The 52206-nt window shown below is 42.1% G+C and overlaps 1 protein-coding gene across 1 annotated transcript; it reads right to left on the bottom strand.

The window, feature by feature from the left end:
• Positions 1-2199: 2199 nt before the first annotated feature.
• TM9SF3 (transmembrane 9 superfamily member 3) lies at positions 2200-46012 on the bottom strand. Its single transcript, XM_066622122.1, has 15 exons — positions 45880-46012; positions 39956-40151; positions 33947-34069; positions 25199-25359; positions 24125-24202; positions 21941-22072; positions 18129-18295; positions 11487-11581; positions 9987-10117; positions 8922-9061; positions 7774-7842; positions 7529-7675; positions 7081-7164; positions 6870-6946; positions 2200-4488 (listed from the first exon to the last, which is right to left on the bottom strand). The coding sequence occupies exons 1-15, from the start codon at positions 45958-45960 to the stop codon at positions 4421-4423; spliced, it is 1749 nt and encodes a 582-aa protein (XP_066478219.1). The 5' UTR covers positions 45961-46012; the 3' UTR covers positions 2200-4420.
• Positions 46013-52206: the final 6194 nt, after the last annotated feature.

The following is a 52206-nucleotide window of genomic DNA, read 5'->3' as shown; positions in this document are numbered from 1 at the left end:
GGCTATTCTGGTCAGGGTTATAGTAGATTTTAAGCCAATATTTAAAGAACCTCAACCAGGCCACTGTCTCAAGCCGACCTATCCCTGCTTCAAGGCAAAGCGCAGCATAAGGTACACATCCTGCCATGCCGAGTATTTTGTGTAAGAACATACCCTGGATCTTCTCCAATGTATGGTCCCAATCTTCCAACCAAATTGGCACTCCATATAGGATTAGAGGAATAATTTTAGCTCTAAATACCTGAATAGCTGCAGGGACATCCCTATCACTTAAAGCGTGCAGTAAAAACATGAAGGCTCACTTGGCCAATCATGTGGATCTAACTGATTCTGCATGTGAACAGAAGGTTCCTCTTCCTGGCTCTGGTGGGGTTTGGCTGCACTCAGTGACTGCAATCAGTTGGAAGCACTGCCAATCACTGGAAGTGGGGAGAGAAGCAAAACTTCATAGAATTTTATTTTCTGGCCATTATTATTTATTTCATGTCACGACTATTACTGAAAATAATGCTCTTTACACTCTCACATAACACCAGAACCAGGGGACATCCACTAAAATTGAGTGTTGGGAGGGTTAGGACAGACAAAAGAAAATATTTCTTTACTCAGCGTGTGGTCGGTCTGTGGAATTCCTTGCCACAGGATGTGGTGACGGCATCTGGCCTGGATGCCTTTAAAAGGGGATTGGACACGTTTCTGGAGGAAAAATCCATTACGGGTTACAAGGCATGATGTGTTTGTGCAACCTCCTGATTTTAGAAATGGGCTATGTCAGAATGCCAGATGCAAGGGAGGGCACCAGGATGCAGGTTTCTTGTTGTCTGGTGTGCTCCCTGGGGCATTTGGTGGGCCGCTGTGAGATACAGGAAGCTGGACTAGATGGGCCTATGGCCTGATCAAGTGGGGCTGTTCTTATAGGGGGAGGGGGTTGTCAAAAATTTATGGGCCCCAGATGTCAAATGACCTTGCTTCGCCTTTGATGCTCAGGATAATTAAAAAGGGGATTGAGAATAAAATGATCAATATTATGCCATTGTACAAACTGATGGTAAGGCTGCATTTGGAATATTGCATACAATTCTGGTCACCACATCTCAAAAAGGATATAGTGGAAAGGTGCAGAAAAGATGCAGAAGAGAGCTACCAAAATGATTACTCCTTTATGGGGTACCTCCCTTTTGAGGAAAGGTAACAGCAGTTGGGGCTCTTTATCTAGGAAAAGATGCCTGGGGGGGGGGGGAACATAATTGAGTACTGGGAGAGTTAGAAAGAAAATATTTCTTTGCCCAACGTGTAATTAGTCTGTGGAACTTCTTGCCACAATATGTGGTGATGATACTGATATAGATGCCTGTAAAAGGGATTGGACAGATTTCTTGAAGTTCATCACAGGTTACAAGTCATGATGGCTATGTACAACCTCTTGGTTATAGAAGTAGATTATCTCAGATTGCCAGGTGCAAGGGAAGGGCACCAGGATGCAAGTCTCTTGTTGTCTTGTGTGCTCCCTGAGTCATCTGGTGGGCCACTGTGACATACAGGACACTGGACTAGACCGGCCTCTGGGCTGATCCAGCAGGGCTCTTCTTATGTCCTTATGAAGTGTATCATCTGCCCTCAGATAGGCAAGCCCTTGGAGAAACTCCTACTCCTTGCAGCAGGTATATCCTATTGGAATACCTGCAGGAACAGGAAGTCTGCCAAAGGATGATCGGTAGCATAGGAAAATATATTACCGTGATTTTTTTGCAAAGAAACCCCCACCCCACTTGTAGCAAGCATATGGTTGCAAATCACCATGGGATGACTCTCATATCTGAATGTGTTTTGCCAGAACTGAACATCTAGGGTGGACCTCATTGATGAAGGGTGCATAGATGGTGACCACAGGCACCATCTGTGCCAGTTTGTGACACCCTGGCTAGATCGTGCTTTTCTCACACAAGCTGACTCAGCACCTGCTGTTCTGTCTTTTCAACACCAGGCCCTTTAAAATACTGCTTCAACGGCTTTCACTAAATGGCTTTCAAAGTCTGCTACTATGTTTTTATGCATTTAATTACTCTGCTGTGTTTCTGACATGCTTTGATTTTATTCTAAGAGTTTTTAAAACATTCTGTAAGCCAGCTGGGAATTGTTAACGCTGAAATACAGGGCATAAAATACTAGATGAACAAATGATGCAAAATGAGCACATCATTTAATTTGCTTGCTTTATTTAGGTGGCAACATTTGTTTCCCCTCAGTACAGAATGTGAACCTTTTTTGGCACAGAACAGACTGTCCCAGGAAAGATGAAAAAATAAATGAACACTTTTTAAAAAGTAATGGCAGTCAATAAAAGGCCAACTAAAATGTCAAACCACTTCTAATAAGTTCCACTCTGCAAATTTTTAAGCACAAATAGTGATTCAAATCTTGTTTGCATTACAGCCACATTGCTGCTGTGCAAACTGCACAATAACTGTGCAGTTATTGCAGTGGGGCTTGTGCAGTAGCCCCAGGCATCACTGAAATGTAGGAGCAGCATAAAGGAGGATTTATCCTCTGTATTAGGTTGCAGAAAGAAGATCATGCAAAAAGTTTACAGAATGAACTGCAAACACTACAAGATGCCAAAATAATTTCCTATTTGTTTGCGATTTAGTTAGGAGAATAAAGCAGAGTCCATTTGGAAACTCACTATGGGATTTCATGCATATAAAATTTCAGATGCCGGATTAGTGTAAATTGTATTTATTTCCTTTCTTGCACACGTATTTCTCAATGTGAAAATCTTCAAGCAAACTTACCTCAGGAAAAAAATGGTCTTTTTCACACACACAATTTAGGATTAATAAAGGTTCCTCACAGTATATTTGTCTCTCGAGAATACCTGCACTTTTTTTAGTATCAACCTCACCATGGTGATACATGCTAAGATTCATCTTAAACCTTATTTGAAAACAAGGAATTCTGAAGGCATTGCTGCAACACCCCTTTGGAAAATTATGGCCTTTATTTGTGCATTCTCTCTCTCTCTCTCTACTTTCCTTCACCTACATATACTTGATATATATAGAGCGTCTTCTCTGAAAGTTCTTTCTAGATGGACAAAGCACACCGACACTGCACTATGACAAATCCTCTGGCATTCGGAAACTGAAGAATATATTAGCACTTTATTCAGAAACAAATATCCTGCACTACTATAAAAAACCATTTCCAACTGCGATGATCTAGTTTTCACAATCAGAACATTTGTCTGAAAAGTTTATTTTCATTTTCTGAACACTTAAAGCAGCACTGCTTTAGATGTTACACGAGTGTCCAGAGAGAACTAAACAAAAGGAAACTGTTATAAATTACAAGTTTTTGCTTCCGAAAGAGTTTCAGTAAACAGAAAACAAGACAGACACACACACATTGCGAGGAAACCCCCAACATTTCATGCAACAGCAGGCAAGATGTAAAAAGCCACCTAAATTCACACATTTGTACATTGAATCATCAGAAAAAAGTATTCTTTAGTAAATCTGTACATCCAAATACATTTGGGAGCTACATCTAAAGTTACATCATTTAATGTTTTATACACTTGTTACCCTTTTAAATCATCAAGTAAACACTCCAAACCCCAAGGGAGGGGGGACTTAGGGAAAAATAAAAAGAATCATTGTAGACATTCAGTTAATTATTTTTTAATCTAGACCTCCAAGTGTTGAATAAAAACAGATTGCATCCTCTTCATTTAACATTGTTGCTTGCTAACTGTACAAAAACTGCAGTGCAGAGAATTCCACCTTTGCATTTAGTTTCTTTGGATGGATCTCAGATATAGCTGGATATTCCTCTAAAGATGAACAAATGGAAAGTTGGTCCTATTAAACTGATGCTGCATGCAAATATTTGCCTTTAAAAAAGAAACAAATGCATGTATATTTGATAATTAGTTGATATTGCAAATTAATCCTGATAGCACCCAGTGTTACTTTTCATTGTCAAATAGCACTAAAAATTGGAGGGAAAAAATCTTTCCAGAATAGTATTTTAAGTACCAGTAACTAATCAGCAAAATTTTAGGAGCCATGTGTTTCACTTTCCTTTTTAATTGAATTGAACAAATGTTTAAATACAGTTTGTCCTCTTCACTGAAGAGAGCTAGTCTATTTCATCTTTATGAGCTACTTTTTGGGAAGATTAGCATGTACTGTGGTAATGCCTACTGAATACAATCCAAGCACTTGTTGAGAATAGTTGGAGAAAGTCAGTAAGAACTTAGGATCAATGAAAAGAGATGTCGCTTTTAAAGATCCATAAAATAGAGACCCACAGAGTGCCCAGTGTCAAACACACAATTTTCTTCTTGCGCTTTTTGGTGTGCAAGTTTATATGCTCTGTCCCCACCCCCCAAATGTTAACTGTTCCAAGAATCTGTTCCTTAGTCAATTTTCACATTAGTGTAGATTTTTCGAACAAAGGCACTTGTTCCCATATATCCAATGGCTCCTGCCAAAACAAAGACAAATATATATTAGCTTCACTTCTGTATAAGACAATGAACATAACAATTGAATCTACCATCTTCTGGATGGCACTGATACAATACAGAGGCAGCACACTGTTGTGATAATATACTGCCTGTGCACACAATGAATAAATATGTTATGAATTGGCCACAATGATACATAGAGGTCAGTGTCTTTGAGGAGTCTGTGATGAAATCCCCTGGGGTACTGCTGCCAGAATGGATAGCACTATCTGAAACAGGAGATGCCCCCTACTCAGAAAAAAATAAAGACATATCTTCTATCCTGGCTGTCAGTGCTGCCTTGGTAAGGTAACTGGAGAGATTTATTAAAGGGAGGGCTGTGACTCTTCAGTAGAGCACATTTTGCATGGAAATGGTCCCAGATTCAATCCTTGGCAACTACAAAAATTCCTCTCTGAAATCCTGAAGAGCTGTTGCTAGTCTGTGTTGACAATACTAGCCTAGATGCACAGATGGTTTTAGTCAGTATAAATCAGCTTCCTATTATCCTACTATGATTCAAGGACAGCCTCACTGAAACCAAAAGAATGCACTTGTAAGGTCTGGACACTCAGTCTCTTTACTGTTTTGCTTCAACAAATGATAATGAGTAAATGCGCTCTGCACATGCTCAGGGATATGCACCACACATTTTTAGGATTCAAGTGCACTGAATACCCTCAACCTGGATTGTACTAGACACAGCCCTGTGGTAGTACTACAGACTACCACTGCAACTTCGGAAACTAGAACATTAGCTTCTACAATTTTCACATAGAGAGAAATAAACAGCAGACAGGCATCTTTACCAGGACTTGGTATTGGAAAAAAGAAAAGATGATTGTTGGTCTTTGTTTGTTGGGCCAGGGCACTCTGTTCAGCTTAAAACAATGAGTTGTGAAAACAATTGGTCAAGGCCAAGACGAGGTTTCTTTGGAAGCTTTGCTACCTAAAGGCAGGAATGACTCACTTGCTGGGGCAACAGACAGAGAGGTGTCTCAACCTGCAGAAGTCATGCTGGGTAAAAAAAAATAATTCTGGAGAAAATAGCCAGGAAAAGCTTGCTCACTTAGGAGAACCTCAAATAGTGTTGCCTCATCCTACGCAGTGCTTTAGAAATGCAGAGGCAAGGAAAAGCGTACTTTCAGTGGAGGTGGGGAAGTAGCATATTAACATCTTTCTCTCTGCCTCACCTACCTCACAGGGTTGTTGTGAGGACAAAAAGGAGGGAAGCAGCTGTGTACACCATCCTAAGCTCTTTGGAGGAAGGGTGGTATAAAAATGTGAAAAATAAAAATAAATAAATAAACATAGCACATATGGAAAACAGGGACCCAAACTTGACATGGTTTCTCCAGAAAGTTCTGGAGTGACTCTTCTCCACTGGAGGGGAGCTGCCTGAAAATAAGATGCTGTGTCAAGGGACTGCAAGGAAAGGTGAAGGGAAGCAATAGCAGACCGACTACAGGGAAGACTAAGTGAGAAGGCTCAATAAGCCTGCAAAAATGGCATCTCTCAGCAACAAAAGAACACCCATCTGATTTGGAAACATGGACTGGGTTTCCCAAACGTGTGGATCTGGTCACAGTGTGGTCTGGGTCTGCAATGCGTGCATTCTTGTGATCAGATTTTGCTCCCAGGCACAAAGTTCACACTTAATGCCAGTCTAATTAAGCCACTGCACTGGCTTGGACCCCATACTTCTAAGCAAAGGGATGCTTCCTTTAGCCTCTTAGCCTGAGCAAGTACATGCTCCTCAGGCCTGTGGCCTCAGACACCAGCCACACAGACTGTGTCTGTCGTTTCTTCCCCAAATTCATATGGTTACTCCACAAGCAAAAGGCTGGGCTTAGACTGCACCATCCAACATTACTCTCCATCCTCAACTGGAATTTAAGCCCTCTCCTGGGACAACCAGGGTCCCTGGCACTCAACTGCAAAGCTGAAACCAAAAGTTACTTCTGATCCCTCCTACACTGTCTTAGACACCCTTTGCATGAAAGCTGGAGAGAGATACAATTTTGAAGCTGCCTCAAAACAGCCCTCCTTGCACCCAAAACTGAGCATCAGCTCTCGCTAACTTCAATGTTTTTTTTCACTGACCTTTGTAAAAGAAAGAAAACCAAAACTGTCCTTTGTATGCTTACCAGGGAATAAGTCCAATGGAACTCAATGGGGCTTACTTCAAAATAGGCATGTGTATGTTTGTATCTGAGTGTACACGTAGGTGTGCACATATACATATATTTGTGTACTGCTTAGGTTTCTATTCTCTCTACGGTTTCTGTACAGAGTCTTCACCCATCAAAAAAGGATATTATTTGAGGAACTTAAGATTTTGAATACAATCGGAACTCACCGCACATTATTCCCAGGGCTGTGCTAAATACTGCCATATAACCAAAGTAAAATGACGTCTGAAACAAGCCATACATCCTGAAAAAAAAAGTTTAAAGCAGGTTGTTCCTTTTTCTTTTCTACTTCTGAAGTCAATCATTGAAACATTTTCCAAGTAAAACTTTAGCTTTGTTATTTAAAAGGGAAAACACAAAATGTCAAAGGCTACGTACTTTGTCTTGAAAAAGTAGTAATAAAAGGAATACATGTAAACATAGATTGCAGTCGAAGCGGCAGACAGAAAACTCGTCCATTGCCTGAAAAACAAATGCATGTCTCTCAAACAAGTTTTGTTAAAACAAAAACAGTTTGGCAAACTGTGCAAGATAATCCAAGAAAGGACCATAGTAATAACAGCATTAAGATTTACTTGGTTATTTTCTGCTTTGCCCTTTCATGCTGCTTAGTTTTCTAATATCATTTTACAAGCCGTATCATCCATAGCCTCTATGGATGCATTCTTGTGACACTACTCTTTCCCATTTCAATCTCTTTCATATCCCAATGGGGAAGACTACTAAAAATGTTTCTTTAATACATCTACTGCTTTAGTAAAAACATTTTTACTTGGTTGGTTGTTGGATAAGACTGGACAATAAACATAAAGGATACATTACTTACCACCGATAGTCCTCTGCATTTAGAAGGAAGTATGTGCACACGATTGTCACACAGACTGTCACAATGCAGAGGATAACCAGCACTAACATCATGAAGCCATAGACATAGTAGATTTTGTAAGCCCAGAAGGAGGTAAAGATAAAATACCTAAAGATAAAGGAAGTTGTATTTACCATAATTGTCAATATAGATATTATGCATTTACTGGCAAATCATTTGTGTAGTTTTCTTGGAAAAAGACTCACATTTCAATGAAAATGGATCCAAACGGGAGAATCCCACCCAGGCAAACAATAACAGCTGGTTCCATGAACCTGAAAAGATATCAGTTGAAAGGAGTAATGGCAGCTCAAACCCTGTACACTATTTCATGTTATACTCCATATTACTGCTCAGAGATGTATTTGGAAGTGTTCATAAAGGAGTTCTCTGGCACATTAAAGACTAACGAATCATATGAATCTGCCTTATACAACTTCAGACTATTCATCTAAGTCACTATTATCTAAACCAGTATTTCTCAAAGTGGGTTGGGACCCACTAGTGGGTCGTGAGCCAATTTCAGAGGGGTCCCCATTCATTTCAATATTTTATTTTTAATATATTAGACTTGATGCTACCCTGGTGACTGCATTTGGGGAAATGTCACAGATCTGTACATTTAACAGGCTACTATGAAGATGCTTTTAACAATGAGAGTCAATGGGACTTACTCGATTGCAGCCCAGGATTGTTAAAAATTTTCCTGTTTGATGATGTTACTTCTGGTCATGACATCACTTCTGGTGGGTCATGACAGATTCTCATTCTAAAACGAGGGTCCCAGTGCTAAATGTGTGAGAACCACTGATCTAAACCAGTGGTTCCCAATGTATTTTTTCCACTTGAATGCCCCTTGGCAGTCCATTTCCATAAACAGTACCCCTCATATTAGCAAAACGTTTGTAAATAATATAGATGCTGTTATTTCAAATTTGTTTTCAACCACAGATCCATATCTGTTAATACCCAATTTGATTACCAAAAACTAGCAATTGGTGGGGCTTTCACAGTCAGTTAACTGCCTTCCTTCCTGCCTTGCCAGCCCCACAAGGCATTCTAATACAGATCTGCCTTTTTTCGCCATTATGCAATTCTTTTCAAGTACCCCTTAAAGGTCCTGGCAAGTACCCCTGGGTGTACATGTACCCCAGGTTGGGAACCACTGATCTAAACTGACTAGTATATCTCTCCACATTTCAGACAGGAGTCTTTCCCAGGATTATCTGGAAGTGCCAGGGACAGAACCTGAATTCTCTGCACACAAAGCAGGTACTCCATAGTCCCTTTCACAAGTTTCATAAACAGCCTCCTTCATTAGATGCACAAATGCAAAGAACTACTTATAATTTACCATTTTTTCTCTGGAATTGGACGAGGAACAGCATTGACTCGACAAGGAAAGTTGGGTTGACCCGACAGATTCCGTCCAAGTATTGTACCAACAAGATTTAAGGGAAGAATGACAAAGAAGCAGATGCAACATACAGCCACCTATAAACTCATGATCAGACAAGAAGAAAAGATATAAAATGCATCCAATATTAGGCACAAATGCTCATTACAATACAGTCTAACATTATTTCTTCCACCATCATAGCCATAACAAACCTGCTCTCTCATCTAATCTGTATAGTAATATTTTAGTAAAATGAATTCCATGAAAACACACCTGCACAAAAAAAATGTCTGTAAACACCTGGAAGAGGAAGTCCTCAGCTTCCTTAGAATAGTTCCCATAAACCATTGTTTATGCTAAATGCTAAACCATTGTTGAGCATTACATCTGAACTGGGCCATAGTCTTTTCTCACACAATTTTTCCCCAAGCAAAATTAAAGGTGAGAATACAAGACTAGCAATATTTAGGGTGGATAAAAATCAATGACCTAAAAACAAATTGGATAGTTAAATTTGTTAGATGTGTTAGTTTTTTTTTTTAAACCGTTTCAACAACAGCAAGTTTCTCTCTCTCTCTCTCTCTCTCTCTCTCTCTCTCTGTCTATTAAAAAGAGTCAAAGAAATTTGAATTTAATATAAAAACATACCAGCCACAATTACAACGGAATTCAATCCAGTATCAAGAAAGGCTAAAATGAACTGCAAGAGCGCTATACTAGATTACCCTTAGAACTGAGTTAGAAGGAATCGTATTTTCAGATTTTCACATTTGAACTATGAAAGCAACCTGTATAAAAAAAAATGTTTGATTTACCTTGACCGTATTAAGAGACTAGATTTGAAGCCAAATTCCCTATGTTAAACATATGGGTCTTACGTTGCTGCTGATCTGTTCTAAAAAGTCTGTATCCAAATTTTCACATAGTCTGTATCCACATTTAGCAGTCAGATGCTATCTATAACTTTAGCACCCTTCTCGATTTCATAGTTTAAGCATGTAGTTCTATTAAAGTACTCACCATTGTTCCAAAGGGAATTGCCCTCGATGCATGGTAATAGATTGCAATGAAGTTAATGAAGAAGGCCGTGCCACACACCATTGCAGGAATAAGGAATGCCCCAATGAACATCTGCTTTATCCACCGCCTTCCTGCAAGGAGAAATATCACAGTGCATTTGAGAATCACAATGTAGTGTTAGAAACAGAATGCATGTTAACTTGTCGGCCACAACTAAAAAAGTACAATGCAATGAGATATAGCTTAACTGACACCCTAATTTTTTTACTGGGTAAAAGGAGAGCATTCTGTATGTTCAGCACTTGTACTCTCTCAAGTTTTTGCCTCAGAAAAAATACTGTACTGGTATATTAACATCCTATTAATATTAATGTTTTACATACGCACGGACTGGCAGAAAATGTAGGAATGAATGAAACGAAAATAGCAGCTGCTGAGAAGTGCTGCTTCGTAGTGTCTTCCTCTACCTAGGGTACAGTTGCCATCCTCTCCACAGCCTTAGCTGTCCAGCTAATTACAGTTGGATGTATATTACCCATCAACATTTTATTGTGAGCTCATGCATACTGCAGAAGGGGTCACCTTTTATGTGATAAGATGAGCTCAAGCAGAGGATTAGTTCCTTCCTGTTCTTTTGCCTCTCAAGACAAATTGTTTTTCCATTTTTTTTTGCTTTATTCGTCTTCATTTATGAACTACTGCCAGTTTCTTACAAATACATACAGAAGCTTCCCCACTCAAGAATTTTCAAAATACAAACATCCCTGGTCATATCTCCACTGACAGCTTTACCACCCATTCCTAGCATTCCAAAACATTCCTGGTCTTATTCTAGTCAGACCCATCAAGTTCTTCAGCCTGCTTTTCAAGGTAAGACCACACAATTTAGAGTACTGCACTGTAGGTGTACTGTAAATACATTTTCCCTCATATTTCACAACATGTTTTTAGCAATAATAATGATACTGACCTTAAGAACAAAATATTTTGCTAACTGACCTCTGGAACCTAACCTATTCTTAAATAGAGGTGCCTCTGTACATCATCCATAACAAAGCCTAATGTCTCATCATTAGTTTAGATTGAAAGAGCTGCCTGGATGCACCCAAGGGCTTGGGAATGCCCAATGGAATCTTCCTTTTAAGTGAAAAATCCCCACGTTATCACAAACTGCTTTTCAGAATTCCCCCAAGTAGCTCTTTGGATCCGTGCATTATGCTGAGAACTTGTTACAAACAATACTATGAACTTCCAGAACTGTCCACCTTTTACAATACTAAATTGTAGTCATGTTAATTTACCCTACAATATAGTTAAAGTATTCATGCAGTAAACTGATATTTGTTTGATATTAAATTTTTAGAATCTAGAAAATGCACAACTGTTTAATGGTGCAAATAATCCCAAAAAGTCAACAGCAGCACTGTGTGCATGCTTAAAATCCTCCCACACTTAATAAAATTCTCCCACCACCTTAGTATGACAGTAATAATGAGTTACCTCCTTGTCTAGCATAAAGGCTCCCTCCAAAGTAGCCATTCACTGGGGATGTTGCAGCATAAACAAAAATAGCGGTACTTAGCATTGATCCTCTCCTAAAATGAAACACATGTATTTTTGGCTACACAAATGATTACCTGAAACCTACTACAGGAAAGTTACACACAACAAGCTTATGTTGAAATATTTTTTTAAAAAAATGCAATGTTTCATTTTAGCTGAAACAAAATTTTTTACCCATAAGCAAGTCCCTAAGACCACAGCTACGTATTCATAATGATTATTTGCATCATCCACTGCAGGAAGAAGTCTTTTTCCAAAAGTGCACTTTTTGCAAGTACACAAAGCAGCAGCACCAGTTCCAGAACAAACAGTAACTTTTTGCAGCTGTTTCCCCATGCTGAGGATACAGTCAAAGGGGTCTCCATATTCTCAAGACTTGAGCCTTCTAAATCACATGTTGCCAGAGGCAATTTCCATACGACCATGTTTGCAAAAGGTCCGAGTTCTTCATGCTGGGGGATGTTTTTCTCATCACAAAAGGAACAAAAAACCCAGCTGGGATTTCTTTGAAGACTCAGGAACTATCACATTGTAAAATAATGCATGGTTGAAGAAGAAGGAAGCTGTGCTTCTGAAATATGAGCTACCTGCAGCTACAGCAATACTGATCCAAATTAAATACTACTCATTACATTTGATAAGGGACAGCTCATCACTGTGTGCCACAAGGACAGAATGTTTCAATTAATCACAAAGAAAACACAAGTCAAGAATCTTATGAGCTACATTTGCAGTTCCTTCCCCACTATTTGGACTCAGGAGTAGGAACTGGAACAGAAGGAGAGTTGCAATCAGAACCAGAATGGACTCTCTTCCTCTTCTGTTTGTACACTTCCTGATTGGTGGGCTTGGCATGCTTGAACCTCCTGCCATCACCTAAGTGGCCTACCAGACAATCTTTGGATGACCAGAGTCTTTTAGGCAATCTAAAAGGAGAGTGGTGGGCTGATGCAGGAACCCTGCTCACCATCTCATTGGGTTTTGCTGAATCTTAGGTACAGGTCTTTCTGGAGAACTCGTGCAAGGAAAGCCCCCTACAGGTAGACCACAGCTGCAAGAGGAATCTGAAGGCCTTAGGAGTAGACCTCAACAAGTGGGAAACCCTGGCCTCTGAGCGGCCCGCTTGGAGGCAGGCTGTGCAGCATGGCCTTTCTCAGTTTGAAGAGACACTTGGCCAACAGTCAAAGTTGGAAACAGATCAGGAAACAGATCAGGGGGGTGACAAGGAAGGACAGGGTTATAATCATGGGGGACTTCAATTATCCTCATATTGACTGGGTCAATTTGTGTTCTGGTCACGATAAGGAAACCGGATTTCTTGACGTGCTAAATGACTGTGGCTTAGATCAGCTAGTCAAGGAGCCCACCAGAGGACAGGTGACTCTGGATTTAATTTTGTGCGGTACGCAGGACCTGGTTAGAGATGTAAACGTTACTGAGCCATTGGGGAACAGTGATCATGCTGCGATCCGTTTTGACGTGCACGTTGGGGGAAGAATACCAGGCAAATCTCTAACAAAAACCCTTGACTTCCGACGGGCGGACTTCCCTCAAATGAGGAGGCTGGTTAGAAGGAGGTTGAAAGGGAGGGTAAAAAGAGTCCAGTCTCTCCAGAGTGCATGGAGGCTGCTTAAAACAACAGTAATAGAGGCCCAGCAGAGGTGTATACCGCAAAGAAAGAAGGGTTCCACTAAATCCAGGAGAGTGCCCGCATGGCTAACCAGCCAAGTTAGAGAGGCTGTGAAGGGCAAGGAAGCTTCCTTCCGTAAATGGAAGTCTTGCCCTAATGAAGAGAATAAAAAGGAACATAAACTGTGGCAAAAGAAATGTAAGAAGGTGATAGGGGAGGCCAAGCGAGACTATGAGGAACGCATGGCCAGCAACATTAAGGGGAATAATAAAAGCTTCTTCAAATATGTTAGAAGCAGGAAACCCGCCAGAGAAGCGGTTGGCCCTCTGGATGGTGAGGGAGGGAAAGGGGAGATAAAAGGAGACTTAGAGATGGCAGAGAAATTAAATGAGTTCTTTGCATCTGTCTTCATGGCAGAAGACCTCGGGCAGATACCACTGCCCGAACGGCCCCTCCTAACCGAGGAGTTAAGTCAGATAGAGGTTAAAAGAGAAGATGTTTCAGACCTCATTGATAAATTAAAGATCAATAAGTCACCGGGCCCTGATGGCATACACCCAAGGGTTATTAAGGAATTGAAGAATGAAGTTGCAGATCTCTTGACTAAGGTATGCAACTTGTCCCTCAAAACGGCCACAGTACCAGAAGATTGGAGGATAGCAAATGTCACGCCTATTTTTAAAAAGGGAAAGAGGGGGGACCCGGGAAACTATAGGCCGGTCAGCCTAACATCCATACCGGGTAAGATGGTGGAATGCCTAATCAAAGATAGGATCTCAAAACACATAGACGAACAGGCCTTGCTGAGGGAGAGTCAGCATGGCTTCTGTAAGGGTAAGTCTTGCCTCACGAACCTTATAGAATTCTTTGAAAAGGTCAACAGGCATGTGGATGCGGGAGAACCCGTGGACATTATATATCTGGACTTTCAGAAGGCATTTGACACGGTCCCTCACCAAAGGCTACTGAAAAAACTCCACAGTCAGGGAATTAGAGGACAGGTCCTCTCGTGGATTGAGAACTGGTTGGAGGCCAGGAAGCAGAGAGTGGGTGTCAATGGGCAATTTTCACAATGGAGAGAGGTGAAAAGCGGTGTGCCCCAAGGATCTGTCCTGGGACCGGTGCTTTTCAACCTCTTCATAAATGACCTGGAGACAGGGTTGAGCAGTGAAGTGGCTAAGTTTGCAGACGACACCAAACTTTTCCGAGTGGTAAAGACCAGAAGTGATTGTGAGGAGCTCCAGAAGGATCTCTCCAGACTGGCAGAATGGGCAGCAAAATGGCAGATGCGCTTCAATGTCAGTAAGTGTAAAGTCATGCACATTGGGGCAAAAAATCAAAACTTTAGATATAGGCTGATGGGTTCTGAGCTGTCTGTGACAGATCAGGAGAGAGATCTTGGGGTGGTGGTGGACAGGTCGATGAAAGTGTCGACCCAATGTGCGGCGGCAGTGAAGAAGGCCAATTCTATGCTTGGGATCATTAGGAAGGGTATTGAGAACAAAACGGCTAATATTATAATGCCGTTGTACAAATCGATGGTAAGGCCACACCTGGAGTATTGTGTCCAGTTCTGGTCGCCGCATCTCAAAAAAGACATAGTGGAAATGGAAAAGGTGCAAAAGAGAGCGACTAAGCTGATTACAGGGCTGGGGCACCTTCCTTATGAGGAAAGGCTACGGCGTTTGGGCCTCTTCAGCCTAGAAAAGAGACGCTTGAGGGGGGACATGATTGAGACATACAAAATTATGCAGGGGATGGACAGAGTGGATAGGGAGATGCTCTTTACACTCTCACATAATACCAGAACCAGGGGACATCCACTCAAATTGAGTGTTGGGCGAGTTAGGACAGACAAAAGAAAATATTTCTTTACTCAGCACGTGGTCAGTCTGTGGAACTCCTTGCCACAGGATGTGGTGCTGGCGTCTAGCCTAGACGCCTTTAAAAGGGGATTGGACGAGTTTCTGGAGGAAAAATCCATTATGGGGTACAAGCCATGATGTGTATGCGCAACCTCCTGATTTTAGGAATGGGTTAAGTCAGAATGCCAGATGTAGGGGAGAGCACCAGGACGAGGTCTCTTGTTATCTGGTGTGCTCCCTGGGGCATTTGGTGGGCCGCTGTGAGATACAGGAAGCTGGACTAGATGGGCCTATGGCCTGATCCAGTGGGGCTGTTCTTATGTTCTTATGTTCAGTCTGAGGCTAAGAGGCAAAGGAGGAAGGCCCATAGCCAGGGAGACAGACCAGGGACAGACTGCACTTGCTCCCAGTGTGGAAGGGATTGTCACTCCCGAATGGGCCTTTTCAGCCACACTAGACGCTGTTCCAGAACCACCTTTCAGGGCGCGATATCATAGTCTTTTGAGACTGAAGGTTGCCAACAACAAGGTACAGGTCAAAGCAGAACATGGGTAGATCTATGCCTCTCTACTGAAATGGCTGCTGTGTCTGTGGAGATATCTTTGTATTCTCCTTTCCCTTAGACTGGCATTGCGTCTAAACAAGCTTTCTCTGGTGGGCTTGAGGCTCAACTTACTATCTTCCTTCCCAGGTTGAATGCCAACTGGTGGGGAGGTGAGGCAGTTTCAGTGCAAAGTGTGGGAGAAACATGTACACAGTTCTTTTCCTCCCTGGGAAAGAGGGCCGGAAAGGGCTGGAAGGCTATTCCTCCCCTCTGCAACACTAAGGATTAGCAGGTGAGAATAGAGGCAGCTTTGGTGGAGAGTGCAGAAAAAGCCTGCATGAAGAAGCTTTCTTTTCCCTTCCAGCATAACAAAGCCTGAATAAATGGTGTGCCCGATCACATTCACCACTGGCCTAGATGAGGGCAGAGAGCAGCTGAGACAGCAAGAATACTGTGAGAAAAATAGTTTTGGGTTTGGGGGGTGGGTGGGCTTGCACCTGTTTAGATACAGGGGGCACAAGGAGGGCCCTGTCCTCAAGCTGAAGGCACATCATCCCTTGGCCTGGCCTTCGGCCAGTGGAAGAACAAACTTTTTCCAGCCTAGTCTCCTGCTTCATATGCTGTGGTGGTCCTCTTGTCTTTTGGGATAGAGCAGCTCCCCTTGGTATCTCAATATAAGCCACTTTTGAAAACTTACCATAGATCAGGACTTTTTAAACTGGGGCATCGTGACATCCCAGCCTGTGGGCCCTGGCCTCTGCCCCCTTAAGGGGCAGGGGCAGCCTGGAGGCAGGGAGGAGGCAGTGGCGCGATCCCCAGGATCGTGCCGCTCAGGGGGCTGCAGGGGCTTGGGTGCACTTACCTAAGCCTTCTGCAGCCTCCCGGGCTGCGGGGAGCCCGGTGTGACCTTTGGCAAAGCTCCCCGCAGCAGTGGAGCGATCACACTCCATTTCCGCTTTAGCTTTTCCACCCTGCTGCCTCCCCCCCCCCCTGCAAGCACTTAACAGTGGCTCAAACTCTCATGGTTTGAAAACCACTGCCATAGATACTTGCCTACAGGGCAAGAAATTTCTGCTAATAAACCTTGCCTTATCTCCAAGGTTGCTCAGGGGGCAGAGCTTTTCTTTTTTTTTATTTTTATTTAGGGGGCAGAGCTTTTCAATGGAGGAGTAATGCAGAGAAAATTAGAAGGCTGTTAATCTCCAAGGCAACCCCTGTAAAGCTGCAGTCAAAGTTAACCTTTTCACTGCACCTGAGACTTCCATTGAATTCCACTGAATTGAAGCAAGCTTCCTCTCTAAGTTTACAGAGCCTGCTGCAGCCTATCTTGCAAATGTTTGCATTTTGCAGGTCTGTTTTTTTAAACACCAGGATGTAATCCTTTTTTCTATTTGAAACAAAGTCCCAGGCTACAATTCAGTGCACCATTACTTAAGAATAGCACCCATGGAAAGCAATGGGTCTGCTTCTGAGTAAATAAGGTTGCAACTAAGTGCAGTTGCACTTATAGTCATTCCTTGTTGCTTGTCTCTCTGCTGTAAATTGAATTGCACACTCCCAGTTACGTGTTATAAGTTGTATGTTTTATGTAGAGCCTATGACTTAACACACCAGGCACCTTAAAGAAGGAATTTGTTAACGGTTCTCCTGCAGTGGTTCCCAACCTTTTTTCACTTGCATACCGCTTGGCAGCCTATTTCCATAAATTGTACCCCTCATATTAGCTAAATGTTTGTAATTAATATTAATATAAGCCCTTGTCTCCTCCATATGAAAACCCATACTTCATGCATTCATCACCGTATTTTCTCTTTCTACCTGTTTGAAGAACAGAAGACTCTGCCTTTGCACCAGAAGTGTGCTGAGAAATTCTTGGTGACTGCTCACTTTCCATATTATGTTTCAGCTTTTTTACTGTGCTGGTTTTCAATCACTGATTCATACATGAATTGATCACAAAAAAATTAGGTATTGGTGAGGCTTTCACAGTCAACTAGCTTCCTCCCTTGCTGGTCCTGCAAGGCATTCTAGAGTACTACTTGCCTTTTTCTGCCATTATTGAATTCATTTTCAAGCACTCTTAAACGTCCTGTCAAGTCTCCCTGGGGGGTGCATATACTCCAGAATGGGAACCATTGTTCGACTGGTATGTTGTTTACAGTGCACTTACTCTGACAGTGTTTAAAAAAACTTGTGACCAAAATTTAAAAGTTAAAGAATAAAAATGTATCTTATGATCTTTTTATATTTTTTAAAATTAGACACTGTTTTAGGTAAAAATTAGGTAACGATTAGTGGTAGGCTACTTTTCAGGATCTGGTCTCAGGTAAAATCACAAAACTATAATTAGACACTCCCCTAAGTTTAACCCCTACTTAACTGAGGGTTATAGAAAATTCCATGATTTTGGTTCAGAAACCTGCCCTCGACTTATCTGTGAGGTAAACTTATAGGTGAGTGTCTGCAGTAATACAGTTGGGACATGCTGAATCATAGCAAAGATCTTTTAAAATTCAAGGAAGGGATGAGACAATACTCACTCAGTGTATAAATCTTCCAGCATCGCAACAATGATCACTATGAAAGAAACTGCAAAGATCTGGCAGCCAGACCCAATAAGAGATGAAAATATTAAAGGGTGACTGGATGGTCTGAAGACATCTCCGTGAACCTGCTTCCAACCATATTCATCACCTAGATCTCTATCCTGCATCATAAAAATTAGTTTGAAAATCAACAACTTTCAAAAACACAGAAACTATTAACTGTCAAACCTGTTAAAATGTCTCTCCAAGCAGAATACTAATACCACCAGAAAAAGTATTCTAAAAGGAAGTATAAATACCTGTGGAAGAACAATATGATTTTCCCCTCATACACACCAATCACTGCAACTCATATGGTGCAACTTTGCATGGTAAGTAAACTTTATAGTACAGGTGTGTGCCATTTAACAACCGTTTGTTTAACGACGGGCCACATATATGATGGTGGTCAAAGCACAATAAAGATGCTCTTCATGAGGCAATTGGGTCATTCCATGTCAAGTCGTCTAGTTTTTGGAAAGTGCCCCGCGCGACCATCATGGATTTTAATGAAATTTTGTGTATAGAGTCCCACATGTCTCAAAAAGAACTTTGGTAAAGTTTTAGGTTCGCCAGTGGAATACTTGTGGAGATATAGCCATTTGTTTGATTTGTGCGACCATGTTCAGTACGACTGTGAGATTTGACAACTTTGAGGCATAATATCTCCCTTGCTATTTTTTCAAAACAAATGAAACTTAGCTACTTTATACAACTTTTTGCGCTCTATTTAATGAAACGAATAACCATCTTTGTTGAACATGTCCAAAGTGGTTAAAATTGCAGCAAAGTTGGCCAAAAAATCAATGCTCCAAAAAAATTCAAGTTTTGCAACAGAATGTAAAAAAAGATTGTTAGCGCTTAAAATTGAACTGCAGACTTTGGCTTGGGAACATATAAGATACCCAGTAGGCTTGGGAACCTAGGATAAGCAGCCCAATCATTGGCTTGGGAACCAGACAAATACCCACACAAGGCTTTGGAACCTTGACAAAGAAACCAAATTACAGGCTTGGGAATCTGGATGAAGAACCCACCTGTGGCTGTTATTGCATGGCTATTGGGCGGGACCCCTACAGCAATGGGGTTGACAGTTCAAGTTCTTGAACTGGTAGTGACGATATCACCATGGAATAGTTATAATGATGTCGATAAAAAATTGTTTAAAAAAATCAGCATGACCTGAAAAATGACAGAATTACATGTTGAAATATAGGCTGTTGCTACGGCAATGTCTCCCAACTTTGTCCCTATTTTTCAGGCACTGTTTGCCTGTGTTAGAAAATCAAACCCATTTTTCTAGGGGGTTTGAAACATGCTATTTCTAATGAGATTACTTTAAAAGCATTTCTAGAAGGTAGCTTTTAGTAAAAGCAGGATGAAAATACCCTGTTTTGGCCTTTTTACAAAAACCATCAACTTTACACTTAATTTGTAAACTAATGGAAAGAGCTAGGAGGCTGAAATTACATATTTGAAAACAAGGTTATATTGGGATATTATGCAGTAAATTTCACAATTATTACTTAATTATTGCTGGAGCTACTCAACATTAAACTTTGGATTTTTTTGGAGCACTGATCTATCTCCAGTAGCCTCTGCAACCAGCTAGAGTCTGGCAGGGAGTGTCTGTTTACACAACGAAGGCAATAGATTGAACTGAATGTTCACTTAATGACCTAATTGCATAACAATGGGAATAGGAGACTGTATCCCCATCATTAAATGGCGCACACCTGTATGACAAATTTAATCTTGACATTTCACATCAATAGCTTTTAACACAGTTGAAAGTCTCTCGCAATCCCCCTCTCAAAAAAGAGTGTAGATTCTACACTGTAGGATCATTTCTATACCTGCTTCTTTACAATGCTGATTTCTTACGGGAGGGTTTTGGTCTCACTGTTAAGGAATAAACTAACTAGAGCAAGCTTTGCTCATTTAACCATACAGAAAACAGAAAAGCTGAGTAGTGGGAGCAAACACACTTGGTTACTGAATTGCTGGTTTCTGAAGTTGCACCTTATCAGTGAAAATTAATTTGTTAATTCTAATCTCTCGAATTTAATCCTAACCAAAACAGCTTAATGTCTTAGAGCCCAATCCTATGCATGTCTACTCAGAAGTAAGTCCCATTAGAGTTAATGGGACTTACTCCCAGGAAAGTGTGGATAGGCTGTCAGTTTAGTTCATGCACCATTTAGGGGCCCAATCCTATCCAACTTTCTAGCACTGATGCAGCTCTACCAACAGGGCATGTGCTGCATCCTGCGGTGGGGAGGCAGTCATGAAGGCCTTCTCAAGGTAAGGGAACATTTGCTCCCTTACCTTGGTGCTACATTGCAGCTGCACCAGTGCAGGGAAGTTAGATAGGATTGGGATCTAGGTTTTCTCAACTTCTATAGACCCAGACCAACTCCTTTTCCTAGGAACAGGAGTGTTTCCACAAGGGTGAATATCTTGAAATGCATAATACTGAAGAAGAGATTCACCCTTCACAAGTCAAGCAGCATGCTTCTACCACCAACTTTCTGAGGACTTAAAAGAAAAACCCCAGTATAGTATAGGTAGAATAGCTTGATTTCTTCTATCCTTAGCCATTCAGACACATTTTCCTTAATGATTTCCAGACGCCTCCTGGACTGATGGCTATAAGGCAATGGTTCTCAAACTTTGAGGGAGCTTTACTCCTTCAGTAGGTGGGGGAGGGGCTACGGCAGCGACGCAATCCTGGAGATTGTGTCACTAAGGGGGGGTGCTTTCACTAACTTTTAAGTAGGTAGGGCTTCTGGAGGCTACAGGAGGCGTGAGGAGCCCTCCGCAACACTCCCCAAGGCCTGGAACGTTCAGTAAAAGCAGGCACAAAAGTACCTACTGCAAAATGGAATTGCTCCGCTTTTACTAAAGATTCCAAGCCTCGGAGAGCGCTGCGGAGGGCTTCTCACGCCTCCTGTAGCCTCCAGCAGCCCTAACTATTTAAAGTAAGTGAAAACACCCCCCTTCGTCCCCCATAGGGATGAGATCTTAGGGATCACTTCCCTGCCTCTCCCTTTCCCCGTCCCTTAAAGGGACAAGGAACCTTTACACACTGGTGGGTTGTGACCCACCAGTTTGAGAACCACTGCTGTAAGGAGTTACAGCTAGGTAGGAAGGTAAAGCTCTGTTTCTTAACCCTGTAGGGTACCTGTGTGTAAGGCATTTCTTTCCCATTTTTCTGATTAGGTACATTATGTCCAAAGTAATGTTTATTTATTGCATTGACTTGATCACTTCTTGTAGGGCTGTTTTTGAATAATGTTCGGAAGCTATAGATGGTGCAGAACACTATTCCCAGGCTGATGTAGGAGGTCAGTTTGCAGAGCATGTTATTCAATTTCTGTTTGATTTGCACTGGACTTGTTTCCAGTCCCAATTCAAGATGCTGTTTTTAAACTTTGAAGCTCCAAATGGTTTGAGCCTGGGATACAGTTCCCCCTTTTGCCCTCTCAAGAGTATTTGATTACATTTTTAAATCTGAAAAGCAACAACCAAAAACAAAGCAAAAAGGTGATTTACATTTAAGTACGTGGCTGATTTTTCCAATATTCAATAAAGACATCCCTATTTAAGGGAAAAAATTTCTGTTTTGCACAGACATAGAAATTTGACAGCAAATCTGATTCATTCTACTGGAAAAAAGTGCATATGGACCTTTAGACAAAGTCTGCTTTCTAGAAACGCATACACTCTGGAGGGGAAAAAAAGAACACCCATAAGATGTTTCTTACCATATCATCCATTTCTTCTTCTTTACTATACCGTGCATAATCCTTTCTCAATGTCCTCATTAAAATCATAGAAACCAAGCCCACCAAAAAGATAACCATCATGAAGGAATTGAAGATTGAAAACCAGTGAATCTACAATAAAAATAGAAACTAATGTACTTATTCAGACAAGTAGCTCATTTTCCAATAAACCCAAAACACAGAAAACCAGAGATCAACTGAAGGGGTCAGGGTTGTAATTTAACGAATGGCATTAACTGCCTTAGAAAAATAAAGTAAATCATGTACAAACAATGTGCAGACTTTCAAGGCTTTGTTATTTAAAACTGCAAAGCCACACTGTATCTATTACACCAGAACTGAAAACCACACTTCTTTCACTTCTAAAGAACTCAGTATGGCACAGACAAGATTATCTCATCTTATGCTCACACTACACCCTGCATTAACTAGGCTGACAGTATGATTTTTCCCAAAGACATTCAATGAGCTTTATGCCCAAGCAGAGATTTGAAACAAGGTGTGCCTCATCCAAGCCCAACACACTCTATTCCATAACATTCATATATGCTAGTCTCTGGGATGCTGTTTCCTTTAAGCTGTCTAGACTTTTAACAGAACCACTACCCGTATCATTCATGATGTCACTCTAATAAAGACCATTTATTTCCTCTTTCATAGTTATTCCTATAGTTATTCCATAGTTGTTCACATAGGAAGTGAACAAATAACACTTCTATATTGCTACTCTTCAATTAGTGTGAGTATAGTTTTGGGGACAAAGCCTCAGATATTACAGAGCTAAGAGTCCATTTTACGGAGCAGAACTCTAACCTCCCTTTCAGAGAGATGGAACAGCACTGCAGGAGCTGCACTTTGCTACTTGGGACCAGTGAAATATGGTCTTTATCATGTGAGGAAATAGCACCACTAACACATAAAACCAAAACTCCAGACCATAACATGAGGAAATGTACAATAACATAAATCACCTATGCTCCATAACAGCCCAAGTGGAAAACTACCCCAAACAGGAGACAGGTTATGAAAACCTGCTTTTCAGTAGAACCGGTAAGTCAGCATTGCTGGGGCAAGTCCAAGGGGTGATAACCTTCATTCTAATTATGAGTATGTGTGTTAGGCCAGTGATTTTCAACCTTTTTCATCTCATAGCACACTGACAAGGCACTAAAATTGTCAAGGCACACCATCAGTTTTTTTTCCACAATTGACAAGGCACACCCATTGACAGGAAGGGCTCACATCCCCCAGTGGTCTTACTAACAAATGACTCTCCCCCAGACTCTTAAAGCACACCTGCAGATCATCCACAGCACACCAGTGTGCTACGGCACAGTGGTTGAAAATGGCTGTATTAGTCAATACAGGTGTTAGGCTAGTCATTAATACCTCTGAACTAATTCACTTCTTCCACAAGTGCCAAGTTCTCTTAGAAATTTTTGGCAAGGTTTTCAGAAGTCCAAGCATATAATGTCTACCAGATCACTATTATCTGTGTATTTGATGACGCTCCCAAATAATTCTAGAAGCCTGATGAAGTAAGACTTCTCTTTGTACTGACTTCAGTGGGACTTTGTCATGATTAACTAAACTTAGAATACAACTCAACCCCTTTGTAATACCCATAGTGCTGGGGGTATGTCACCACCACCTCAGTTGGAGGTAAGTTTGCAATTGCCTGCCTGATCGGTCTCAAAGCTCTGGTGGGGAAAAGGTTATTAATTCCTCCTTTTGGCTGATGTGGGAAGCTTCCTAGGGCTCTGCCACCAGCTCCTTTCCTTTGGGAGGTCAGTGGACAAGAGCCCTCAACTCCACACCCTGGTCACTGTCATCAGCTGGAGGATAGGCTTTACACCCTCTTGCCCACTGTCCATGCCCTCCTTGCTTCCCTCCATACCTCCCACTCCCAAGATGACTGGATTCAACTTCCCAATTGTCATGGCAATGGGGGTACTACTGTAAGCCACAAAGGTTGCCTATGCATGGCTACCATCAATTCACTCCTGTAATGCTGGTATGGCATTATTCAGCCCAGGAAGGGGCCAGGGGAAGTCTGCTCCTCTCTGCTTGCTGAATCTGTTCCTGGATACCTTTCAAGCTTAAACTGAGACTGGTAATGCTAGGTCACTATAAACAACATACATAAACTTAAGAAAAACATACCCTATGTTGAAAGAAAGATGGGTCAAGGTACTTATCAAATCTGTCTTCAAACTTCACATCAGACTTTTTCCATTTTACCTAGGAAGAGAGAAACTTTACTTGTAATTGAATAGTCTCCATTTAGCAAGTCAATGAGGCCCCACGTCATTTCTAACTAACAACACACACCCAGCACAATGCGTTGTGGCAGAGGACCAGATGAAAACTGACTTGGTTCCATAAAACTTCATACATTACAATTACCATCCTTTTCTCAAAAAAAGGCCCTGAATGTTCAAATCTTCAAGAATGACAAAACAGAAAAGGCAGAGTTTTTCCATTATTGCATTGCTAGGCTAAGGATCTGTGGCCTGAAATGTGGGTTTGCCACCCTTTTTCCTCCACTGTGCTTGATACAAAGAAATTAAAACAGAGACTTTTTCCTAGCAGAAAGAAAAAGTAGTATAAGCAAATGATACGTTTTATTTTCTTCCTGTCAGCTGCTGTTGAATGAAAGGAAAAAGGGTCACCAGAAAAGCAGCTCCCTTATAAGCAAGAGGTCTGTGAAAATTGGACCTTACAGGCAAGAAGTCCATATGGAACTCAAACCATACAGATAAGGGGTATAAGGTTGTCAGATCCAAACCTGAAGAAAATTTTGCCAGGCAGTTTCAGTAATCATGCTAAGATGAAAAGAAATACACCTGGTAAAGTCTCACTTCTATACCACCCTTATAGGCACAGGGGTCCTTCAAGGTTCAAACTTTGAACCCCCAAGTAGGAATAGGGTCAAAGACAGCTAAGAGAGGAAATGAATATAATTAACTGATGAAATGGAATAAACACTCAACTGTTTATTGCAATTCTATGTATTGCGAACAAGCTCCACATTACATACCCTTGAAAATGGATGGAGCTGGCAGAAGAAGGCAGCAAATACAGCATATGGCTTGTAATGCTATTTAGGGTAATATTAGGTATAATAGGGTAATATTGTATGCTGACCTCAGTCCTTTGAGAGAACAATCCACCACTGAATGACAACCATGCTTCAGTCAAAAGAGTTTCATGTCATGTATATATTAAATTACTTACAGAATAAGACATCTGAATTTTGGTATTAGGAACCAGTTTGACTTTTCCTTCACTTGTCAGATTCACATCCACAATCCTATTTCCATTATAGCCTATTTCAAGTTTTTTGTAGGTCCAGAGATAGTAATCTTCGCCATTTTCATCAGCTTCACCAACAATACCTGCAGAGTTTTGTTTTTTTGTTTAAAGAGATAAAATTAAATTACACTGCTTCACTGTATTTGATATTATTGTTTAATACACCAAAGCCTGCATTGGAAGCAGATTTATCATTAGCCACAAACCTGGTCACCTTGGATAAGTAAAGCTGGGCTTCCGGTGACTAAGTAAGTTTCCACTGTTGCAGGAACAGAGCTGCAGTCATACTTTGCATTTTGCACACATAACTCTGTTCTGAGGTATACAGCCCCAAAGTACTCCTCTGACCATTGGAGAGCAGATTCAATCTCAGGCTTGTGAGAAAAACCTGGCAATTCCTCAAATACCCTGGATCTGAGCCATAAAAGGCTTTAAAAGTCAAAACTAGCACTTTGAATTCAGCCCAGAAATGACCAGAAGCCAGTGTAGTTGCTGAGTAACGGCCCAACAGTCGAACTGGTGAGCCCCAGCATCCACATGGGCAGCCACATTCTGCACTAATGCAGTTCCCGAACTGTCTTCAGAGGCAGCCCATGTAGAGCATATTGCAGTAATCTAACCCAGATGTCACTAGGGCATGGGTAACCATGGCCAGGTCTGAGCTACACAGGTATGGTCACAGCTGGTGAATCAGCCAAAGTTAAGCAAAAGCTCCCCTGGCCACAGCCGCCACCTGGGAATCCAGGAGCAGCTGCAGATCCAGGAGCACCCCAAGTTTCGGACCTGCTCCTTCAGAGGGAGTGCAACCCCATTCAGAGCAGGCTGATAGTCCAAAACCCGAGTCGTGGGTTTTCAGAGCAGGAGAACCTCTGTCTCATCAGGATTTAATTTCAGCTTGTTCGCCCACATCCAGCTCCCAACAGCCTCCAGACAACAATCCAGAACTTTGACTGCCTCCTCAGAATCAGGAGGAAAGGGGAGAAAGAGCTGGGTGTCATCAGCATACTGATGGCACCCTACTCCAAACTGCAGGATGACATCTCCCAGTGGCTTCATGTAGATGTTGAACAGCATGGGGTATAGAATGGAACATTGCGGCACCCCACACCTAAGAGGCCAAGATGCCGAACAAGCATCCCCCAGCACTGCCTTTTGGGCTCTGTCAGCCAGGAAGGAGCGGAACCACTGCAAAACAGTGCCTCCAAGCCCCAACTCAGGCAACAGATCCAGAAGGACACCATAGCTGATGATGTCAAAGGCTGCTAAGATGTCCAGCAGGAATAACAGGGACGCACTCCCCCATCCATTCCCCAGCGCAGGTCATCCACCAAGGTGACCAAGGAAGTCTCTGTCCCAAACCCTGGCCTGAAGCCAGACGGAAACGGATCTAGATAATCAGCTTCATCCAGGACCCTCTGGAGCTGGGACATCACCACGTGTTCTATCACCTTGCCCAAAAAAGGAATATTTGAGACTGGCCAAAAGTTGTTCAAATTATAGGGACCCAGGGAGGGTTTCTTCAGGAGGGGGTGAACCACCGCCTGCTTCAAGGTTGATGGCAACACCCCCTTCCTCAGAGATACATTCACCATCCTCTCTGACCACTTGGCCAGGCCTCCCCAGGAGGATTTAATTAGCCATGCTGGACAAGGATCGAGCAGGCAAGAAGATAGCCTCCCACTCCAGAGAATCCTGTCCACATCCTCAGGTTCTACAAGCTGAAAAGAATCCCACAAGACAGAAGACACAGATGCCCTAAGGACATCACTAGATACTCCTAATGTGGCGTCCAAGTTGTGCCAGATCTGACTGACCTGGTCAGCGAAGTGCTTTGCAAACTCATCACAGCGAGCCTCCATGTACTCCGTGCCGTCAATAGGGGGGCCAGATGGAGTAGGCCACAGACCACATGGAAGAACTCAGCTGGACAATTCTCCTTGGACGCGATGGCGGCAGAGAAGTATGATCTTTTAGTTGCTGCCACTGCCACACGTGTGTGTATATACATACACACGTATACACATGTACATACATACACACCCACCCAACCACCGTGCTTCAAGCAGCCAGAAGCATGCTGTTTCTCTTTCCAAGACATGGAGGTTCTCCAACTAAACAGAGAAAAAGTCCACAGGCAGCCTCTGCAGCAGCAATGAGGGGACTGCGAAAGCTTGCATAGTCTGGGCACCAGAAAAGAATGGAGAGACAGTGAGCAACAGGACCAGCTTCAGTATTCTCTTTGGAGATGAGAAGGATGCAACTTCATCCTTTGAGAGGTTTATGTCCCCCACATCATCATTGTAAGATAATATTGGTGGGCGCCTAGTACAGGGTTCTTTTCTGTTGAGGCACACAGACTCTGGAACTTGCTCCCTCTGCTCTTTCCCATGGACGGCAAACATTCTTCTCCATTGGCTTGTTTATAATTGACCCCTGATTTGTGCTTTTTGCTGGCTGCTTGATATTAAATTTTGCAAAAGAAAAAAACAAGCATACACCACAACAATTAACAGAAGCAGTTAAAAATAATTTAGAATTTTGGGCTCCAGTCTTAGTATCGTTTTTCACATATATTGACACAACTGAAAATTGGGGATTTGCTATTATAGTCCCCATATTTAAGAAAGGAAATAGAGATGACCCTGCAAACTACCGGCCCATTAGTTTACTTAATACTATTTCTAAATTATATACCAGGCATTTGTATGAGAAATTTAAAGATTGGCTGGAGGAGAATAAGATACTTGCAGAAGAGCAGGCAGGCTTTAGAGAAGGATGTTCTACCATTGATCATTGCTTGATATTACAATTTCTTGTTGAAAAATATGCCTCTGACAAAGCAACCTCACTCCATGTAGCTTTCATAGTTCTCAAGTCAGCCTTTGACTCAATATCAAGGGTCGAATTATGGAGGAAATTAGAGGCTTCTAGTATTGACAGACGGCTCCTTCAACTCATTCAGGCTCTCTATAGAAATACCTCACTTAAGGTAAGATGCAGTGCTCGTGGCCATCTTACAAAAGCCATCCAAACTCAAAAAGGAGTCAAACAAGGCTGTCTTCTCGCTCCACTTTTGTTTAATTTTTTTATTGACTCTATGGTGGACCAGTTAAAAGATATTAACTTTCACCCCCCAAAAATCGCAGGAAGACATATAACAACACTATTGTATGCTGATGATGCAGCAATCATCTCTAGGACTCCGATTGGGCTTAGAAGAGCATTGCGAAGGCTGTTTATATATTGTGAGCAAGAAGATCTGATAATTAACTTTCAAAAAACCAAAATCATGTCTTTTGCTAAAAGGCCAATAATGCGAACATGGACGATTAACCAGCATAGAATTGATCAGATCCACCAATTTAAATATTTAGGGGTTGTCTTTCAATCTAATGGCTCTAGGAAAGCACATGGTGATTATGTTGCATTAAATGCCCAGAGAAGTTCTGCTGCAATATCACAATTTATGAGAACAAAGGGGGGGCATTATATCCCTTCAGCCATAAAATTGTTTCACGCAAAAGCAGTAGCTCAACTAATGTATGGTTCCCAATTGGGCCCCTTTCCTAATACTGCAACTCTAGAACGTGTTCAAAGTTCCTGAGGGCAATATTAGGTGTCCCCAGAGATGTCGCCAACGTAAAATTAAGACTGGAAACTGGCCAAATTAAAATCAAGGCCAGGATATGGATCGCAACTCCCATGTACTGGCTAAGAATGCTCTACTTTCCCATTGGTCTTGTACCATTGATCCTGCAAGACACTTTTAAGTCGAAATGGGTCCAGTTAATTGAGCAAAAAATTGCCTCCTTGGGTCTCTCTAGATTGATTTTGTTAACCATGGGAATGGAACAGGCAAAGAAAATCATTAAGCAGTGTATTTAGGATAATGAGAGACAATATGACTTAAGCAGTGCCCCAGAATTCTTTCTTAGTGAGGACAGATTATATAAGGTTGCAATATCAACTTATTTTGCCCAGTTGGAGCAGCCTAGACATAGAAGGGCGTTTACTCTGGCCCGGCTTAATGCACTACCCTCAGCAGTACAGGAGGGACGGTATAAAAAGATCCCCTGGGCAGAGCGCCTTTGCCCATGCGGAACGGAACAGATAGAAACAACTGAACACATTCTGTTGCGGTGTATATATTACAAGAAGATACATGAAGAACTTATTTCTCCTTTGATTGGCCGACTTTTCGGTTGCACAGAGCAACAATGTATGTATGTACTGTTATCTGATTCCAATCCTAAGTTTACATATAGTGTCACTAAATTTTTTACTGCTGCAATGGGCATTAGGAAAAGGATCTTAAATAGGGATGAACCTCTGTAGTCAGAGCATAGTCTGCTAGATATATTGGAACTGCTTTAGGGGAGATGGCTGGAAGCTGTTGCTGGTTACCTCAGAACTGTTTTAAACATAATTATAAATTGTTTTATCGTATTAAACTTAATCATAATATATTGCATACCTTTGTATACTTATACATTTTGATATTTTATATGTGGCTGGTCTTATGACCATAATAAAGTTCTACTACTACTACACTGCTGTTATTTACTGGTTTGATTTAAATTTGTGGTATTCTATATGTATTTTTAAATTTTTGTTTGTTCCTCCATATGGGGCCTCAACTGAAAAGCAGCTTAAAAATAAGATTAACATAGCACAACATACAGCTTTCGGAATCAGCAGGCATGGGGGTTGATCCCTTCCCTCCTCCATCTGAATGGAGGGGGAGAGAAACAGTCTGTTAATTGAACTTTGCTTTCGATAGATCTCTGTTCTGGAGGCAGAGAACAGGGCAGTGTGCCCTTCTAGGGAAAGCGCATTCTGACCAGTTTTATTGCAGGCTGCATACTGGTTTGCAGGAAAGCCAAGGGTGAAAAGGCTGGGATAAAAGAAAAACCAAGAATCTAGACAGAATCTTTAGAGTCCAAAACTACTCCTCTCTTTCTTTCTGTCGCAAAAGACAGAAGAGTGATCTTGGCACACAGCCTTCTGATCAGAGCCCCATTTAAGACAAGAGTTTATTCTTGAATGAGACATGGGACTGCCCCTTCCCACATTCCAGGAAATGTGAGAGTCAGCTCACTGCTCCCAACCCAGAAAAGAGATCTGTCCTAGAGACTACATGTCTAGCAATTTTCTCCTCTCTTCCTTGAAAGAAAAGAAATGGAAGCTCTTAACATAGAGCTGTCTCATGTGATTCTTGGATCAAGAAGTCATTTGTAAGCTTGCTTTATGTACTTATATAGTTAGCAATAAAACCACCCCACTAATGAGACATTTGAAGAAATGAATGAGTCTCCTTTGTATTTCCTCAGCTTGACCTACCTTGAAATATCAGGCATAACTTGTAAAATTCTTGCGGTTAATTCACCTGTCATATATTCTGAATCAAAATGACTGCAACATATTCTGCATACACCTGAGATGCAAAATTGCAGGCTTCAACTCTCTAGTTATACTATAGCATATAAAATAAATTATATTCTTAATCAGGATTCCTAGACACATGAAAAAATGATGCCTATCATGAAATTTATGTCATGAACAGACGGATATTAAACAGTCCTTTATTTCTGTTCAGCCAGTGCTTTGGATTAAAGATCTGATCCATAACTGCGCCCATTAGTCCATTAAAGTCTCCTAGCAATGGACTGGAATATTTTAAAAATCAAAACCAGGTGTGCACACTTATATAAGTCTTTTTGCTCTGTTTTGTGCACATGATCTTGCTTATTCACACACAGCAAATGACTACCAGACACTTACTTGGATGTATTTTCTCTTTAGAATAAAAATTAAATGCTTTTATTAACTATTATTTTGCCTTCTTCATTCTGCCCAGTCTTTCGTTTACCCTTTTATTGGTTTCTCCTTTCTTCTAAAAGTTTGGCCAAAGAGTCACCCAGAAACTTGAAAAATTAATGTAGATGCTAAGGAGTTGGAATTCTTTAGGTTTTGCTTGTGGTCCTTAAAGTGAGTGAGGGTTCCCAAATGATGCGTGGAGTGTTCCCGAGAGACTCAAACTTCTACCAAACTATTGAATATTATGGCTGGGCCAGCAGCAAGAGTGACAGCACCTCTGTGTATATCATGGAGCAGGGCAGGCAGAACACTGATCTTAATCTACCACTAGTCCACAGGATGACCTGCAGTAGAACATACCTATTGCTCTGTTTGCAATGCTCTGCATGTAGCTTAATGTTTTAATGTAGCAAACAAGAGCACACTTGGGCAGAAACACAAATTCTAGCCGACTACTCAGACCAATCAAACTTCACAGACCCTCACCACTCAATATGCTCTCCCACTGCTCACCACCATTCAACCCTCACTGAGGCAAGGATATTCTCTATCCAGTATTGTATAGACTTCCAGCAAGATGAACAGCAGCTGTAGTGGCCAGTGAGAAATCACTTTTTTCTGTGTAGGATCACCATCTTTGTCCTTCCAGCACACCCAGGACCTTTTATAGAAACATAATATGTGCAGCGATACCCAGCACCACAACACAATGATGGGGAAAGCTGCATCTGTCATCTTTCCGCCTGCTATGTCCCTTTTATGGATTGAAAGATGGAATTGCAGGGTTCCTGTGAGAGGTACATGGGAGACATGAGGGAAGCAGTATGTTCCCTACAACATCACCCCACCAGAACTTAAAGTATGCATCTTGCCCATCTTGTCTTATTCATGTTATGGAAAAAGACAAGGCTCTCAAAAACTCCTAGCTTGGCATCAGTGCAGTAATTCTTCCTTCTGACATACCAGCTGAGTTTGAGCAGCATTCTGTGAACATGCTTTTGAACTGGGCATTAAACCTTGTCCAAATGGAACCCAGCTCAACTCTGGTAACTGGACAAAAATGTACCTTTTAAAGTGCTGACCTCTTATATTTGTTCAAGGGAAGAGCAAATGTCACTCTTCACCCCAGCATGGTATCTTTTCCAGTGGTGTAGCTAGTGTTTTTTTTTTTGTTTTTTTTAAGATTGTGAGTCCTTTGAGGACAGGGAGCTATTTGATTTATTTTACTGCATTAACAACTTTGCGAACTACTCTTGCTGAAAAGCGAGTAGTATAAATATTCTTAATAATAATAATAATCCTTCCTCCTTTCAAAACGATTGTGTCTACCAAACATGCTTACCAATATTGTAATTACTGAATGGTGATGGAGTTGCCTGAGATACTGTGAGTGGAGTGGATGCTGCTATGGTAATTATTTTTACTGTTAAAACATTTGTTTAACCTTGCTGTTGGGAAAACAGAGGGGAAGCCCTAGCAAAACTAGACCATAAGATTTCAGATATAATCAATTCAAAGACCAACTGGCAAGTGGTGCTATGAACATCAGGACAGCTTCATCACAGCTTTAAAAAACTTCCAGTACTTTACACCAGGGGTGTCCAAACTTTACATAAATGAATATATTAGAGATGGAACATATGAATGAATAAAGGTCTTGTAATAGCTCAATGTCTATAAAAGGCCTTACACAAAGCAAGACCACACTTTTCTTTGCTGCTGTATCACAGACGTGAAACAGCAACCAGTGGAGGGAGCCCTCATCCCACAGCTCACGTGAGAGGTCAAAACAGGCACCCTTACAATAACAGCAGTTGCTTCAAGCCAGAGTGGGCTCCAGTAAGTCTCCCGAGGGCCAGAGGCTCATTGGAGACCAGGAGCTCCCTGTGGGCCGGACTGGGAGTCCTCAAGGGCCACAAGTGGCCCCAGGGCCAGGGTTTGGGCACACCTGCTTTACACGGTACCAAATTGTCATCACATATTCACTACTTTCCGCATAAGGAAGAACCCACAAATACAGACAAGAGATTTCCTCATCAGACTTTAAGTCAGGGGTGTCAAACTCCATTCACACAGTGGGCCGAATAGCATTCATGGAGCTTGCTGAGGGTCAAAAAGTGATATTATTAAGCAGGAAGCAACATCATTAAGCAGATGGTCAGAAAAAAGCAGAAATGGTCAGGAAAATGGTCAGAAAAAAGCACTTCGTTCTCACATCAGAACTCATTGGTTGCAAATGATGGAAAAGAAAATATGCAAATCTTGATCATATTTTTGAGATATGGGAGAGCCCAATTACCATGCCCTTTTAGTTGCACCGCTTCTGCCGAGGCATCACGTGGCAGCTCAGGTGTTCTGTGAAATGATGCCTCAGCAGAAGAGGGGCTGCTGAAGGGCAGACCACATGATAATTGGGCTCTCCCAGTGCCTCAACAGCAGCAGCATCTCTCACCCCTCTTGGTCTGCTCCTTCTCCCATAGCGTTCCTTGCCTTCTGAGGCCTCCTTCTATCTCTCTATCCCAGAGCCTCAGCAGAAATGACACTGCTGAAAAAGCAATGCTGGGGGACCCCAATTACCATGTGGGCGGGACAAAGAGCTTCCATGGGCTGGATCTGGCCTACAGGCCTTATGTTTGACATCCCTGCTCTAAGAAGCTGGTGCAATTTTCACTGCCAGTTCCTTGAGGTATACAAGATGAGGGGTAAGACCCTTATTGAACAGCTGCAGTTGAAGAGGGACAACTAATATGCTATGCTAGGGCAGGAGGCAGAAGGAGGAAACAAAGGTGAGGGAAGGATGTACTTTATCCACATTGTAATAGTGCAAAACCAATGTAAGTAAATATTTCTTACCCCATATTGGTAAGTCATCTATGTACATCTGGTACCAATAGTGATTTTTGATAGCATAAACAAACGCATCTCGTATTAGTTTATCCAAGTTTATTTCACAGTAAGTGGTCTGCATCACGTCATCTGTGGAAATTAAGACTACGCATTAATAGCTCATCAACTCAGATGTAACTAATCCTTAGACCAGCATTTACCTCATATATTTTACTAAATAGAGCTATTCCATGCAAATCTCAAAACACTTCTGTGCTCCACTGTTCTAAATCCTTAACTGGTGACCCACATAAAATATTAACCTCATTTACAAGGATTTACAAAATTCCATTGATGGGCATTAAGTAATCATCCACTTAAAAAAAAAATCTTCAGCATTTTGTTCTGACCATACAGAAGATAAAATTATCTTTTCCCTCACAACACAGCACCAGCACAGACCTTTACATATCCCTCCCCAACAACTTATAACAAGACCATTACACTCACTAATTCATTAAAGAATCACAAGTGCAGAGTAAGGCTGTATCTTATAAACACTTTCCTGAGAGTAAGCCCCATTTACATCAGCGGGGCTTACTTCTGAGTAGACATGCCTAGGATTGCACTGGAAGTCTTCCAGGGTGATACCTCCAAATAGTCATTCCACATTTGAGAAAGGTTTCCAGGGCACCTCTTCCGCACAGCATCAACATCTCTCTGCACTAGGATCCTTCTGTCGTTGGTCTATTGAAAAGAGGATTTTTTCCCTTCAAGTACAAAATAACATCCAAAAGAGAAGTCTCGATATCTCCCAAATAATTAGAATATATCCTTAACACTTGTACTGAATGAAAGAGTCTCTTGTGTGGGTGTTATTTAGTTAAATTACAACAAACCTTTCACCAAAAGACCCATAATTAGGGGTGATATTTGTCCCCAAAATTTATTGATTAAAACAGCAAATTGTGGTGTTGTGTTTTTATTCCAAAGGCGCATTTTAATAATTTATAGTTATAAATTATAATAGCTTTAAAAATGTACTAGGTAGGTGATAAAGTGTCAATAGATGCAGCCACAGTATGATTTCTAACTGGAAAAGTAATCTATTTTAAATTCTGGAAAATAACTTATACACCAAAATGGGGTGTTTTGTGTTATTATGCATTTTTAACCAAAAAAAAACACATCCCTACACATAATACACAAGGCAAGTTGGTCTTCATGTCATTACAATGCCAGCACCAGTGATAAGAATTTCGAACTCAGGGAATATTTTGGGAGACCAGTATACGTAAGTAATATTTCTGGATGTATTAAACCATATATAAAAGTAATGAAGGGTATAAACCCATTTTCAGAGGGAAATCATAGACCCAGATCCTTGGTCCAATTTGATTTGCAAACAGAGGCAACTCAAATTTATGTGCAGGGCAGGTGCATTCCTGGAAAATCACAAATGTATCAAAAACATAAATTAAAAACAGCTTTCCCATAGGAAACAATGGGATTTGTATGGGTTGGTGTGATTGCTTGCTGCTGTCACTGCCAAAATCACCTTCAAGGCAGAATTCTCATGCTCTATTCAGCTACATTCCTCTCCCTGCCTGAGTTCAGTCAGCACGGCATGGTTCTTTTCTAAGCTCGTGATGGCTTTGTGCCAGCCAGCCATTTCCATTGCCTCCCCAACGTGCCGGAGGGGGGGAGGGAGAGAATATTCACAAATTTGAACTTTCCACAATTTGTGTTGGAACCAACCTTCTTTTGCCTTCAGAACCAATGAGAAGCCACCTTCAAAACTGATAGACACACCTACTTGAGAGAAGGAAGCACGAGTAGGCAGTAGCTAGGAGAGAACATGAAGGGCTGCTTCCAAGTTGAACAAGAAATGCTTTGTAGATGAGTGTGTGGAGCCCTGCATTGGGGCTGGGGCAATCTGCTCGAGACATGGCTTTAAGCAGGAAGACAAGTTTGGTGGGTGAAGATGGGTGGCAATGGAGGACTCCCTCATATAGAAAGAAACAGTGTGCTCAGTCTGGCATCTGACCAGATGACTCTTCAGATCCAAAGGCATTAAAATAGAGGTCTCCTTGAGTTACAGATGTCCAAGTTACAGATGCTGTGTTGGAGCTATCATGTAGGTGCAGTTCATCCTCTGGTGGTGCTTTTGCACAGACATGATAGTGCTGGGTCAACAAGAGCCAGATGTTTCAAGTTACATACATTTCAACTTATGTACAGACCCCTGGAATCTAACAGGACATATGCAGGAGACCCAGTGTATGTGTACACTCTCTCTCTCTCTCTCTCTCTCTCTCTCTCTCAGATCCTCACAATGCCTCTTCACAGAATTGCTGCAAAGTTCCTATAATTACTAACTTCTATCTTGCTGTCAAAGTAGTTGAGGAATGTAACAAAATTGGTTGTGAAGACAGTTAAGTAGGACTGCCTCTCTCTAGTGAAAGAAACTCGCTTGCTCCAATTATCCAAGATAAAGGACCACCACCTTCCCCAATAGTAATTTTTTCCACATGTGTCAGGAAAAATGTTGTCAGTTAGTAGGTAAAATCTCCGCACAAAAAGGCATTGAAAAGTTTGTTTTATGGTGATGTGAGAATGTGGCCTATACTGCCTATGCTGACTGTTTAAACTATTTATTCAGTACTCAATCCTTTATAGCAGTGGTTCCCAGCCTGGAGTATGCATACCCCCAGGGGTACTAAAAAAAGAATTGAATAATGGAAGAAAAAGGCAGGTCTGTATTAGAATGCCTTGCAGGGCTGGCAAAGCAGGAAGAAAGGCAGCTAGCTGGCTGCAAAAGCACCAGCAACTGCTAGTTTCTGGTCATCAATTTAATCAGATATGGATCAGTAGCTGAAAATATATAAATCTGAAACAACAGCAACTATATTAATTACAAACATTTTGATAGTAAACGGGGTACAATTTATTGGCTGCCAATAAATTTATTTGTACCAATTTATTGGTACAATTGGAAATTGGCTGCCAAGGGGTATGCAAGTGAAAAAACTGCTTTACAGCATCTAACTTTTCCTAAGCATGCTACACTTATGCAAAATTGTACAAACTGCAGAATTATACAAAACTCTGGTTTACAAAGTAGATCATTTGGATTGCATGAGTGCTTAAATTGTTTTAGTACACAATATTGTGGAATATGAGAAGTAAAGATTCTGAGGGAAAAGCAGCAGACTGCCAACACTTCTTTTGAGCTGGGTCATTTATAGGCATGCAAGATCAGATTTCATTTTACATGGTACACACTTAGTTTAGAACCAATTTTATAGGTAAAACTATTTAGTCCCAACCAACTATTTCTATGTTTAGACATTAGTTACTTGCTTGTGTTCAAATACTAGTACTAGTGAGTCCACTCTTTTAAAAGCAATCTGTTATTTGGTATTTATATAGCACTATTAATACTTCAGTGCAGAGAATAATGCCTACTTTCAGATATCTTCCAATCTAAAGTAAACACTGGGGAGGAGAAACAAGGGTAGCAAAGAATGAAAAAAGTAGCTATGAATGCGCAAATGTAGCTATGAAAGTTTGTCCTTAAAATTAAAACTGAGCGATTCGCTTGGAGGCTTCACACACCAGGCAATCATTTTTTTAAAAGAGGTTTATTGGGTATAAGAAAAGAATTCAAGGAAGGGAGGAAGATGGCTCCATGGAGATATTCTGGGACAGAGATTCAGACAACTGGCTTAATAAAGGAGAATGAGTGAGATCAGGAGGCCTGGACAACTAGAGTGGTGGAATTGGAGAACAAAATGTTGTAGACAGAAACAGAACAATTGAGAGGAGCAAAGTCTTGGCTCTGTGGTAGAGAAAATACTTAAAGTTAGATGCAGAAAGCAACTCAGGCCCAAATACTCACCAAATCTCCAGCACTGACACAGCTGTGCCAATGGGGCTTGTGCTGCATCCTGCAGTTGGGTGGCAGTCATGGAGGCCTCCTCAAGGTAAGGGAATGTTTGTTCCCTTACCTTGGAGCTGCATTGCCCTTACCTCAATGCTGGAAAGTTGGTGAGGATTGTGCCCTCAGGGTCCAATGCTCTCCAACTTTCCAACACAGATGCAGCCACAAAGCAGCCCCAAGATAAGGGAACAAATGTGACTGCCCCCTCCCCCCCTCCAGGATGCAGCACATGGCCCATTGGCATGGCTGCATCAGCTCCGGAAATCTCGATCAGATTGGACCCCAAGTCATTGAAGAGACATGTAAAGGTTATGTGATCTAAGCAACAGGAAGTGTGAATTGATTTTGCACTTCAGAATGAACTGAGGTGAGGAGTGAAGTATAAAAGGAGATAAGAGAAGGTGGCTGCAGCTGCCAAGGTAAGAGGTGACTGGGTTAAACCCAAGTTCCAGGTTAGCTGCTAAGAGATGGAGAGAAGAGCAGATTTTAGCACTGGTGCACAGAAAAAAACAAACGGGGCTTGGCAACAGATTAATTACTCTGCCACATGCTCTTCACACTCAAAAGTAAGACTGCATGTCTAGTGAACAGAGTGATGAGTACAGATACTGAAAATGAGGCAGAATTGTCTTGGTTATACTGAGCTTGATATAACTACGAGACATCCAAGTTTCCCTCTCTCTTTCAAGCCAGGGAAGGGGAAAAGCAGGACAGAACAGAGAAAGGTCCAAGGTGGAAAAATATAGCTGAGTGTCATCAATATATCGGTTGTATTGGATGCCACAAAATTTCATGAGGGAATACACTGTTAATGCTTAGAGTGAAGGCAACGGGCTGAGGACAGGTTCTTGAAGAACTCCAAAGGGAGAACTTAATTCCAGCTTCCCCACCCCATTACAGATCTTCCCCTGCACTGAAGCACTGGGCATGTTTTAGATCACTGGGAGTATTTTGTGCAAGGCAACAATGATGCACAACAGGTTCAGTCAGCGCTCCCTATAATATGCCAAACTGACATAGCACTCACTACTGTGAAAAATATTCCCTGAAGGCAGAATGTTTGAAAGCCACTATACAGGCATCCCATGGAATCCATGGTCCCCCCTCTTGTGCCTTATTACATTGGTTTTTGTTGATTACATTCCCCTGAAGTGGTAAGGTGTCTTGCTTGAACAAATGAGCAGGCAAGCAGGCCGTAGCCTAGAAAGGAAACTAAAAGCAAACAGGAAGCAGGAAGTAAATGCTAATTTTTAGTCTTCCTTCTAGGATTCAGGGTGCTTGCTGGCTAGTCTGGTTATAAACTTTTTGCTTACAGTTTGTTTAACCTATTTTTGCCCAGCCCATAGGTGTACACATTTGGTCCCTGTTGCATATATGCAACATTGGGCAGAAATTGCTTAAGCAAGACACCTTATCACTTCCAGGGAATGAGGAGATAGCGCCCCCACTTATCCACAGTTTCCGGTATCTGTGGGGGGCACGCGCCAGGGTCACAGATGCTGAGGGGATGCCTGTACAGTTAATCCTTAACAGATTAAAATCCCCATTTCATCTATAAAGCACATATGTATTAAATTGCAGCAAATAAAGGTGAAGGAAAGATGCAATGCTCTCAACCTTTTTGTCACTGTGAAGGGATCAGATCAGAGGACTGCATGTGTCCTTCCCCCCCTTAACATGCAAATACCCCAATAAACCTTGAACTCATTTAATGCTGATCAGATTCAAACACTAGCTTCAAATAACAGTTAAAAACAATCCCAAGAAGGCATTAACTACACTTAAGGTAAATGCTAATATAAGCCTTAACCATGGTGAAAGCAGGTATGAGAATTCATGCAAGAGAGGGAAGAGGCCTGTGACCTATGGCCTAATCCTAATGCCTTAATCATGATTAAGTCTACACAGACGCCAAGTGTCAATTGTACTACTGAAGACGATAGCAACAACCAAGTAGTAAATGCTCCAAAACTCTGAGAACATTTATTTAGAAACCAGTTTCTGAAAATAAAAGGACATTCTTCCCAAAGCAGGTGGGACAGTAATGCACAATTTCAGAAAATGTTGGCAAAAACAAATTTCAGAGGCATTACCTTTAAACTTTATGTCCAAACCACTGAACTCCAATTCAACTCCTTGAAGTGCTTCTCCTAGTGTTTCATGGTAATGACCAATGCTTTTTTTTGATCCACCACAAAAAGGAAGAGAGAAATATTTGTATGTCTCTTGGCGATTGTGGTATGGTCCTACAGTATTCATCCAAAGAACAATTTCTTCTTTATCTTGATACTACAAAGAAAGAATTCAAAAATATTAAGATAAACATAGAGGCGTCTTTAGCGTGAAATACATGACTGAGGAGTGTTTTCAAATTGGAACTGTACTAATTGTTGAATTAGTCTGTTGAATTACTAATTGTCTGTGTAGGTTAACCAGAGATTCAATCAGATAGGGTCATCATTTTTGGTCATATTATTATTAAGAATATTTATATACTGCTTTTCAAAAATAGTTCATAAAGCAGATTACATAGTAAAATCAATCAATCAATGATTCCCTGACCCCAAAGGGATCACAATCTAAGAAATACAGAAGAGACAGCAGCAACATTCACTGGGAAAAAAATGCCATGCTGGGGTCAAGAGAAACAGTTGATCTCCCCCCGCTAAATATAAGAAGATATCACTTTAAAGGATGCCCCCTTGCCCAGTTAGCAAGGGTTTATATACTGGCCTTAACCGATCCAATCCTCTTACCTTCTTCTGACTAATAACATTAACTCTCTAGTTACTAGACTGCCCACCACCTCCACATACTAAGCTCTCCAGTGTCATCACTGCTAAGTGGCAAGGCATAATCAAGAAAATGCTTCATTAGGTTATACATTAAAAAAACCCTTGTATGAAGTGAGGGGATCATTGCCCATTCCCAGCTTCATCTGCCCCCTCTTCCTCACTCTTTCCTTAACTGTATGATCATCAGAATGGTCTGATGCTCTAGTGGTGCACAGTGTTCCCACAGCTGGTACCAGTCCCCCCCCCTCTCCTGGACTTAAAGCACAATGCAGTGGTAGTCATGTCCATCAACACGCACAAGATGTAAAAAGAAATTCAAGAGCACAGCTTTTTGGCAACTGACAGAACATCAAGACAGGAAAGTAGGTAGGGAAATTTACCATTCAGTTGGTCATGCAACAGCATTAGTTACCTCAGATGGCCATCAAACAGCACAGGAAGGTTTTTAAATTGGGATTGTGACCAAACTTGAAAGCAACTTATAGCCCAATCCTATTGGGGCCATTGTCCCACAGTACAGAGGCACAAAAACTTCCACCACTGTATCCTACAGGGCCAAGGAAGCAGCTGGACGATTAGGGAACTTCAGTACCCTTACCCCATGTGGGGCCCCAGCAGCCCTTTTGGATCTATTCAGATCCACACCAGCTCAATCACTGGCATAGAACCAACAAGATCACGTCTGACTGAGACCCAGGAGGGGGACAAAGGATTCAGTGGCAGACATCCTGCCTCCCAGGCCCAAACTACCCGCAGCTCACCCTCCCCCCAGTGCAGTTCCACCTCCTCCCCACCTTCCCACTGCCCTCCCCCTGCCCAGGAACGCCTCCCCACCACTCAGCAGAGAACTTACTGCTCCCAGCCCTGGTAGACTGCCGACCAGTGCGGAGGCCCAACTGATGCTGGCCACCCCACCAGCACCTTTCCCCTCCCAGATGCCACAATGTGCCTTACAGCACATTTGCAACAGCCATCGCAGGACACTGGCCACCAGCGCTGCCCAGCATTATGACTGGACTACCCATTATAGTATATCATCTTTCTATGTATCAATGTTGAAATAAATGTATCTTTTTTAATATCTAGGAATACATGGGATTGATAAAGTACACCATAGAGCTGATCCAGAACAAAGGTTTTGGAAATGGGTTTGAAGACAATTTGGGATAAGGTATTATAAAAGGGGAACAATCCAAGATGTAGAGGAGAGCAGCAATGGAGGAAAAACTCAGAGATAAAAGTCATATGGATTTTAGATTAAGAAAGGCTGAGTGGAATTCCAGCAGGTTTTCATTGGGTCTGTGCTCAGCACGCTTTTAAGAAACAAATCAACACTGTGTCAAGTAATACATTCCACAATTTGAATTATACAAAATAGGGAATGTGTTTATGCACATGCTTCCTTTGCCCAATTCCTTCCTACTTCCATTTGCCAGTGAGAGAAACAAAGCTATACATAGTATTGTCATTCTAAACAAAATTGTGTATATTTACAATTGAACCAACAGGAGCTTTGACCATTTTAGACAGCACTACAAAGTCAACACAAAGAAATTCTAGTGAGTCCTCATGTTTTACATTTGTTTACAGACTTGACTGAACGTACTTTTGCATCCCTGTCTTTGTCTGGCTTCCAATTCAGAGGGTAGATTTGATGCCTTTTGAAGACTGGCATTTCCCTCCGAAGAAGAGTTAGTGAGAACAGCCATTGAAGCTGTTTAAAACATGCTGACATTCTTCCATAGTTGGTTGTGTACTTCCTAATGAATGCTTGTAAAGCTTCCATGCATCCTGAAAAGTTATGCATACTGACTCCTCCCTTTCAATTTGACCTTGTATTCAAAGCCCTCCATGACCTGGTCTCATGCCCTCCTTACATCAGAGACCTCATATCCTGTGACACTCCTATCCATAACCTCCACTTTTTGAGATCCTACCACCCTCAACGATATAAAGATCTACTGCTCCCTCAAATGCCTCTCTCCCTTGCTGCCCCTTATGCCTGAAACTGCTTCCTGAAACATCAGCATACAGGATATTTCCTCATTCACAAAATTCAAACCCTGTCTGGCAACCCTCTTTTTCTTTTGACAAGCTTTTGACAGCATGCTGCAGTCCCCTATTGCAATTATTTGTTTCACATATTCAGACTTACATGTGTTTTTCCTGTTTACTCCTGCCTCCATTCCCCTTCTTGTCAGCTTGAGTTCTGAGTGCAGCAGAACCACAGCTTACAAGTTGGTTCAGGGAGCAGGTGTAGAGTGATGATTCAGCAGAATCAGCAAGCACCTGGTGACCAAGCCAAAACTGATTGGCTGAGCTGACTATATAAGCTTAGTCTGCTGGAGCCTCAAGTGCAGTAGTAGGGGGAGTTGATGGAGATTACTGTTAGACTGCTGCCTGTGACTGAAGAGGCTGGATACTGTATGTATATGATATTACTGACTTATGGACTGAACCTTTGACTGTGTATTATTGGAACTGATTTGGATTTGTTATACTGGAACTGACTGCTCTCCGTGCTGACTCTTGGACTGTTAAATGACTACTCTATATGTGATATCCCTTGACCAATACAACTGCTGAAAGTACTCTGCTGTAGTTGAAGTGTTGTTCTTGCAACCTGCTCTTATTGGGACAAGACTGGGAACCTACACCAATCCTCTTATAATTTTTTACAAGCCCCCCTTAAACCTTAACACTTCTTTCCTTCCAAAGTAGATAGTGGTGCTGTCACTAATCTTAAGCAATTTAATAATGGCATTCACACTAGATTCTGGGCATTGCCAAAGACTAAGTCAAGTGTTAACAACTCCTGTTATTTCCATCATTAAACTGTTTCATTGAAAACCATCATCTTTCACCAGTTCTATCTGACCAAAGTGCAAAATTCTATTCAGAGCACAGGCACTGTTGCAAACCAACAACTCTTAGCTGAAAACCAGATACCCAGAGAAGGTTATAATCTATTCATGATGGGCATTTTCACATAGATCTACCCGGCTACAAAACATCCTACTATTAAATAAAATATCAATATCCTGTCTTTCCTGACCTGCATCCAAAACACCCAAGCATGGTTCCACCCTTAACCAATTATAACACGTTCCAGTTTTCCTCTCAGTCTTGGGTGTTCAGAGGGATAGGGTGAAATAGTCCCAGCAGTCATACTTCTGAAGTCTTTGAAAGTTCACAATCCTAATGGCATCCAAAAGTGGGAGGAAGGCTAGAAGTTGTTTTGTTGCTGCATTCACAAAATGGCCAAACACCTCACAACAGAACAGTCAAACAAGATCCCATCTACCCTTTCCAGCTCCAGAGCTGAGAAAGGGTAACAGGGTCTTGCATTTTTGGCTACTGAATTCATGAGGCATAAATACAGCAGTCAAAGAAGTTCCCACCACTTTTCCCAGCTACAAGCTGGCAAGTGGGCTAGAAGCATCCTCCATCTTCTCTCCTGTTTGAAGGGGGGGGACAGACAGATTACACTTGACCTTGAACTGCATTTTGGATGTGCAGTATGAAGTCAAGAACAAGACCCAATCCTTTGTAGAAGAGGCAGAATCCTAGCAACCACTAATCCATTGACACCTGCACTCAAGGTGACTAACAATGTCTTGTAATTTTTTTTAATCACAGAAGATACACATTTCAAAAGTTTTAAAAAAAAATTACTTTCTTAGTTTTACTTGGGTTGAATTGAGTGTACTGATCCATTTCTACTCACTAATCACAGACACAAATAGATCTGCTCATTTTTCTTCTAAATACACATAGAAACTCTTACTGCAAATTTAAAAGTTCATGTGGATTGAACTAAACAAGTAACCCATATTTTTAGAACTGAGAAACCTAGCCATTAGTTCTTAAAGAAAGGAATACCCAACACTGCATAAAAGCTTCTCTTGGTAAACAGTGTAACAATATGGATTTAACCAAGATTTCCATTTTAAATTAGTATTTCTTGAACCATGCATACTAACTAGTTGCTATATTAAAACATTTCTTTGCAACTTGATTGTTTCTCATCCTAACCTATCTCACAGGATTTACAATGAAGGATCATGTTTACCGCCCTGAGCAACTCCGGAAAAAGGGCAGGATAAAAATGTGTCTAAACTAAGAAAAATTTCCAAAATGTTTGGTAATGCAGCCCTTATGCACTGCAGAATTGTGTTTGCTTAGAAACAAGGTATATTTCTATTTGGCTCTCTGTATGCACGCAAAGCAAGATCATTTCTGTAAAGGCCAAGGTTGCAAATCAATGCACACTTACATGGCACTTATACTGTAACACGTATGATAGAGTTCACAACTAACACAATTCAGGTCCCCAAATCCACACTGTCTGCACATTTTCAGCCACATCAAACCCCTCCCCCCCCCCCCGAAATGGAGTTGCCAGACAGCAGGTGCCACGGCCTTCATCTTGATGCTGAGTTCTGCACAGCATGTATGAACATCAGAAGCACCTGAAGAAACCATCTCAACTGCACTGCTTTGTCACATGCAAGGAGGGGGAAGGAAAAGAAGTAGAGAAGACATTTAAGGCTAAGGGGATTAGGGCCAAACCCTATTCAACTTTCCAGCCCTGGTGCAGCTGTGCCAATGGGGCGTGCGCTGCACCCTGTGCTGGAAGGGTAGTTATGGAGACCTCCAAAGTAAGGGAATATGTGTCCCCTTGCAGAGGGGCTGCACTGCACCGGTGGGTGCGGTGACACATGACAACAGGGACGTGTGGCGGGTGGGGAGGCAGGTGAGGCAGAGCATCCACCACCCCCTGTGAGGCACCCAAGCTAGGAAGTTGGATAGGATCAAGCCAATCCTGTGCACGCCTACTCAGAAGTAAACCCCACTGTAGCCAATAGGCCTTACTCCCAGGTAAGTATGCACAGGACTGACAGCAACTGGTGCTCCATCCAGTGGTGCAAAGAAGGGAGGAGGTGGCTGTGGCCGTGGAGGATGCTGGCAGGAAGCAAAGGCGCGCTGGCACCGGCGGCACGAGGAAGGGCAGCCTCCGGGCTCCCCTGGCACGCCAGGTGGGTCCCTCCACAAGGCTCCTCGCCTCCTGGGGGGCGGGGTGGAGAAGAGCAGCCAGCAGCAGCCAACGGGCCGCCCCTCAGTGGGACGCGCTCGGGCAGGGCAGGCAGCTGGGCTGGAGAGCTGCCCGGCGAGGGAGGGCAGGCGGAGGCCGCCTCCCCCGGGCCCCACGCGCCCCTCACCGTGTGCTCGTGCTCGTCGGCCCGGCCGCGCAGGGCCAGCAAGGCCGCCACCGCGCACCACAAGAGCCCGGCCGGCGCCATCCCGGTCTCCGCCAGCCACCGCCGAGGAAAAGGAGGCGCCGCTTCCGCCGTTCCCGCCACGTCATCCGGGCGCACACCGGAACGGCTGCTCCTTACGGCGGCCGAGGCCGCCCAAAAGCGCTTCGAAGTCGCAACGACACGAGCAGGCGGGGGGGAGGGGCGCTCGAGCGCCTCAGTCTGAGGGAGGCAGCTGCATGTCACCCTCGGCAGCGCATGGACGTTCCATCCTTCCCTCCCCCCCCAAGCAGGCTCTAGTGCACCTGGCCCCTCTGCAGTCTTATTACCATGAGAAAACACATTGAGGCTGAAGCAGTGCTTCTCAACCTTTGGCCTCCACTGTACCAGTTTGCATGGTCCACCCACTGGAAGGAGCACTGGGTGTAACTGGTGATGACGTCATCACCAGTTACTTCTGGAGTGGGAGGCCAGATGTGACATAACAGGGAAGTGTAGTGGGCGGGGAGGCAGGTGAGGCAGAGCCTCCACACTGGAGTCCTTCGAAAAGCACCAACACCAGGTGAGGCACCCAAGCACACACAACCCATGCGCTCCAACACATGCGTGTGTGTATGAGTGAGTGAGTTCTCATTTATTACTCCCCGGCCATCCCAGGTCCCAATCCTATCCAACTTTCCAGCGTCAATGCAGCTGCAACACACCCCTGAGGTAAGGGAACAAACGTTGCCTTGACTATTCCCCTACTGCAGGATGCAGTGCATGCCCCATTGGCATAGCTGTGTTAGTGCTGCAAAGTTGGATAGGACTGGGCCCCAAGTCTCCACTCGTTCCCAAGAAAAACGCCCAAGTCACTTCCGGTTTCTATACACATATGTCTCAAATACGCATGAGTCTGGGAAATGTGTGTTTGGCGACTTGAGTTCCAGTCTTATGTGTGGGGTTGCCCATTCCTGCTAAAATCCCACTGAGTTCAATAGGATTTACTGCCACATAAATATATACAGAATTGCAGCATAGCAGTGCATAAGAACAGCCTCACTTGATCAGGCCATAGGCCCATCTAGTCCAGCATCCTGTTTCTCACAGCAGCCCACCAAATGCCCCAGGGAGCACACCAGATAACAAGAGACCTCATCCTGGTGCCCTCCCTTGCATCTGGCATTCTGACACAGCCCATTTCTAAAATCAGGAGGTTGAAACATACACATCATGGGTTGTAACCCATAATGGATTTTTCCTCCAGAAACTTGTCCAATCCCCTTTTAAAGGCATCCAGGCCAGACGCCATCACCACATCCTGTGGCAAGGAGTTCCACAGACCAACCACACGCTGAGTAAAGAAATAGAAATACCTAAATAGAAAAGGTATTGAGAACAAAACGGCTAATATTGTAATGCTGTTGTACAAATCAATGGTAAGGCCACACCTGGAGTATTGTGTCCAGTTCTGGTCGCCCAGATGGTCGCCATCTCAAAAAGGACATAGTGGAAATGGAAAAGGTGCAAAAGAGAGCAACTAAGATGATTACGGGGCTGGGGCACCTTCCTTATGAGGAAAGGCTACGGCGTTTGGGCCTCTTCAGCCTAGAAAAGAGGCGCCTGAGGGGGGACATGATTGAGACATACAAAATTATGCAGGGGATGGACAGAGTGGATAGGGAGATGCTCTTTACACTCTCACATAATACCAGAACCAGGGGACATCCACTAAAATTGAGTGTTGGGTGGGTTAGGACAGACAAAAGAAAATATTTCTTTACTCAGCGTGTGGTGGGTCTGTGGAACTCCTTGCCACAGGATGTGGTGATGGCGTCTAGCCTGGATGCCTTTAAAAGGGGATTGGACAAGTTTCTGGAGGAAAAATCCATTATGGGGTACAAGCCATGATGTGTATGCGCAACCTCCTGATTTTAGAAATGGGTTGTGTCAGAATGCCAGATGCAAGGGAGGGCACCAGGATGAGGTCTCTTGTTATCTGGTGTGCTCCCTGGGGCATTTGGTGGGCCGCTGTGAGATACAGGAAGCTGGACTAGATGGGCCTATGGCCTGATCCAGTGGGGCTGTTCTTATGTTCTTAAATTAAACACTGAAGAAGGTAAGGGCACCTATCAATCCACAGTTTTCAAATCAGGTAAAGGCCTTCCCTTGTCTGGCTCAAGCAATATATAACTAGTAGATGAACAAAAACAAGATGAAAACAATTCTGTGTCTAGACAACAGCTCCATTTCTCACTGACATCTATAATGGGGCGATTTGTTACCACTGGGACAGAATTTCAATCTTTGGCAGGTTTAAATTGTGGAGCTGCTGCTCTCCAAATCCACTCTCCCCTACCTCCAGCTCACATGCATTGAAAAGACTGAGAAACATACCTGAGTAATACCTACATTCCTTGTTTGGGCCAAGGAAAACCCAGAATCCATGTTGTTGTTGTCGTCTTCTTCAGTTTTTCTCCCCAGCCATTTTGTGATTCCTACTACTACCTGAAGTCATGGTGATCACCATACGAGTTACAGTAATTTCAACAGGAATAAAACCTTGGATATGAATAGGATATTGTTAATACTATGGAACTCCCTCCCCCTTGATTTACGAACTGCTCCCTCTCTTGAAACTTTCTGGAAAGGCCTGAAAACATTTATTTTTAGATAAGTCTTCTGAGTTCTTGACCTTTTTAATATTTTACACCTTTTAACACCCGGTTGGGGCCTTTTTATAAACTGCTGCTGTTAGTTCTTTTTACACCTTTTTGTCTGATTGCTGTTTTTAAGATGTCTTGTGAATTGTGTTTTTATCTTGCTTTTAAACCATGTTTTTAATTGTTTTATTATTTAATATTGTTTTATTGTTGTTGTAAACCTCCTTGGATCCCTTGGAGGAGAAAGGCAGTGTATAAATCAAGTAAATAAATAAATAGGAGCACTTTCTTGTAATGCTGGAGTATCATTCACAACAGAGCAGATATTGGATAAACTACTAACCGTCTGCACCTACATGTTCCTCTCACTTAATAAAAATAAAGCTTGCATCCACCATAAGATCCTGCTCTTCACCCCCTACTAATTTTTATATAAAGAAACCATCTTTCCACAACATGTTTTTCAACACCTCATTCCCATGAAAACTGCAATCCTATTCACACTCACCTGAGAGTAAGACCACTGAAAACAGTGGGACTACATTCCAAGTAAACATGTATAGGATTGTGCTTCACATATTCTTCATCATACATACTTTTCTATTCATCAGTTTCCAAGCACAGCAGAATATGGTCTAAATTCCTATGGTCTTCTAAATTCCTGTTCTGGGCTTCATCCAATAACTACCCATGCTTTCTCAAAAAAGTCACCCACCTATCACTAAGCAGATTCCCAATAATAACTTATCACATATAAAGACCTCCTTCCTTATGCTGGTACAGCAGGAACTGCCAGAGCAGGTGCCATCAAGTAAGCAGATTTGAGCAACAGCAATTATTACTAATTGTAGAATTCTCAGAAGATTTTTGGGAGGAGAGTTCTTAAATGTCACTCAATTACCAGGCCCAAACTGGCAAATTAAAGGTTGGTGGGAGTATGTGTGGATGAGAGAGTTTGAGCACTACTGTATAGAAATATATAGACCTTGGAGCTGTGATTAATTTCTTCTCCAGAAGATGGAGATAATGTTTTGGCTCTCTTATGCCCTAAGTCGTAGCAGTAGGAGGAGAAGATACACTGCTCAGTTATAAAGAGGTGCAATAAGGCCTATCCACGCTTCTGCACCTGTAGGACTGTGATGTGTATGCAACACCACAAGATAAAGAAGTAGGGAACTGTCCAGGTCCATATCAAGATGTAATCGTTAGGATTTGTGTTCCACATTTGCTCCCACTCAACTACAAAACTATTACAACTTGTCTCTACAGGGCAAGCTGAAAGTACTTTGAATTAAAGTCTCTTACCTGCCTGCTATAAAGGGAAAGGGGCAATGATAGTGGTAAACACAGAAAATCCAACAAATACAGGGCAGCAAATATCTTAGGGTCAAACTAGATATACTGTGTTTTTCACAGGATGGATGAAGGTTAAAAAAACTTAACACAGGAAAACAGAGTTAAAATTCATCTTCCTTAGTGCATGATCTGATCAAATTGGCATTCTTGCCTGCGTCTGGTTCCCTGATTAAAGCTACAATCCAAGCTACAATTGGCCACACAGGGAAAAATTACAAGAACTCTACCTATTTTTTTCCTCTGCTCTGCAGATAGCTGCTGTTTCACAGGGTTTTGAGTCAGGGAGTTAATGGGAATACACTTTAAATACACTTTAAATCTTAATGGTTATGGTTACTTCATAAATGAAGGACAAGCTGGACTACAGTAATTTTATATTTAAGTGTCTGATATTTTGAACTACATAACACAAAAGTATTTTATCATGTTATAAATGAAGTCAAGTGGTCACACATGAGCAGAACAGCACAATGAAAGAGAAAGAGAAGCTGTCTGAGGGTATTAGAGAATACATACCTCAAACACATGGCATTAGACTAAACAGAGTTCATTTGCTGAGCTTATTCGACTTATTTGACTTTTTCAAATAAAAATGTTATAAATTACCTGAGAAGTTCTAAATCAGCAAGAAAACAATTAGCTGCAAAAAGTAGTTTCAGACTGACAGGCAGATTGTCTATTCAAAAACTGACACAGGCAGGCAGCAAAACAGGAGAATTGGGTTGTCAACAACAGAAGATCCTTGACAACATTTCAAGATTTTTCTAACGAACATGAAAAACAGTGTCTCCTGATTACCATTACTATTTCTTGTCAAAAGCAGCCAAACTAGTTACCGAAATATTTGAAAAGCTTCCAGGCTCCTTTCGAAAACTTTCAAAGTGCGTATCAAATACCAAGGCTGTAGCTTTCACAATAAGATTTATATTCTGAATAATGCTGGCTTTATAAGAAAGATATTCAGAAACTGTGGTGCTCTTTTCAAACTCAGTGCAACTCTACCTTGTACAACTTAACACTTAGAAAAGGCAGGAATTCCCTTTGGTCTCCGATCCATCTATTCACAGCTAAAAGAAAACTATATTAATGTACTCTTGCTTCTACTATGTTAGCATTGGAATCTCACTTGAAAGCATGAACCAAAGGCAATTTGCCCCCTCTCTTACTTCCAAAGCAAGAAGGCAATAACTTTTATGACTTCTAGGAAGCATTCTATGTCACTGTAAAGTTAATTGGCCTCAATATCTTCCATCGCTCTCTGAGAACAGAGGGAGGCACTGCCAGTAATGGGGCAGGAAGAGAGAGAAAAAGATGGAACTGAGGCCACCAGTACCTGCCCTCTGTGACTGACTGAAGACAGCCAAAAGGAAGGAGTAGACTTCTTCCTTCCCTGTTATTCGATCCATGGAAGTATAAGGGGGATGGAGGCTGGGCTGCAATTACAAGGATATTTCAGGGGTTAAGAAGGGAGGAGTATGCCCTTGCTTTGACCCAATTCTTGGGTTGAAGTGGAGGAAATAACTTGATGAGATCCAGTTTGGCCTGGCTTTCCAGCAAGTATGTCTGAGGTAAAATGAAAAGTTTCTAGTCCAGCCTTCATTATAGAGACTCATGATGCTCTTTACACTCTCACATATCACCAGAACCAGGGGACATCAACTAAAATTGAGTGTTGGGTTAGGACAGACAAAAGAAAATATTTCTTTATTCAGTGTGTGGTTGGTCTGTGGAACTCTTTGCCGCAAGATGTGGTGACGGCGTCTGGCCTGGATGCCTTTAAAAGGGGATTGGACAAGTTTCTGGAGGAAAAATCCATTACGGATTACAAGCCATGATGTGTATGTGCAACCTCCTGATTTTAGAAATGGGCTATGTCAGAATGCCAGATGCAAGGGAGGGCACCAGGATGCAGGTCTCTTATTATCTGGTGTGCTCCCTGGGGCATTTGGTGGGCCGCTGTGAGATACAGGAAGCTGAACTAGATGGGCCTATGGCCTGATCCAGTGGGGCTGTTCTTATGTTCCAGTCTAGACAACTGGTTTGACTGAAAAGTGGGGCGCTCACTTCTACATCTTCTCAATTCTGATAGCCCTGAGCAGATTTCTATTTTTTTTAATAAAAGAAACACAATAACACATGACTGAGCATTCTAGTAGGTTTGACCTCAAACACAAACATGATTCTCAATACAAGACCCTCATGAACACTTTCATAAAGAAAAAATCAGAAGGGTGACAGAGAGGGAAGCTGACTAACAAATGCAATGAGGCAAGCAGCAGTTGCATTTCTTCTT

The sequence above is a fragment of the Tiliqua scincoides genome, chromosome 3 (genome assembly GCF_035046505.1).
Source record: "Tiliqua scincoides isolate rTilSci1 chromosome 3, rTilSci1.hap2, whole genome shotgun sequence".
NCBI lineage: Eukaryota > Metazoa > Chordata > Lepidosauria > Squamata > Scincidae > Tiliqua > Tiliqua scincoides.
Note: the sequence above shows the minus strand (reverse complement) of the source record. Positions and strands in the feature narration are given on the sequence as shown.

Bases quoted from the DNA above. Each gene is read 5' to 3' on its own strand.
- TM9SF3 (XM_066622122.1), bottom strand. From the start codon at position 45,960: ATGGCGCCGGCCGGGCTCTTGTGGTGCGCGGTGGCGGCCTTGCTGGCC. The intron at 25,360-33,946 runs GTAAGAAATATT...AAAACTCTGCAG, and splicing joins AGATGACTTACCAATATGGG to GTATTGTTGGTGAAGCTGAT. The intron at 7,843-8,921 runs GTAAATTATAAG...ATATCTTTTCAG, and splicing joins CCAATTCCAGAGAAAAAATG to GTTCATGGAACCAGCTGTTA.